This window comes from Hypanus sabinus, chromosome 17 (genome assembly GCF_030144855.1).
Source record: "Hypanus sabinus isolate sHypSab1 chromosome 17, sHypSab1.hap1, whole genome shotgun sequence".
In the NCBI taxonomy this organism is placed as follows: Eukaryota; Metazoa; Chordata; class Chondrichthyes; order Myliobatiformes; family Dasyatidae; genus Hypanus; species Hypanus sabinus.
Genome location: NC_082722.1, coordinates 52,212,570 through 52,284,658, shown reverse-complemented (window position 1 = coordinate 52,284,658; position 72,089 = coordinate 52,212,570). Strand labels below are relative to the sequence as shown.

At 41.8% G+C, this 72,089-nt stretch overlaps 1 protein-coding gene across 1 annotated transcript; it reads left to right on the top strand.

Annotated features, from left to right (window-relative positions):
* The first annotated feature begins 22,730 nt into the window (after positions 1 to 22,730).
* On the top strand, positions 22,731 to 54,147 carry LOC132406633 (B-cadherin-like). The gene is made up of 12 exons (XM_059992436.1): positions 22,731 to 22,854; positions 31,796 to 31,989; positions 36,058 to 36,216; positions 38,541 to 38,696; positions 41,964 to 42,108; positions 43,589 to 43,761; positions 44,647 to 44,775; positions 46,572 to 46,754; positions 48,709 to 48,953; positions 50,361 to 50,503; positions 52,848 to 53,072; positions 53,886 to 54,147. Exons 1-12 carry the CDS (start codon positions 22,731 to 22,733, stop codon positions 54,131 to 54,133), a joined length of 2,124 nt encoding a protein of 707 aa, XP_059848419.1. The 3' UTR covers positions 54,134 to 54,147.
* Positions 54,148 to 72,089: the final 17,942 nt, after the last annotated feature.

The window sequence follows — 72,089 nt, the reverse complement described above, 5'->3', positions numbered from 1 at the left end:
GAGGTGGGGGCGTGGCACTGTTGATCAGAGATAGTGTCCCGGCTGCAGGAAAGGTGGACGCCATGGAGGGATTGTCTACAGAGTCTCTGTGGATGGAGGTTAGGAACAGGAATGGGTCAATAAATTTACTGGGTGTTTTTTATAGGCCACCCAATAGTAACAGGGATATCAAGGAGCAGATAGAGAAACAGATCCTTGGAAGGTGTAATAATAACAGAGTTGTTGTGATGGGAGATTTTAATTTCCCAAATATCCCTAGAGCAAGAGATTTAGACGGGGTGGAGTTTGTTAGGTGTGTTCAGGAAGGTTTGTTGAAACAGTATGTACAAAGTGTAGATAAGCCTACAAGAGGAGAGGCTGTACTTGATTTGGTATTGGGAAATGAACCTGGTCAGGTGTCAGATCTCTCAGTGGGAGAGCATTTTAGAGATAGTGATCTTAATTCTATCTCCTTTACAATAGCATTGGAGAAAGATAGGAACAGACAAGTTAGAAAAGTGTTTAATTGGAGTAAGGGGAATTATGAGGCTATCAGACAGGAAATTGGAGGCTTAAATTAGAAACTATTGACTATGGATAAGGATCTTGGTGATTGTAGTGATGACTTGCAGCAGATTGAAAAACTTGAGCATGTAGATATTAAGAAAGAGGATGTGCTGGAGCTTTTGGAAAGCATCAAGTTGGAAAAGTTGCTGGGACTGGATGCAATGTAGCCCAGGCTACTGTGGGGGGTGAGGGAGGAGATTGCTGAGCCTCTGGCAATGATCTTTGCATCATTAATGGGGATGGGAGAGGTTCTGGAAGATTGGAGGGTTGCGGATGTTGTTCTTTTATTCAAGAAAGGGAGTAGAGATAGCCCAGGAAATTATAGACCAGTGAGTCTTACCTCAGTGGTTGGTAAGTTGATGGAGAAGATCTTGAGAGGCAGGATTTATGAACATTTGGAGAGGCATAATATGATTAGGAGTAGTCAACATGGCTTTGGCAAGGGCAGCTCATGCCTTACGAGCCTGATTGAATTTTTTGAACACATCATTGAAGGAAGAGCAGTAGATGTAGTGTATATGGATTTCAGCAAGGCATTTGATAAGGTACCCCATGCAAGGCTTATTGAGAAAGTAAGGAGACATGGGATCCAAGGGGACATTACTTTGTGGATCCAGAACTGGCTTGCCCACAGAAAGCAAAGAGTGGTTGTAGATGGGTCATATTCTACATGGAATTCAGTCACCAGCCGAGTGCCTCAGGGATCTATTCTGGGACACTTACTCTTCGTGATTTTTATAAATGACCTGGATGAGTAAGTGGAGGGATGGGTTAGTAAGTTTGCTGATGACACAAAGGTTGGAGGTGTTGTGGATAGTGTGGAGGTTTGTCAGAGTTTACAGCGGGACATTGATAGGATGCAAAACCGGGCTGAGAAGTGGCAGATGGAGTTCAACCCAGATAAGTGTGAAGTGGTTCATTTTGGTAGGTGAAATACAAACGTTTGTATGTTGGCAGAATATAGTATTAATGGTAAGACTCTTGGTATTGTGGAGGATCAGAGGGATCTTGAGGTCTGAGTCTATTGGACTGAAAGCAGCTGCGCAGGTTGACTCTGTGGTTAAGAAGGTGTATAGTGTACTGGCCTTCATCAAAGGTGGAATTGAATTTAGGAGCCGAGAGGTAATGTTGCAGTTATATAGGACCCTGGTCAGACCCCACTTGGTGTACTGTGCTCGGTTCTGGTCGCCTCACTACAGGAAGGATGTGGAAGCCATAGAAAGGGTGCAGTGGAGATTTACAAGGATGTTGCCTGGATTGGGGAGCATGCCTTATGAGAATAGATTAAGTGAACTCGGTCTTTTCTCCTTGGAGCAACGGAGGATGAGAGGTGACCTGATAGAGGAGTATAAGGTGATGAGAGGTATTGATCATGTGGATAGTCAGAGGCTTTTTCTCAGGGCTGAAATGGTTGCCACAAGAGGACGCAGGTTTAAGGTGCTGGGGAGTAGATAGAGAGGAGATGTCAGGGGTAAGGTTTTTACTCAGAGAGTGGTGAGTGCGTGGAATGGGCTGCCAGCAACGGAGGTGGAGGCAGATACGATAGAGTCATTTAAGAGGCTTTTAGATAGGTACATGGAGCTTACTAAAATAGAGGGTTATAGGTAAGCTTAGATATTTCTAAGATAGGGACATGTTCGGCACAACTTTGTGGGCCGAAGGGCCTGTATTGTGCTGTAGGCTTTCTATGTTTCTATTCCTTTCTATAGATGCTGCCCGACCTGCTGAGTTTCCCAGGCAGTTTGTATGCATTATTTGAAATCTCTGGCATCTGCAGAATCCCTTGTGTTCCTCGTCCCTTTTAGCTTGGTAGCTTGGCTACCGAATGGAAGTGCTGAATTTCCTCTATAACACACACCATTTCCCTTTATAAGAGGATTTGATCAGTGGCACTAATTTCTGAAAACCAAAAAGTTGATCTGAAACTTCTGCTGCCCCAGTTGAGACAGCCACCCAGATCAAGCAGAACCCTTACTGGTCTCTGAAATTCCCTGTACAGTTTCGAGGTCTCACCCAGAAGTGTCAGTCTACACTCAGTGACTCCTTTATTAATTATCTTCTGTACTGAATAAAGTGGCCACCGGGTGTAGATTTCCAGGTCAAGGCCCTGGAGCGACGTTTCAATCAATGAGGCAAGCAAATCATCACTGGGACAGGATCAGCCAAGGAGCTGGTATTTATACTTGTATTTTTTTTTAGCATTTCTTAAACCTCACAACGTGCTATGGAGATGTAGTGATCTACACTGTGTGTTTATTGTTAGAGGCATTGAGAAAAGGAGTGAAGATACCTTACTATAATTATGATGGGTCTTGGTGAGATCTCATCTGGAGGATTGTTATCTGTTTGATCTCCTTACCTGATACTTGCTATGGAGGGAGTGCAGTGGATGGTGGGTTTCCAGTATAAGGTGAGACTGAGTACCCTGGACATGTGAGTCCAGAAGAATGAGAGGCAATCTCATTGAAACTTACAGAGCCTGGCAGGTTGATTGCAGTGAGGATACTTCCCCTGGCTGATGAATCTCGAACCAGGATTCACAGAGTTACAATAAGAGTTGTACCATTAAGGACTGAAATGAGCAGAAATTTCTACACATAGGACAGTGAATCTTTGGAATTATCGAGCTGTGGAGGTACAGTCACTGAGTTAGTTCAAAACCGAGACGGATGGATTTGTGTACGTTGGAGTAAAGGAATATAGGACTGTTTCCAGAAGCTGACACGGAGGAAGGAGATCAGGAACAACCTTTGTGTGGAGAACATTGAAAAGATCCAAGTGCAGACAATGCTGTGTTTTTCTACTGTTTCCCACTGGACTCCTCTTTCCCTACTGACTTCGCCTGGAGTAATTGAGAGGATGGAAATTGTTAGCCTTGGCATACATGCTCTATTCGTAGAGCATGGGATAAAGAACAGTACAGCACAGGAACAGAATGTTCCACAATGTTATTGTGAACTAATTAAGCTAATGATGCTAATTAACTTAATTCTTTTTATTTGTTAAGATCCAGTGCAGAGCAGGCCCTGTGAGCCGCACCACCCAACAAATCCTGAATTAATCACAGGACAATTTACAATGACCAATTAACCAAACAACCAGTAGGCCTTTGGACTGTTGGAGGAAGTGGAAACACCCAGAGGAAACCTACGTCGTCACCAGGAGAACGTACAAACTCTTTACAGGCAACATCAGGAATTGGATGTACTGTAAAGCATTGCGCTAACCTCTACGCTACTGTGCAGCCCTTTTTGCCCAGACATGATCCATATCCTTCCATTCTATTGACATGCCCATCTAACAGCAGATTAAACCTCCATCATATCTGTCTCCATCACCATCCTGGCAGCACTTTCCCGGTACCCACCACACCGTGCAAAAAAAAAAACACTCCCTTCAACTCTTTTGGACTTTCACCCCTCACCCTAAATGCATACCCTTTACTATTAGGCATGAGAAAAAGACACAAGCTGTCGACTATATCTATGCCTCTCATAATTTTATGAAGCTATCGGAGCTCCCCTCAGCTAGCTCAGAGAAAACAACTCTGGTTTGACCAACTTTTCCTTTTAGTATCTGCTCTCTAATCCAGGAGTAAACTGCTGATTTAAATGTCTATTTGGGCTGCCGTGTTTTGACACGAATACCTTGGCAGAAATGTTCTTCTATTAGGTGTGATGTTAAACACCTAATGGGTATAAGCTGATACAACTCTCCAATATCAGCAAGGGCTGGTGGTTTATCTGATTCAGCTCTTTGCTTCTGCACATTGTTATCTTGACAAGGCAATAGGACGAACGTTCTTAATCTGAGGGTGAAGACGTGAGAGGGTTTAGGACCTGAGACTAAAATACTTGAAATTCTCAGAAGATTACTCACTAACAGTGAAAAAACAAACCACATTTATGTCGCAGACATTTGACCAACTCAACCTCATGGATGTGAAATGTTAGTTTCCCTTCTCTCTTTTGAGGTGTTGCACGAACTGTTGAGTATTTCTAGCATTTTCAGGTTTCAGTTTCATCTTTTAGCATCTCCGGCATTTTCCTCGATGTCCTCTCTCTAAGGTGGGGATTTATTAAATAACTGAAAGTAACAGTTCACCAATACACCTGATGGGCCAAAAGGCCTGTCAGCCATTGAAAAATAAAGATGTCAAGGTGAGCTGGTATTTACGTTCCTGTTCCAGTTTCGAGGGGTCAGATTTGTTTGCTGTTAAGATCTCAGGAAATCAAAAGTAAGTAGTTTTTCAAAATAATAGACATGCACTTGTACATTTAAGTGGTGACAACAGATGTTTAGTGTTTCACCACCAAGGGACTACTTATAAATTATAGATTGTTGTAATTTAAGAAAAGTAGAAATTAATGTGTGCACAGCAAGCTCCCACAAATAGCAGAGCGTGACAATGACTAGAGAATCAGCAGTGGAATATGGAAGTAGGATTGCAATGTTGAGAAATCTGCCATGGGATGGTTATAGAGCAGATGAAACATGATTCAATGTTAATTTTGAAGACAAGATCAAACATACTCAATTCTGTTTAAGGTGCACTGTGTACAAACTGTTGAAGTTGTGGCTCAAACAGCTTTAAGTGTCAATACTCTGAAACCCACTTCCCTGAGCAACAAGTTTCTGACCTGCAAAGTGTTTCTGAAACATGGTTTAAAGTGTTTATTACTTGAAGAAGCCTGGTTTGAATAAGTGCCCCTCACCTCCTCAACAGCACATCTGTGGCCTACAAATGCCAATAGAGAGAGAAAAACCAGGTGTGTATAGAATAAAAAGGTTTGGAAAAATATCAAGACAATTGTTTTGCGTTTCTTTTTACATGGGTTCTTAAGCCATGCTACAACCATTATAAGCAATCTTTTAGCTTTTTGAACTTGTCAGAATGTACCGTCAATTATATAGAATTCATCTAAAAAGATTGCACAACTGAAAACTGGCTCTTAAAGTTACATAGCTTTGCTCTCCGTGTAGACTCATTGCGACTCCTCATCGACACTACCGATGTGCTATTCGTCTTGAAGGCTTCATCTATTATAAATAAAGTCTTTGGAGCCCCTGCTGCAACCCAGCACTGGAGAAAAAAATAATTCCATAATTTAGTTAATCTTACACAGAGCTTCCAAAATAATTGTTATTGTTATCTGTTCCTGCAACTTTGAGTATTTTACTGCAGACAAGGATGTTCCTGTTCTGTGGTCAAACTGAGTAAGGACATCAATAAACGTGGATGAAATAACACAACTGAGTACATTGGTTTGAAGAATGATGGTTCCAATTTCTTTGAAATTGGGACTAAAATTTTATTTTACGTATGAACCAGTTTTGAACTCTGCATGTCTACCACTCAATTCAACCAATCCTTGATATTCACGCTTGGTTAAGCCTTCAAATTCATTATTGACCCGAAATACAAAAAAATTAAAGTATCTTTATTCCAATTTAACTTGTTGAGTTTACCAAGACGTGGTAACATAGAACAAAAGCTCATAAATATGAATCATAATGGCTAACCTCCCACTCCAGGTCTTTCCTGCTTCAGAAAGACTTGCATTTGTTGAGTGGATGACCCAAAGTGCTGAACTACTAATGAAATATTATCTCTGTTCCCAATGTGGTGTAAAAATATGCCAAAGAAAGTGTCTAAAATAATTTTCTATACTCTGGATAAGGAACTCGCTCAAGTCTCTTATCCCACTCTGTAACCTGACCTTAGTCTGCTCACTGTGGCTCAGAGAACAGGAGGCCTTGGAAGATGTTGGAAGGCATACACAATACATTTACAAGTAAATGTGTGGAACAAGTTTCTCCACAAGTTCCCTCAAGAGGTTCATAAGTTAAAGTTGCGGTGATAATTTTCATTCTTACTCTCATGACCTCTGAGTAAAGAAGTTTTCCCTCATATTCCCCTTAAACTTTTCACCTATCACCCTTAACCTATGACCTCTGGTTGTAGTCCCACCCAACTTCTGTGGAAAAAGCCTGCTTACATTTGCTCTATCTATATCCCTCATAATTTTGTATACCTTTATCCAATGTCCTCTCAATCTTCTACTTTCTAAAGAATACAGTCCTAACCTATTCAATCTTTCCTTATAACTCTGGTCCTCCAGATCCAACTGGCAACATTTTTGTAAATTTTCTCTGCACTCTTTCAACCTTCTTTACATCTTTCCAACAGGTAGGTGACCAAAACTACACACAATACTCCAAATTTTACCTCACTATCATCTTATACAATTTCAATATAACACCCCACTTCTGTACTCAATACATTGATTTATGAAGGCCATTTGCCAAAAGCTTTCTTTATGACCCTATCTACCTGTGACACCATGCTCAATGAATTATGTGCCTGTATTCCCAGATCCCTTTGTTCTACCACACTCTTCAGTGCTCTGCTGTTCACTGTGTAAGACCTACCTTGCTTGGTAAAGTGCAAGACCTTGTGCTTGTCTGTATTAAGTTCCATCTGCCATTTTTCAGCCCATTTTTCAATCTGATGCAGATCCCTCTGCAAGCCATGATAGCCTTCTTCACTGTCCACTATACCCCCAAACCTGATGTCATCCACAAATCTGCTGATGCAGTTCACCACATTAACATCCAGATCATTGATATAGATGACAAACAACAATGGACCCAGCACCGATCCCAGTAGCACTCCACTAGTCACAGGCCTCCAGTCAGAGAGGCAACTCTCTACTACCACTCTCTAGCTTCTACATCAAAGCCAATGTCTAATACAATTTACAACCTCATCCTGAATGCTGAGTGACTGAAGCTTCTTGATCAGCCTCTCACACAGGACTTTGTCAAATGTTTTACTAAGGTCCATGTAGACAACATCCACTGCCTTGCCCTCATCCACTTTCCTTGGAACTTCCTCAAAAAACTCTACAAGATTGATTAGACATGACCTAACACACACAAAGCTCTGATGACTATCCTTAATCAGTCCAGGTCTATCCAAAATACTTATAATTCCAGTCCCTTAGAATGCCTTCCAACAACTTGCCCACAACTGATTCAGACTCACCAGCCTATAATTTTCTGGTTTCTATTTTTTCAACAGCAGAACAACATTGGCTATCCTCCAATCCTCTGTTGCTATGAATGTTTTAAATACCTCTGCTAAGGCCCCAGAAATTTCTGCACTTGCTTCCCATGTGATCTGAGGGGACACCTTGTCAGATCCTGGGGATTTATCCACCCTGATTTACCACTGGGTAGCAAACACCACCTCCTCCATAATCTGTACAGGATCTATCAAGATGACGCCACTTTGCCTCACTTCTATAGTCTCTGTATATCTCCAGAGTAGAGATGCAAAGAATGCATTTAAGTTCTCCTCCGTCTGTTTTGGCTCCATGCATTTATAACTATTCTGGTCTTCCAGAGGACCAATTTTGTCCCTAGCAGTCCTTTTGCTCTTTGCATACCTGTAGAATCCCTTAGCATTCTCCTTCACCTTATCTGCTAGAGCAACTTGATGCCTTCTTTTAGACTTCCTGATTTTCTTCTTAAGTATCCTCTTGCAATTCTTGTACTTCATAAGTACCTCATTTGTTCCTACCTGCCTATACCTGCTATGCACCTCCTTTTCTCTCTTAATCAGGTCCTCAATATCTCTTGAAAACCAAGATACCTTACAATTTTTATCTTTATCTTTTATTCTGACAGGCACATACAAGCTTTGTACTCTCAGAATTTCATTTTTGAACGTCTCCCACTTTTGCCTGAAAACAGCCTGTCTCAATCCACTTATGCAAGATGATTTCTCCAATTTAGAATCTGAACCCATGGAGCAGACCTATCTCTTCACATATTTACTTTGAAACGAATGGCATTGTGGTTACTGTTCCCCTACAGAAACTTCTGTCACTTGCCCTGACTCATTCCCAAATAGCTGATCCAGTTTCACACACTCTCTCATTGGGACTTCTCTGTACCAATGAAGGAAACTTTCCTGAACACATTTACAGTATGGGATTCCCTTTCAACAGTGTGCTCCTGTTTCCTCCCTCATCCCAAGGAAGCATGGGTTGGGAGGTGAACTGATATGGTAAATGGCTCCTTGTGTATGGGGTAGAGTCTGGGGGGAGTTGAAAAGGAGAATAAAATGTGATGAGGGTAAATGGTACTTTCAGCATGGACTTCATGAGCCCAAGGGCTACTTCTGAGCTGTATGCCTCTAAGATCTGTCCCCATTGACACACAGAACATTCTTAAATGCCTGACCTGGGAAATGCAGAACAGCTATTTGAGGAAGGACATTCTTGCTATTGAGGGAGTGCAGCGTAGGTTCACAAGGTTAATTTCCGGAATGGCAGGACTGTCATATGCTGAATGACTGGAGTGACTGGGCTTGTATACACTGGAATTTAGAAGGATGAGAGGGGATCTGATTGAAACATGTAAGATTATTAAGGGATTGGACACGCTAGACGCAGGAAGCATGTTCCCACTGATGGGTGAGTCCAGAACCAGAGGCCATAGTTTAAGAATAAGGGGTAGGCCATTTAGAACAGAGATGCGGAAAAACTTTTTCACCCAGAGAGTGGTGGATATATGGAATGCTCTGCCCCAGAAGGCAGTGGAGGCCAAGTCTCTGGATGCTTTCAAGAGAGAGTTAGATAGAGCTCTTATAGATAGCGGGGTCAAGGGATATGGGGAGAGGGCAGGAACGGGGTACTGATTGTGTATGATCAGCCATGATCACAGTGAATGGCGGTGCTGGCTAGAAGGGCCAAATGGCCTACTCCTGCACCTACTGTCTATTGTTCAGCTAAGGAGTCACTGTGATGAGGATAATTCTCTAAAGAGGTAGAATTCCTTAGACTAGACAGGGGTACACAAACACTATTTCACGGCCTCCTCAGTTAATGTTTAGGGTCCAAGGTATAAAAACAATTGGGGATCCTTGCTCTAGATCATCAGGCATAGTGAGTCATTACATTTAAACAGGTAATCAATAGATCTATGAATACACTTATCAGTAAAATGGTGTTTGTGATGGATGAAGCATGATTTTGTCAACTGATCGAGCAGACTCAAAGGAGCTACTCATGTTCAATGGAGTCTTCTTCATTGCTCAGGAGAGTACTGAGGACTCTGCAAGTTCTTTATTAAACAAAAAGTCCTATAGCACATGACAGTGTTGAACAGAAAGACATCTTTATCTTGGGCAATGTTAGATGGCTGTGGTTTGTTTGATTGACCATAAATGTTTGTTTGCTACAATCAGACTGTAAACATGTGTCATAAATTGGCTTCCCTCCATGCTTCAGTGCCTCAAAACAGGACCAAATGGTAAAATACAATAAAAACACATAGATAAGAATCATAATGTCTAACCTCACCATTATTTAGTTCCCTCTCCAGGCCTTTCCTGCTAGGCTCTAAAGAGAGAGCAGTCGTTGAGTGGATGTCTCAAAGTGCTGAACTATTAATGAAATATTAATTCCTGTTACTAATGTGATGCAAAAATATGTCAAAGAAATTCCCCCAAATAATTTCCTAGAGGTCAGTAGATGGGTTTCAGTAAAGTCACAACGATGTAGGATTTTGTTTAGTTTATTCATTCCCATGAGTAACTTCCCTCATTGGCTGCCACTTGATTGCTAAATCAACTTGACAGTCTGGCTAAAAATATGTTTATAACAGGATCATGTTTGTATTTGAATTTCTTGCCCACTGAAGGAAATGTTCAGATAAAGAGACAAACATCACAAATGAACAAAATGAAGAAAAAAATGTTGATGTTAAAAATCTAAAAGGTAAACAAAAAATGCTGGAAATACGCGGCAGGTCTGTTCATAGTTGTTTGATGTTGATGAGTTTTTGTCAGAAGTGGGTAGAAGAGAAAAGAAGCTTGTTAAATCACAGGAATGGTGTGGGGGTAGGGGGAATATGTCTGACGAGATAAAAACCAGAGTAATCATGGTTTAATGTAAACGAGGTTACCTGGTCAATGAGTTAAGGAGAGAAAGGTGACGACCAGAAACGTCGCCTATTTTACTCTTTTCCATAGATGCTGCCTGGCCGACCGAGTTAGTCAGCATATTGTGTGCGCTGCTTTGGATTCCAAGCATCCACAGATTTTCTCGTGTCCTGGACAGAGAGAAACGCCTCCTAAAGTTGAAGAATTACCGAAGTTTATCAGAAGAGGAAGTCTGGGTTAAGCAGCAGCGGGGCGAGGAACAGAGCAGCGAAAGCGGAGAGAGACACGCAAATAAAACAGAGATCGGGCACAACACGGATCCGTGGACAATCTCTGGGCTCCGATGAGTAATTTCATCTTCTCCTGCCTGGGAATCTTCGCCTTCCTGCTGCAGGTGAGCCGCGGTCCCCGACACTGATCGTCTGCAACTCCTCCGAGATGCCGCGGCGAGCTCTTGCTTTTATCCGCTCGGATCGCCAGGTGTGGGTGGGTCACTCCTACCCCAACACCGGCTTCTGGTTTCCCGTCACCCACCTTTTCAATGCAATGTCAAACCGAGATTCTCGAGAGGGGGATTGATCCAGATGGATTAGACGGGCTTGGGGATAAACTGTACGCGGAAAGCCTCGCTTCTCGTGATCTAACATGGAACGACTCTGTCCGACAGGTTTGCGGTGGCGAAGGTTCACAACGATGCGAGGGGTTCGGTAAAGACTCCTACGTGTTCGAGGTGGCGTCTCTGGCGGTGGGTCAAGTACTTGGCAGAGGTGAGAACGAGGAAAGCACCCGGGTCTCTTCGGGGAATAACGCCGGGTGAGCGGGAAAGGCAGAGCGAGTTTTACGCAGGAAAGGGCTCAGACTGCAACTCGCAGGGACGGGAGATCTGGCGGGAAAGGATGTAAATTATCCGGGGAGTGATGCGAACTGCAAAAGAGGGGCTCTGATATCGGAGGGGTACAAAGACGTTGACTTCTCAATGTGCAAGGCACAGAGTTGCACAGAGAGAGTCTGGCGATCACCGTTCCTCTCTACGCTGCTCTGCAGATGCGCATTTCGTTCTCGGTTCCGTTCCACTGGAAATTCGGCATGTCTGCTAATTGTAACTGTGCACTTTATAGACAAATTCAAAACATCTGCTCCAGATTAGCGAAGAACTGTGAATAGTTTGGTGTCTTGTGTAACCCCCCGGTAAGCCCCAGGCTGGTTAAACTCGCTTCTGTCTCGGGGGAGCAGCCTTCTGCCCCGCCAGACTGGGTAATCAGCTTGTGTAGACGTTGTGTGATGTTCCCACCCAGCCCAATTACAGACAGTACACCATATGATTGCACTTTATAGATCTTACTGGAACTATGTACTTAATAGAGATACAATATAAAAGGAAAAGTAAAAGGCGCCAAATTTATCGAAGTCCACCCTCTTCGTGCGCAACCGTTGGAGCTCAGTTACCGAAGTCTTCTTGCCACCATTCCACCCCCTCCGACCTCCTTGACCCGCCGCCTGCGACCGACAACGGTGGTCGACCAGGCGCTCCACACGAATCTGTCCTCGTCTCTTCCCCTCGCCGAAACCCTGCCTGGGCTTGGGACCCCCGCTCGGGGTCCGTTCCGTCGCCCAGCTTACAACATCGCGCCGTCTCCTTCCCAAAGACCCACAAGAAGAATAACCTCTATCCCAATGGGTTAACAAACGAATACAATTCTCGTTATCAGTAATTGTAACCCAAACAAAAAGCACTCTCTCACAGTTAGCATAACAAAGAAGCATTTTTACTTTTAACAAAGAAGCCATTTTGATCAACACACGCAGGAACATAAAGAAAGAAGAAACCCCCTTTTCAGTCAGTTTTCTGTTTTGTTTCCAGAACAGGTTCAAGTATCCCGTTCTATATTACTTGATAGTAACCTTAAAGCGAATTTGTGTTTTGTGTACTAGAAGCAGGGGCGTATCTACGGAAAATAGCGCCTACGGCAAGCACTGAAATTGCGCCCCTGTCCGAACATCTGACACCCACCATTTAGATAACTTTACCATAATATCAGCTCAAAAATACAAGTCAAGCTCGTTAATCTTTTAATTAACAAATTGTGGCACTGCATGAAAATTATAACTGAACCTTCCTTGCTTTCACTGATACAAATTGGTCCCTGATGTGATCAAAGTCAGTTTTTTCAGTTTCTCTTTCTACGCTCAGCAGAGCAAGATCACAGAGTCTGCCTTGACCCATAGAGGCTCTCAAATACTAAAGTATTAGTTTTAACTTGCTGAATGATCTCTCACAGCTGGCGATGGAAACTGCATAGTTAGATTATCTGATTAGCAATGCGAAGATTGGGGAAGATGCACTCATCTCCATACCGAACAATAAATTCAAGAAGCTCTTCAGGTCTTGGTATTTTCACGTTGACCCGCCTTGATAGCAACATTCTGCAATCCAAAATTTCTTCATATAGCAGCTGTCCATCAACATCAGAGCTGTACAATTCGCCCATTCACACTTCTTCTTTAGGTTGTTACTGTCGGTGCCGTAACACAGTCCCTCAACATCAAGAAGGAGCCCAAACTCGGCATCAATGTCGTGCAAACGAGCAAACCTTTCGTCCATTGCTCTGTGAAGATGGTCAAGTGCTCCCTTCATGACTCTTTCCATTTCCTCCTTAGCTGTAAACCCAGTGTCTCTCGGGTTCTCATCAACCATTTGTTTCTTTCGTCTCTGACATCTTTCAACTTCAACATTCCATTCTTGACAGAGACCGACTCCTTCTTGAAGTCACTTACTGACCAACACTTCTCTTTCATCATAAAAATGATCTCGGAGGGCTTTCAAATCCAGGGCAGCATCATGGAAGTTCGTTCTAGGATCCTGCAGCCTCTTTTGAATACAGTCAATGCAAATGAGTACTTTGTTCCAAATCCTAGCAAAATCAGAAAATTGTAACTCAACATGCAGTTGTACAGCTGCCTTGCATCAATTCTTGTTTCACTAGTCTCGTTTTTATTGTCTATCATGTGCTGGAGAACTTGAAGTATCTCCTCAAGACACTCATTGAGGGGCTTCACTGCTTCTGTCCTTGCCCTCCACCTGGTTTCGGACTCTGACTTAACAACCACAAGCACGGCGTTTTTGAGTTTTTCCCAGCGCTGTGTTGAACGAGAGAAAAACACGGAGATAGTTTGGATGGTTCCAAAAAAACGTGGCCATCATTGTATCCTGTTTGGCTGCATGTACACCCACCAAGTTGAGTGAGTGATTGTCGTAATTCCCAAACACTGCCAGGTTGTTTTTCTCACTTATTCATTGATGAACACTACTCCTGTGTCCAGCCACCACAGCGGCGTTGTCATAGCACCGTGACCGACAATCTTGTAGCTCCATTTCGTCCTTCTCTAGCTGTTTCAAGATGTCTTCAACCAAGCTCTCAGTATCCTTCTGGCTTATCTGGGTAAAACCATGGAAGGACTCTCTAACACGGACTGTTTTCCTCTCAAAATCCATATACCTCACTACTTCTGACCTACTCATGAAGCAGGTCAGAAGTATGGACCTGATCACCCCCCCCCCCCCCCAACCCCGAATCCTCGGCTTTGCCTGTTGCTTGGCAGCCGGTGCCGGGGTCGAAGCGCTTGGCAGAGATGGTGCTCGGTGTCGGAGGGCTGGTCGGAGACTCGAGGTTTTCGGACGGACTCAGAATTGGCTGTCGGGTGCTTCCAGGGGCTGTATCGGCAAGGTTGTGGCGCTGGAGGATCATGGCAGGAAGAGTTTTTCTTCCTTCTACCATCTGCGTGAGATGATGGGCTGTCAGGACTTGAGACTTTTTACTGTGCTACGGTCCACTCTTTATCAGATTACTGTATTACTTTGCACTGTTGGAACTATGTTATAATTATGTGGCTTTTGTCAGTTTGTCTTTTATCAATTATGGTATTGTCTGCACTGTTGCAACTAAACGTTAACTATAACTATGTGGTTTTGTGTAGGTTTTTGGTTTGTTGGGTGGTAGTGCTGGTCTCTTGACTTGGTGTGTCTGGGGAGTCTTGTTTTGTCTGGTGGGATTGGTGCTCCTTTCCAGGAAATGTGCTAAGATGGTAGCACGATATTAATACGCAGCAGCCTCTCCGGACTCTGGATTGGGGATTACCAAACGTTATGTGGTTTTTCTTGTGTGGTCTCTTTTGTCATGTGCTTTTTTGTGATATCATTCCAGAGAACGTTGTCTCATTTTTTAACTGCATTGCATTTGTGGTTTCTAAATGACAATAAACTGAATCTGAATCTGAATCTGGAGTCGAGTCGAACATGAGACCACAGTACTTGGCTTTATAAATGCTTCTCAGTAAACTTTGGCGAACAGTGGATGCCATCATGTGGATGAATTCATTCTGGACTCCTGGTGAAAGCGAAGACATGGATCCAGGATAACTTTCCAAATGAGTGAGGTGTTCTTTAATGACAGGGTCAAAGATGGCCAGTAGTTTCAGTAAGCCAAGGAAATTTCCCACATTGGAGTCATTGTCTAGCTGAAGTGACTCCCTGTGTCCTCATAAAGCCAAGTTCTGAGTTGCAAGGAATTTTATGCAGTGAAGGATTCTTGTCAGGATATCACGGCACTTCTGCTTTTCCTTCTCAATCTGTGATTGAAATACTGCGTCAATAACTCCTCTGTTTCCAGCTAAATTTCTTTCCATTTCTTTCCACTGTGTGAAGCATTCCTGATGATTCTTGGCATTTTCATGAATACTAATCCTTTCAGGTGCTTTCCACTGGCTGAATCCACTTTCCTGCTCCAATGAGGATTGATGGACTGACCAGGAATAGAGAAGACAACAGATTCAAAATGCAGACTTTTAAGAAGGGTTATAGACCAGCCATGAGCGAGTCACTTTTTCACTGCAACCACTTCCCAATCTCCTCTTGAACCAAGTTTTGTTCATTGAGCGGTTATTTGTTGGTAGGAAAGGCCCCTCACTGTTCTGGAAATACTTTGAACCCAGTTTAATTATTTCTGTTCTCAACACGTCAGGCAGAATTGCTTTTCCAGTATCCTTGTCGAACCTCAGAAGTCCAATGTCATGCTGTTCAATCACTTCTGGTCTGACAGTTCGAGGCTCTTTGACACCATCCAGTTCACTAGGATCAGTGTCATCAGGTTCAATCTCGTCAGGTAAAATCTCGTCAATAAACTCAACATCACCACCACCACCATCATCTTCCCCTCATGTCCACGTTCTCTGTGGCAGCCTCACTCTTAATCTCGTCATACTCGGATTTGCCTGACTTGACTTCCTCCTCGGCTTGTGACGCATTTGTACTTGATCCACCTTCGGATTCAAACGAACTTGTAGCAGGTGCAGGCGACTCCATGGAATGTGTTGAACTACTTGTGCTGGGCTTTTCAAAGAAGGGCATGAAGAACTTGCTCGACTTCTTGGCTTCCTCCACCTCCAAATATCATCTCTTCCATCCTTCAGCTCCACTTTCCTTCTTCTTTGTGAAGAAACATTTCATGGTCTTCTTACACCATGCTCTGAAATAAGGCCATCCTAGTGCTTCTCACCCATGATAATCAAAGACAGATCATACATCTGAAGGAAATTCTTTTTTCATTACCCAGAACTTTAATAGAAACTTTAATAGAAACTGCTCAGTGGCAAGTGGCAACTCAACTTCAAGTGGCATCCAGGGCACCTGCCATACCTTAGAAACGCCACTGACTAGAAGTTTATAACCACAACTGGCAATGTTAGTTTATATTACGTATATTTTCAACAGCTTTTCGCGTGTTTGGTTTTGGATCAAATTTATACAAAATGGATGCCATTCCAATTTCAAAAGCAGACTCCACCCTCTTTGGGAGAAGTCTTTTGGCTGCACAATAATTGTTCCTTCATTTTTTTGGAAAATTATTTTATACTAAAAGTTTTCTGTTAAAATGCTTTACTTTCCTTGAGTTGGATTTGTGCCGTTTGAGCAGCCTTTGAGGAACTAATCTGATTGTCAAGTGTCTGAAACCTTCAGAGGAGATTGTATAGTTTGTATTGTTGGGATTGCCAGCAACTTTGTATTGGTTAAAATGCTGCCACATCTGGCACAAAACTCATGTAACGCAGCAACAGTTCAGTTTGTGCTTTCACTTTACGTAATTACAAATGCAAAGATTTTCCCTATAGCAGCAGTTCCCTCTGTAGCAGGGTGTCACTGAAGTTTACTGAGACTCCATGGATTTGTTTGAAAGACCCATTGTGCGTAGTCCTGAATGGTATTACAAAGGGATGAATGAAGTGTTATATTGTCAACGGTATTTTTCTTGTGAGCAATGAGGTTTAATTGCTGGAAAATTCAATAATATCCACAGACTATGACTGATTGCTTTCCTCCACCACCCCAGCTCCACCTCCACAACCTATTTGTGTCACGGTCCCGTGCATAGATTCCGTATTCCAGTTCACTGTCCAGTCCGTGGATTCTGCAGTCCGGTTGTTTCTGTTTTCCCTTGTTACATTGGTTGCCTTAATCGAGGCACCTGATTCTCATTTCAGGCTGGCAACATAAATAGCTCTGGGGTCCAGCTATTCCTTGGCTGGACCATCCTGTTAGAAACCCACACCAAGAAGCTTGTTATCAGAAGCATGTGACTTCAGCCAGTGTGGGAAATTTGGAGCATTATTGGAGCTACTGGGTATCGTGGACTCTAGGTTGCTTCTGTGCCTGTGGTTGGTTAGCAAATTCAGTCATTTTCATGTCTAGCTGAGTTACCGGCTGTCTGCTGCTGCTCTGAGTAAGGTGCGAATTCTGACGCTTTCATGGCCAGCTGAGAATTGCTGGCCGTTTGCAGTAGGAAGAGCCCCGGCTCTGCGTCCAAGGTTGAGTCCCGGCTCGGTGTGTGTGTCCGAGTTTCAAGTCAAGTTGAGTCAGAGTTCCAGGTCAAGAGCCAAGCCAAGACCCAGGTACTGAGTCCTTGCCGAGACCAGAGTTCATAGTCATGATCTGTGTTCGCAGTCAAGTCTAAGTCCCAAGTCCTAGCCCAGGTTGTATCCTACGTCTACATCCATGTTGTCATCTTGTCCTCACTCTTTGGCTTCCCTAGTATTCTTAATAAATATAGACAATAGACAATAGGTGCAGAAGTAGACCATTCGGCCCCTCGAGTCTGCACCGCCATTCTGAGATCATGGCTGATCATTCACTATCAATACCCAGTCCCTGCCTTGTCCCCATATCCCTTGATTCCCCTATCCATCAGATATCTATCCAGCTCCTTCTTGAAAGCATCCAGAGAATTGGCCTCCACCGTCTTCCGAGGCAGTGCATTCCACACCTCCACAACTCTCTGGGAGAAGAAGCTCTTCCTCAACTCTGTTTTAAATAACTGACCTCTTATTCTCAATCCATGCCCTCTGGTACTGGACTCTCCCAACATCTGGAACATATTTCCTGCCTCAATCCTATCAAATCCTTTAATTATCTTAAACGTTTCAATCAGATCCCCTCTCAATCTCCTCAATTCCAGCGTGTACAAGCCCAATATCTCCAATCTCTCTGCGTAAGATAGCCCTGCCATCCCAGGAATCAACCTAGTGAATCTACGCTGCACTTCCTCAATTGCCAGAATGTCCTTCCTTAAACCTGGAGACCAAAACTGTACACAATATTCCAGGTGTGGTCTCACCAGGGCCCTGTACAAATGCAAAAGAACATCCTTGCTCTTGTATTCAATTCCCCTTGTAACAAAGGCCAACATTCCATTTGCCCTCTTCACTGCCTGTTGCACTTGCTCATTCACCTTCATTGACTGGTGAACTAGGACTCCTAGGTCTCTTTGCATTTCTCCCTTACCTAACTCGACACCGTTCAGACAATACTCTGCCCTCTTGTTCCAGCTTCCAAAGTGGATAACTTCACATTTATTCACATTGAATGACATCTGCCAAGTATCTGCCCACTCACTCAGCCTATCCAAGTCTCCCTGTATTCTCCTAACGTCCTCTTCGCATGTCACACTGCCACCCAGTTTAGTATCGTCAGCAAACTTGCTGATATAGTTTTCAATGCCCTCATCTAAATCATTGACATAAATCGTAAAGAGCTGTGGTCCCAATACAGAGCCCTGTGGTACCCCACTAGTCACCTCCAGCCAGTCTGAGAAACACCCATTCACTGCTACCCTTTGCTTTCTATCTGCCAACCAGTTTTCTATCCATGTTGAAACCCTGCCCCCAATGCCATGAGCTCTGATTTTACTCACCAATCTCCTATGTGGCACCTTATCGAATGCCTTCTGAAAATCTAGGTAGACAACATCCACTGGCTTACCCTCATCTAACATCCTTGTTACACCCTCAAAAAACTCCAACAGATTAGTCAATTAGTCAATATTGTCCTGTTCATACTACAATGTCCGTGTCTTGCATTTGGGTCTGCTCCCAATGCCCCCCTTGTAACAATTTGTCTTTATATTCATACTTCCACTTTGAGTAGGATGTGTAAGAGTAACGTAAAAAGCAACAGGAAAAATCCTTGGATACTAACCTTGCAGAGACGGGCTGGATGGCCATGTCCTGTACTGTAACAATTGTTTGATTCTCAGAAGCGGACTGATTTTAATGGGGCAAGTGGTGATTCATTCATATGTTCACTTATTGAAATTCGGCATCGAATATTGAAACTTCTTAGCATCCTTGTTTCTTTTGTGAATATCGGTGGCTGCCTCGAGGAAAACTGTGTCGTTGTTATGACATCCTTATTTATTAATGAGGGCATCCATATGGTGTTCCGTACTCTTAAACCTTCCAGCAGTTCAGCCACAGTTACGTAATATAATCTACAACCATAGATATTTGGATTGGGGCTTGTTTTACTTTTTGTCTCTATTCTCAGCCCAATACATTTTGTAATTCTCTTGATTAAGAGAATAAAAGAGCCTTTCCCACCAATTATACAAATTGTGTTGAGTACTCATTTGCATCTATTTAAACAAAATCACAGTGCCTTTGAGTACTCAGTTTTTTGTAAAACCACACCTCACTTTGAAGACCTGAGAAAAGGACTTGCTTGAAGTAGAAACTGTAAAATACAAAAACATTAATTTAGCCTAAATGAAACCTTAAACACTTTTGGAGATTTAGGTGCAATGTTGACCGACTGAATTGTCACATTGTATGTGTAAATGCAGATGACTTGGAATAATGGCACATTTGGTTTTGATCAATATATGTTGCAATGATTAACATGGGGAAATATCGGGAGGTTGAAAGAACTAGAATATTTTTGTTTGAAGAATGAAGAAAAGCTTTAGAACGGTGAGCAAGGGACAGGTATGACTGGAAATTGACTCCAGGGTTGGTTTCAAGGGATAAAGAAATAAGGAACAGATTGGGAATTGTAAATAAAACACCACTGGCTTACATGGAACCACAGATGGGTTTTGTTCATAATTCGTTTCTTTATCATGTTTATACATATTGGCTGAACTCTCAATGAGCTAATTTGAGATATTAAATGAGAACCAAACTGCAAATGATGGAAATCTGAATTTAAAATAGAAAACACTGGAAATTCTCTGTAGCTCTGCAGAAAGGGAAGCAGTCAAAATTCCAGATTATTTTCCCTTCATCCAATGTAAGGTTTACAATTTAAAAGCATGAGAAAATCAGGCTTACAATTTAAAAGCATGAGAAAATCTGCAGATGCTTGAATTCTGGAGGAACTCAGCAGGCCAGGCAGCACCTAGGGAAAAGAGTAAACAGCTGATGTTTCAGGCCAGAGCAAGAAAGTGGGGGAGGGCAGGAAGTGATATAAAGTGGTAGGTGAAACTGGGAGAGAAGGTGGTGTGAAGTAAAGAGCTGGGAAAGAGATAAAGGGCTGGAGAAGGGGGAATCTAATAGGAGAGGACAGAAGACCATGGAAGAAAGGGAAGGGGGAGGAGCAGAGGGGCAAATGATGATCAGGTAAGGTGATAAGGTGAGAGGGGGAAATGGGAATGGTGAAGGAGTGGAGAAATTACCAGGAGCTCGAAATCAATGTTCATGCCATCAAATTGGAGGGTATCCAGACGTCGACAGTGCTTCTCCCTATAGACACTGCCTGGCCTGCTGTGTTCCACCAGCATTTTGTGTGTGTTGTTAGTTGGGAGGTCTCCCACCTGGGCCTGGGTCTGACTGTTGGGCAGCCCTCACCTCTGCCTCTATTGCCCAGATCACTGCAGCAACAATATACGAGTGAGGAAGAATGCGCTCTGGGTCGGCATTATCCTCAGATGAGGACATTCTTGCTGCTGGGACAATGAGTGAGGATGAAATTAAACCATGTGAAGAGAGCTCGGCGGTCTTGATGAGAGTTGAGTCTCCTTGCATCCTGAGAGGTTCTTGTGATCTGTCCAGATCAACGAAGGATGCTCTGCCCCTTCAGCCAGTGTTGCCATTCCTCCAGGGGCCTCCCTGACAGCCAGGAGTTCCCGGTTTCCAACATCACAGTTCCTCTTGGCCAGGGTCAAGCGACGGGAAAGAAAGGCACAAGGGTGCAGCCGGCTATCTGCAGATGAGCGCTGAGAGAGGACAGATCCAACGCCTACATCGAATGCATCCACCTCGACAATGAATGGCTGAGATGGATGTTGTAGCAGTGGGGCAGTGTGTAACGTCACTTTAGCTTGGAAAGATGCTTGGTCGGCACCGTCTGTCCAATGGAATGCTGCCGAGGTCTTCCTGGTGAGTGCACTTACGGGAGCCGTGATAGAGCCAGATCTCCGGATGAAGCGGCAGCAAAATTTCGCAAACCCCATTAAGCGCCGCACCTGTTTGACTCTAGATGGTTTGGGCCTCCCTAACTGCTTGAGCTTTACTAGGGTCCATCTGAACATTGGATGGGGCAAGTATATGGTCTTTATGAAACTCACATGTTTTGGGCTTGGTGTATAGGATATTCTCAAGGAGCTGTCTGAGATCTCCGGTCATGCTGGACATGTTTCTGATGAGAGCGGGAATAGATAAGGATGCCATCTAAATAAACGCATACTGGTTCAACATGTCCTTAAGCACATCAACCAATGCCAGGAATACAGCGGGGGTGTTGGCCAGACCAGAAGGCATCATCAGGTACTCATAGTGGCTACTAGAGGTGTGGAAAGCTGTCTTCCACTCTTCCCTTCTCTCATGCGAACTAGATTGTAAGCATTGCTCAGATCGATTTTGGAAAGCATGGTTGCTCCCTGGAGATGTTCAGCAGTGAAGAGGATGGCGGTTCTTCAGTGATATTGTTTAGGTGCCGATAATCGAACAGGGACTGATGTTGCCGTCTTCCTTGCTCACAAAGAGCCACCGTTTCAGGATGAGAGGGGATAAGGAGCCAGACCCAGGGATGATTAGTGCCAGGTAGGAGGTCTATAGGTTAGTGTGGGGATGGGGGTGGGGGTGGTGGTCTTCCTTTTGCTGAAGACCTCAGGAAGATGTGCATATTCAGTCAAATCCCAGACAGGCCGACATCCTTAGCTGATAGAGGAGGGGATTCATGGAATGGAGCTTGAGCTGGACCCACACAGGTAGACAGTATGCCGGTCCCTACTCAGACAAATCGATGACGGGATAACCAGGGGAGACCAAGTACCAGTAATAGTTCAGGTGAATCAACCAGATAAGTGTTGTTCACTATGGTTGCCTTCGAGCACCAGGTGGAAAGGTGGTTCTGGCTGGTAGGCCAGAGGTCGACCATCCAGCGCTTTGATGTTGATCTTTTCTCTTAATTCCTGAATCAGAACTCCCCACCTTTGAAATAGAGATTGCTCCATGAGATTTATGGCTGATAAACTCCTCAAGTTCATTAATCTGAGACCACTACAACAAGGACACTTCGAGCATTACACCATTAGGGGAAGCAGACTGAAAAGTGAACCGACCCGCCAGGACTCCTCTCTCTGCTGACGTGTATCCTCTTTTACTGGACACATTTGACATGCCGCCCAGAAATGTCCTGGATCGGCACAATGTTCTCCTGCGCCACTCTCGTTCCTCCTGAGACAGGTGCAAGAGCCCTACTTGGATAGGCTCCTCCATGGGATGGGTGCTGGGCAGTGAGGGAGGGAGTGGGAGAGGAAAGACGTTTCAAACATTATTTCCCTGCACCACTTAGTTACCTGGTCGCAGCTCGAATGTACAGACATGGGAGTCTGTGGAGGTCCAAAGGCAGGAGCGAGGGTATCAGTAGCAGAGATTGTCGGGGCAGCAGAGAAGGAGAACCTGCGAGATGCTGCTGAATTGCGCTGGCGAGAATGCTAGTGGCTGTCAGCTGGTGCTGGCTGTCTGCAATGAGTTCGTGCATGGCGGCCATGAGAGCGGAAATCGCAGCCGCCTGAGCCCGATTGTCTGCGGTGAGCTGTTGAACATTTGTGGCCAAGGATGATAGCTGTTCCTCCAGATGAGACTGGGTTTGTCAGCACAAGATTATCTGCCTCATTGCTTCTGTAACTTCACTCAGAACAGATTCAATTGCCGGTAGCTTGTCCCCTACCTGACCCATGAATCTCAGCACCAAGGGCAGCTACTTTCACTCTGCTGGGTCCATCTTTCTGTGTTCCAGATTTGCTGTCACTATGTTTGGATATAACCCAAGTGCCAGGAATGAGAGACACTGAAGCGGGTCAATAGTTCAGACTTTAATGCAAATAGAGTCAGATGGAATGGAAAACAATAAATGCTAGGCCAAACAGGCCCATTAGTTATTATTCTATGAAGCCACCAATACATCTGAAAGGAATAACTAAATATAAAACAAATACTGCTAGTTTTCAGAGTCAGTTGACTGGACAGTCTAATTTCTCAGGCAAAGCCAAAAGCAAGTAGGTTGCTGTGCTTTGCTCAAGTCTCAACAAGATCTACGATGAAAAAAATGGAGTTAAATGCCATCACAATGAAATAATAATTAGCTGATACGTGCATATTCATGAGCATAATTACAATATCAGCTGCACTGCTGAATCAGTTGTTGTGACATATTTATTTTAGAGCAATAATTTCCTTAGTACTACGTATGGACTGATAACTTGCTTATGCGCATTGATCTTCTTTCCCTCCCTCTCTTCATCACCCCTAAGTGAATACACCAGTTAAGGCCATTTCCCACATGCAGGCTTTTACTTAATTGATATGTAGTTGCACAAATACAACAAATTGGAGACGAGTACAAACGTCAGAGAATATTGTCAACTGCACCGACAGTTACGGGATGAGACAGCATGAGGAAAGAGTTAAAACAGTTTGGAGAAAGCAGACACAGATGCTGAAAAGCGACGTTTAAGTAACTGCATAGTAGACGCACAACTAGCAAAGGTAAAGTGAAAATAACATGGCAAGGACTTCAGTCGGGAATGTTGACAAATTTGATACAAGGAATGAAGGCTGATAGTCGAATCAAAAAGTTTGAACTGTATTGTAAGATGAACAACATGGATGAGGAACAGAAAGTATACACACTTGTTAGCTTAATGGATGCTAAAACATATAGGCCCTTACGCAACTTTGTAACTCCTGAAAAGCCAACAAGCACGATGTTTGACGCAATTGTTACAGTTTTACAAAATCATTTGAGCCCTAAACCACTGGTAATAGCTGAGTGATATAGATTTTACAAAAGGATCCATTCAAAGTATGAAAACATTTCTGAGTGCATTGCAGAACTGCACAAACTTTCCCAATACTGTGACTTTAGAGATGGACTTTCTGATGCATTGAAAGTCATGCATGTGGTATGCATAGTCAAAGCACTCGAGAGGCTACTGTCAGAAAGAGACTTAACCTTAGAACCAGCATTGACCATTGCAATATTGTTAGATACTGCAGCAAAGGATGTAGCAGAACTACAGAAAGGGAGTTTAGAATGTGAAATGCTCACAGTGTCTCTGAATGGTGCAAAAAGTCAAATGTTATTGATGTGGCAAATCCTCCTAGGATGAAAATAATGGTTCAAAGATCCAATTTAATGTCAGCGAAATGTATACAATATACATCCTGAAATGCTTTTACTTCACAAACATCCACAAAAACAGAGAAGTGCCTGAAAGAATAAACAAAAGTTAAAGGTGAGAACCCCAAAGTCCACCCCCAGCTCCCCCTATCTGTGTGTAAGTGGCAGCAAGCAACAATCCCCCTCCCCCCCAACCAGCAAAAAAAAGTACCTTTTCCATCTATTTCTACTTGAATGTGTCATAAGAATATAAGAAATAGAAACAGGAGTAGGCCATCTGCCTGTCGAGCCTGCTCCGCCATTCAATAAGATCATGGCTGACCTGGCCTCATCTCCTCATCACCTGCCAATAGCCCATAACCCTTACTTCCCCAGCATGCAAAACTGTATTCAACCTTGTCTTCAATATATTTACTGAGGTAGCCTTCACTACTTTGGGCAGAGAATTCCACAGATTCACCACCCTCTGGGAAAAGCAGTTCCTCCTAATCTTCATCCTAAATTTACTGCCCTGAACGGTCCCCTAGTTCTTGTCTCACCTACCATTGGAAACAACTTTCCTGCCTCTATCTTGCCTATCCCTTTCAAAATGTTATATGTTTCTATAAGATCTCCTCTCATTCTACTGAATTTTAACGAGTACGGTGCCAGGCAACTCAATCTTTCCTCATAGTCATAGCATGTGCTGAGCAATAGCAAAGACACAGACCAAAGTTACCTAAAGGCTTTGCATTTCATCTGACATTCGACAAACCACAGTTCTCTCTCCCTGGCAAAGGAAGAAGCAGGTGTCCCCCATTTTCACAGTGAATGGGAGACGAAACAACCCGTTGGTTTATAATGTTAAAAGTCTGTTTCATTGCCTTTTCTCAGCTCTATGGCTGAAGATCGCAAAGACCTCAGGTCTACAGGCCCACAGCAAAAGATTTTTTGGCCTCCCCGATGACACACGAGTCTCCTGCTCTGACACCAACCCTCGATCCGTCCGTCTCCAGAGCCCCACGATCTTAGGCTTCTGAAAATGATTGAGACTCTTAGGCCAAATTCTTGGCATGTCAAATAATGGCCAGTCGTGGAATCCTGAGAACGGGTCCCATTCCCGCAAAGTACTGAAGCCTACGTGTAATTCCAGGTCAGGGTCTTCAAAAGAACCCTAAAAGGGAAAAATAAAGACATTAAAGGTGGAAATAGAGCTGTTTCCAAAGATGCAAACAAAGAAGTCGCCGTTAGGTACCATTAACCCTCCAAAGCTCCGCCAAACCTATTGGTTCAAAGAAAACGTTTGCAGAGAATGTCAGACACAAGGTCACATAGAGTACACAAGGCAAACAAAAAGCACAACCAAAGGGACAAACGCACAGTGAAAAGTGTCAAACAGAAAACTAAGCAAGTGCATCAAGTGACTGAATGCAAAACAGAATCACAGTCTAACAAAGGTGAGCCATTATGCCTAGAACTGCATAACATAACTGAAGCAGGTCACAAAACCATATGGATCACAATAGATGAGTCTGATGTAAAACTGAAAATGGTGCTGGATACAGGGTCAACTTTCTCTATAATTTCAGCAGCTAACTACAACAGATTGTATTCAAAGCCATCATGAGAGAAGACTTGAGTGATGCTAAAGACCTATGTAGGTGAAAAAATGTCTCCCAAAGGCAAAGTGAATGTGATGTATGGCAGTCAGACACAGAAGTTAGAGTTTATCTGTTGAAAAGTGGAGGGCCAACACTTTTTGGACATGAATGGCTGAGATAAATCTCAGAAAATATCATTAATCATAGTATTAAATAATAAAGTGCTAAAAATAATGCCTTGTTGGGTCTCATTCGCTACCTCATAGAAACTGAAATACACATTACCGGCGTAGACTGTCCAAATAAAACACTCAGAGCAAAATTATAGTCTTCCCTTCACTCCTGATTTCCAACACTTAATCAAAAGCCCTTTGTTTCATTAACATATCATCTGCCTTTTCAATATCAAAAATGCTGCCATTACAATTTCTTTATTTCCATGTGCTTCCCTAATATCATCTTCCAAACATAAAATTGAATCCAAAGTCTTTCTATCCTTCTGAAATCTACTCTGATAATCACCTCACTTTCCAAAGTATAATTCAACTACTCTATTACCATACGTTTCATAAGTTTACACAAGTGAGACATTAGTGATATTGGTTTCCCAATTTTTAGAATAGGCAACACTACTGCCATTTTCTATGAGGAAGAAAGGCGGCCTAGCCTCCAAATATGAAATAAATTTTAATGTTTTAAACGTTTAACCATACGAGAACATGTAACATCCTTTCCTGGAGACATCTGACCTGAACTATTAATAGCCTTCTTAAATTCCTACAATAGAAACTCTACACCACTAATACAAGCATTGCTACAGCTGGCTTCCAACACATCAGGATATTCACTTAGAACCTTATCACTACATAATTTAAGCTCTTCACGTAAATTATCAGGATTATGAATTGCAGCAAATGACCAAGCCAGTAACTCAACCTTCTCTCTTGCAGTAACAATCATATTACCTTCTTTAATCAATACTGAAATGCTATTATCCCTACAAATCCCTCCTCTTCCATTTTCTTAATCATTCCTCAACATCTCCAAATTTTCTAAAAACCTTATTTTTCTCCCTAATTGCTTTTGCACGCTCCTCAGTCCACCATAGTACGACCTTTCTCCTATTAATGCCCTTTTTAATAAGAATCACTTCCAAGAAAATAATGAAAATGATGACAAATAAAATTGGTTTCCAACATGGAAAAATTGATTTGACAGGTGTTTGTTGTCAGCGTGGTGAGTGTGGTGTTCTTTCTGGATTTCCCCATAAACTGCCTGGTATTGATAGTGAAAGTTCAGTTTTCAATCTACAATTAATAATGGTAGGTTTTCCAACAACTTTGTTTTATTGGACGGTTCATGGAGATCAAATGATCATAGCAAGAGACAGAGCTGCAGCAATATATGATCAATCTCATCCTGGTGTTTCTGTTCAATTATTGTTGAGTCACCAAATGGAACTGAGATTCTACTTGTTCCTGGAGTTCAAGAACTTGCCTTTGAGGAGAAAGTGCATTGTGATATATTTGAGTATTGTTGAGTAAATAAAACACATTGGGGAATTTTGACATCAGTGTGTGAAATTATGAGCTTCATACTATTAGAGTTAGAATTATCACCCATTGATAGACCCCATCAGTGTATGTAGTGAACTCCCGAAGAATCCAGAGCCCACCCTGGGGAGAATTACAGTTTGTCTATCATTTTGCACTCCTGTCTTTAAGAGTCACCTCCTCAAAATGAATGAAGTAGGATTTCAAAAATCAGTGTTCACAAAGTTAGGAGTTATGGTCTTTCCATAGTTTCTTTGATTTACCTTAGTAATTATAAAATCCAACTTGCAGGTTCCAGGGTAATACTTTTATGTAAAGTATTGTTTTACCTTTTTAAAATCACTCACCATGATTTTCAATTTATTCATATACAATATTTGTATTGATGAAAATTTATTTTGGTTGGGATGAGTTGTTCTCTGATCTTGGCAATTTACTTGTAAACATGTTACCACCATACAAGGAGAAATCATCAATATGCTGTTCACTACATGTGGTAAACTATGTATACCTGTCTGGACACGCCCCTCTGCTGACTGCTCCTGTGGCTGCTCCCACAGACCCCTGTATAAAGGCGATTGGGGCACTTGCCCCCCCCCTCAGTCTTTGACATGTCGTGCTCCCTTTTCGCTGTTAATAAAAGTGATGCACCATCAATAACTCTAGGAGCCTAACAACACACACAAAATGCTGGTGGAACACAGCAGGCCAGGCAGCATCTATAAGGAGAAGCACTGTCGACGTTTCGGGCCGAGACCCTTCGTCCACCAGCATTTTGTGTGTGTTGTTTGAATTTCCAGCATCTGCAGACTTCCTCACGTATGCTCTAGGAGCCTATCGTTCACTTCCAGTCTCCTAGAGTTATTGATGGTGCATCACTACATATCTATAGAAGTTGGTCAAAGTTTCAGATGTCAAGGACATATGTGGAGAAAAGTGGTGGAAAGGGGCCAGTAACATCATGAAGGATCTCACCCACCCTGCTCGTGGACTGCTTGTCCCACTGCCACCTGGGAGGAGGCTACCTAGCATCTGTGCCAAGACTACCAGACACAAAAGCAATTACTTTCCCCAAGCAGTAAGGCTGATCATCACCTCCACCCACTAATTCCACCAGCATCTTGTGTACAGCCTACTGTGACGTTATGGATATACAATCAATCTATGTCTATAACTTATCTTGTGTATTAATATTTATTGAATATCTTGGTCATAACTTGCCCTGGTCTCATCACATCAACACTCTGGCCAAGGAAGCACACCTCCCTGAGCTAAGGAAATTTGGCATGACCCAGTTGACCCTCACCAGTAGAGATGTACCACAGGAAGATCCTATCAGGATGCTTCACAGGTTGGAATGACAACCACTCTGCCCAAGACCACAAGTCATTGCAGTTCTGGACACAGCTCAGCCCATCATGAAAACCAGCCTCCCCTTCATTGTCTCTGTCGATACTTCCCACTGCCTCAGGAGAGCAGCAGCGTAATCAAAGACCACTCCTACCCTTCTCATTCTCCCTTCTCCCTTCTTCCATTGGCTAGAAGATACAAAATCTTAAAGACTTGCCACCCCCCCTCAAAAACAGCTTTTATCTTGCTTTTAAAAGCCTTTTGATCTTGGTCTCACAATCCACCTCATTGTGGCCCTTCATGAACACATGATGCTGGAAATCCAAAGCAACACACAGAATACTGGAGTTGCCACCTTGCCTTTGTTCCCTTCTTGTCTGCCCAAACTGCACTTTCTTTGAAACTGTTGCGCTAAATTCTGCATCCTTCTGTGCTTTTCACTTTCAACTGCCTCGATGTACTTGTGTTCTGAAATTATCTGTAGTGATGGCATGCAAACAGCTTTTCACTACAATTCAGTGCCTGTGACAATAATAAAGGCACTACCAAGGACAAAGATTGATACTTTTTGGATATCAATGGGAATGAGGGTGATAGGAACAACCATTATCATACTGAATGGTGGAGCAGGCACAAGGAATTAAATAGCCTCATTTTGCTGTTACTCATCATATTATTAAAAGAGTGAGTTCCGAGGAAAATCCAATACCCAGTTGCACCATTTTGTTCACCATGCACTGTTCCATCATGATGCTAATATTAGCCTCTCCTTCCCTTCCTATCAGTTGCTGAGGAGAATGAATTCAGACCAGCAAAGGTGAAGGTTCACAGGGGTTGCCTGTGATTTGTGTCACTGGTCCCTGAAACTTGAGTTACAAATGTTTACTATCCCATGGTATTCTGCACTAATGCAGAGTTGCAGGCCGGGCCAGGCCCATCTTCTCCTGTATTGAGTACGTGCTCCCTTGTTGCAGCTGACTGCTTCCCACACCTCGGGCCTGCAGCCCAAGTATCTGCCAAGTGCTGCTCCTCCTGACTTGCACATACACTCCTATTATCTTGAAATATGTTGTACACTAGCCATATATCTTTGTATGATTTTCATCACAAAACATAAAAAGAACTAGTTTAAAAAGAATGGCATGTTTTCCATTACTGTGTATTCCCCATGTCCAGATTTCATCAGGACATTTGTCCTTGCTCATGTTTAGTAGTACGTTAACACTATATTTAATTTAACCAGTTGTGTGGGAGTCCATATGCTGTCCTGTACTGTTAGATTTCTAATCCAGCAAGCTGTCATTTCTATCACTTCTACGTAGAACATTAATTGTGTTGATAGCCTGATACTGTGGTGCCAGTATAACAAAGTCTCCCCCAATGTCCACAAGACCATAAGATATAGGAGCAGAAGTAGGCCATTCAGCCCATTGAGTCTGCTCCACCATTCAATCATGGGCTGATCAAATTCTTCCAGTCATCCCCACTCCCCTGCCTTCATCCCATACCCTTTGATGCCCTGGCTAATCAGAAACCCATCTATCTCTGCCTTAAATGCACCCAATGACTTGGCCTCCACAGCTGCTCATGTCAACAAATTCCACAGATTTACCACCCTCTGACTAAAGTAATTTCTCCACATCTCTGTTCTAAATGGACATCCTTCAATCCTGAAGTCATGCCCTCTTGTCCAAGACTACCCTACCGTGGGAAATAACTTTGCCATATCTAATCTGTTCAGGTCTATTAACATAGCCAGGCGGTGCTAGCTAGAAGGGCCAAATGGCCTACTCCTGCACCTATTGTCTATTGTCATTCGGAATGCTTCTATGAGATCCCCCTCATTCTCCTAAACTCCAGGGAATACAGCCCAAGAACTGCCAGACATTCCTCATACGTAACCATTTTATTCCTGGAATTATTCTTGTAAATCTTCTCTGAACCCTTTCCAACATCAGTATATCCAAAAAACAAAAAGAGTTGATTGTGGATTACAGGGAGAAGGGAGTCAAGTTTGGATCGATCATCATCAATGAGTCTGCAGCTGAGAGGGTGAGTAGTTTCAAGTTCCTCAGTATACACACTACTGATGATGTCACCTGAACTGTACATACTGGCTTTGTGGCCAAAAAATGCACAACAACATCTCTTGCACCTCGGGTGACTGAAGTTCAGTATGAGCCCTCAAATCCTCAAGACCTTCTATAGGGGCACCATTAAGAGCATCCTGACTGGCTGTATCACCGCCTGGTGAACTGCACCAACCTTGATTGCTGGGCGCAGCAGAGAGTGGTACAGACAGCCCAACACATCTGTGGATGTGAACTTTCCTTCATTGAGGATATTTTTAGCAGCAGGTGTGTAAAGAAGGCGTGGAAGATCATCAGGGAAACCAGTCACCCCAACCATAAATACTGTTTCAGCTGCTTCCATCTGGCAAATGGTACCGCAGCATTAAAACCAGGACCAACAGGCTACGGGACACCCTCTTTCTACAAGCCATATGACTTCTAAATTCACATGTCTGTACATTGCAATGGAGTCATAACGGAAAGATTTTTATTCCTTCACGTTATTGGATGGATATAAGAATTAAATAAATTCTAATTCTAAAATAATATTTCTGATGAAAATTGTGGGAGGGTTGATCTACACAGTGAAATATGGACTATCAGAAGGTAAATCCTTATCCCTTGTGACATGTGGTTAGGATGTGCAAAGTCCATTATAACCAAGCACAAAGTACACTGTTGTAATTCAACATCTGTAGTTTGTGTGAAGGTTTTTCTTCTATAAAACCATTCAATCAGGAATGGTGTTCAGATGATAATCTGCTTAAGTGTTATTTTCCTTTTTCTTTTTGTAGTTCACTTCAACTGCAGTGAACAGAATGGCCTGGAATTCCAAACAGATAATCCCTCTTTCGACGTGGAATCTGATGGAAGGGTTCTTATTAGTGACGTTCCACCAACAAACCAAACCAGCTTTACCATTGTTGCATTTAACAAGGCAGAAGACACATGGAAAACAGCCGTTACTGTCCTAATAAATGGTGTAAAGGTAATTTATCAGAGATTTTGGAGTGAATGGTTGAATAGTTATGACCAAAGTAAATGCTAAAGCATTGAAATGTTATGGAGCTTTTAAACAATTACTTTAATGAGTTTTGGTAAATTGATGAAATGATTGATGAATGAGAAAATTCCCACCTAAATGAATGTTGTCATGAAATGCAGCATTCATGGTTTTTAATGCAGAAACACTAATTCCAAAGTTCAAAGTAAAATTTATCTTCAGAGGACAGACACATCAGCACTGAGAACCCTGATATTCTTTTCCCTGTGGGCATACTCAGCAAATCTATAGAATTGTTACTGTGAACAGGATCAATAAAAGAGCAAGAGCATAAAAGACAACTGTGCAACTGCAAATATAAATAAATAGCAATAAATAATGAGAGCATGAAATAACAAGATAATGAGTCCTCAAATTGAGATGATTGGTTGTGGGAACATCTCACTAGATGAGTGTAGTTATCCCTTTTGTTCAAGAGTCTGATGGTTGAGGGGTAGTAACTGTTCTTGAACCTGGTGGTGTGAGTCCTGAGGCTCCTGTACCTTTTACCCAAATGGCAGCAGCAAGTAAAGAGCATAGCCTGGGTGCTGAGAATCTCTGATGATGGATGCTGCTTTTTTATGGCAATGTTTCATGTAGGTGTGCTCAATCGTTGGGAGGGCTGAATCCACAATCTTTTGTAGGATTTAATGTTCAAAGGCATTAGTGTTCCCATACCAGCCTGCTGTAGCCAGTCAATACACTTTCCATTATAGATCTATAGAAGCTTGTCAAGGTTTTTGATGACATGTTGAATCTCCGCATACTCCTGAGGAAGTAGAGGCACTATTGTGCTTTCTTTGTAATTTTATTTATATGATGGGTCCAGGACAGGTCTTCTGAGATAGTGGCACACTGGAGTTTAAAGCTACTGATCCTCTGCTTCTCTGATCTTCCAATGATGACTGGCTCATGGACCACTGGATTCCCTCTCCTGATGTCTACTATCAGTTCCTTGGTCTTGCTGACATTGAGAGGTTGTTGATATGACACCACTCAGCCAGATTTTCATTCTCCCTCCTCTATGCTGATTCATCACCATCTTTGCTATGTCATCAGCAAACTTGCACATGGTGTTGGAGTTGTACTGAGCCACACAGTCATAGGTGTAAAGCGAGCAGAGCAGGGTCTAAGCTCACATCCCTGTGTTGCACCGATGCTGATGGAGATTGTGGTGGAGATTTTTTTTACCAATCTGAACTGACTGGGGTTGGCAAGAGAGCAAATCCAGGATCGCACTGCAGATGGGGTTATTGAGGCCCAGTTAGAAACAGTTATTTCAAAGTTTAAGGTAAATTTATTATCAAGGTACAAAAAGGTCACCATATGAACCAAACCTGAGGTTCATCTCCTTGCAGGCAATCACAGTAAATAAAAGGGACACAATAGAGCAATTGAAAGACCACACCCAACAGAATGGACAATCACTAATGTGCAAAAAAAAACTGCCAATACAAAAAGACAGAGGGAAGTAAATAAATAGAGGTAGATAGATAAATAAGCAATGAATATTGAGAACATAAGATGATGAGACCTTGAAAGTGAGTCCACTACAGCGGGAACAGTTCATTGAGTGAAGTGAGTGAAGTTATCCCCTCTGGTTCAAAAGCCTGATGGTTGAGGGGTATTAACTGTTCCTGAACCTGGGGATTTGGGTCCTGAGGCTTCGGTACTTTCCCGATGGCGGGTGTGAGAAAGCATGACTTGGATGGTGGAGGATGACGATGGATGCTGCTTTCCTACGACAGCTCAATGGTGGGGAGGGCTTTATCTGTGATGGATGGGCCATACCCAATATTTTTGTAGGCATTTCTGTACGAGGGCATTGCTGCTTTTAGACCAGGCTGTGATGCAGCCAGTCATTATGCTCTCCACCACACATCTATAGAAGTTTGTCAAAGTTTTAGAGGACACGCCAAATCTTTGCAAACTTCTAAGAAAGTAAAGTGGCTGCTTACTTTCTTCATAATGGCACTTACTTGCTGGACCCAGGACAGATCCACTGAAATGACAATAATGAGGATTTGTAGCCACAGATTCCCTGATGAAGACTGGCTCATGGGACTCTGGTTTCCTGCTCCTGTAGTCAATAATTATCTCCGTGCTCTTGCTGATATTGAGAGAGAGGTTGTTGTTGTGGCACCATTCAGCCAGATTTTCAGTCTCTTTCCTATATACTAATTTGTCACCACCCTTGACCTGGGCTACGACAGTGGTGTCATTCGCAAATGTAAATATGGCATTGGAGCTGTGCTAAGCTTCACAGTCATAAGCATGCAGTGGGGTTGGGCAGGGGGTGTGGGGAATGTAAGCACACAGTCTTAAAGCGCTTGTGCTGAGTGAGATTGTGGAGGAGATGTTATGACCATAAGATATAGGAGCAGAAGTAGGCCATTCAGCCCATTGAGTCTGCGCCACCATTCAATCGTGAGCTGATCCAATTCTTCCAGCCATCCCCACTCCTCTGCCTTCTCCCCATACCCTTTGATGTCCTGGCTAATCAAGAACCTATCTATCTCTGTCTTAAACACACCCAATGACTTGGCCTCCACAGCCACTTATGGCAACAAATTTCACAGCTTTACCACCGTCTAACTAAAGTAATTTCTCCACATTTCAGTTCTAAATTGACGTCCTTTGATCCTGAAGTCATGCCCTCTTGTCCAAGTCTCCCCTACCATGGGAATTAACTTTGCCATATCTAATCTGTTCAGGCCTTTTAACATTCAGAATGTTTCTATGAGATCCCTCCTCATTCTCCTGAACTCCAGAAAATACAGCCCAAGAGCTGTCAGACGTTCATCATATGGTAACCCTTTCATTCTTGGAATCATTCTCATGGATCTTCTCTGAACCTTCTCTAATGTCAGTATATCCTTTCTAAAATAAGGAGCCCAAAACTGCACACAATACGCCAAGTGTGGCCTCACGAGTGCCTTACAGAGCCTCAACATCACATCCCTGCTCTTATATTCTATACCTCTAGAAATGAATACAAACATTGCATTTACCTTCTTCAATACTGACTCAACCTGGAGTTTAACCTTGAGAGTATCCTGCACAAAGACTCCCAAGTCCCTTTGCATCTCTGCATTTTGGAAATTCTTTCCCCATCTAAATAATAGTTTGCCCGTTTATTTCTTCCACCAAGGTGCATGACCATACACTTTCCAACATTGTATTTCATTTGCCACTTCTTTGCCCATTCCCCTAAACAATCTAAGTCTCTCTATTTCCTCAATACTACCTGCTCTTCCACCTACCTTTGTATCATTGGCAAATGTAGCCACAAATGTATTAATCCCATAATCCAAATCATCGACATATGGTAAAAAGCAGCGGTCCCAACACCAACCACTGTGGAACTCCACTGGTAATGGGTAGCCAGCTAGAATAGGGTCCCTTTATTTCCACTTTCTGCTTTCTGTCAGTCAGCCAGTGCTCCACCAATGCTAGTAACTTCCCTGTAGTTCCATGGGCTAAGCAGCTTCATGCGTGGCACCTTGTCAAAGGCCCTCTGAAAATCCAAGTACCCCACATCCACTGCAAATTTTCCTTTGTCTACCTTGCTTGTAATTTCCTCAAAGAATTGCAGTAGATTAGTCAGGCAGGATTTTCCTTTCAGGAAACAATGCTGGCTTTGGCCTGTCTTGTCATGTGCCTCAAGGTATTTCGTAATCTCATCCCTAACAGTCAATGCCAACAACTTCCCGACTACTGATGTTGTTGCCAATCCAAACTGACTGGGGTCTGCAAGTGAGGAAATGGAGGATCCAATTGCACAAGGAGGCATTGAGGCCTAGGAACTGAAGCTTATTGATGAGTTTTGAGGGGATGATAGTACTGAATGCCGAGCTGTAGCCAATGAAGAGCATCCTGATGTAGTATGCAGCTTTGCTGTGCAGATGTTCCGGGACTGAGTGAAGAGCCAATGAAATGGCATTTGCTGCTGACCTGTTAGAGTAGACAAATAGTAAACTAATTGTAAACTACCTTCTGTATTTTGAGTTACAGGTGCAAGGTTCTGCAGGGGACAAGTCAGATGTGCCAGTGTTCATGTTCCCTTCACGGTTTTCTCATTCTGCGTTGAGACGAAGGAAGCGAGATTGGGCGATTCCAGTTACCAAGCATCCAGAAAATCAGAGAGGACCTTTCCCAAAGGATCTTGTACAGGTTTGCCTTTATAGTTCAAATTGTAGTGGAATTCTGTTTCGGGATTGAATCAAACTGTTATCATTTTGATTCAGTTCAGGCTCCTGGTGACATTTGGAATAAGGATAAAGGAGTGTAAACGTCAGAAACAAGGAAGCAGCAAATGCAGTACTGGGAAATATCTTAGGCACTTGTATTTAGCAAGGGTGCTTAAGACTTTTGCATGGTATTGCAGTAATTTTATATATCACACTGTACTGCTGCAAAAAAAAACACTAATTTCATGACATACTGTATGAGTGCTGATAAACCTGAATCTGCTATGGGTCTATTGTGGTCTGAGAGTGGGAAGGGGGAGAGAAACAGGAATAATAGTTGGGAAAAGGGGAAAAGAGGGGAGGAAGTGGGAAGCAGCAGAGAGAATATTTGTAATGATCAACAAACCAATTGTTTGGAGTCAAACAACCTTGTCTGGTGTCTCAGTACTGGGTGTGCCTGGACCAGCGCCACCCCTCCCTCCACCCCGGCACTCCTTCTCTGCCACCTGTCCTACACCCCTGCCTCTGTGCTCCACCAACACCATTCCCAACAAAATTTGCTTCAGTCAGATTTACAAACTTGTTCTCTGCTCCATGTTGACAAATACAGCAAATCATTAAATATTTGCAATAAACAATCAAATAATCCTCAAGTTTAAGAATTTAAACTAATCAAACAGTAGGAAAGATTCTTCTTGTTCAGTATCCGCCAATGTTTTCAGCTGTTAGCCATAAATTCCAAACAAGAATTCTAACACGATGGCCTATAATTTGCGATGAGGAAAGTAACAAGGATTTTGGTGCTCACCGTTATCATTGGAGAAAACACAGCAACAGTTCGAGAAGTCTGATTCCACAAAGGCAGGCACACTTAGATGAGCACTGGTGCAGACATGGCACAGAATGGGCACAGGCAGAGATGGGTCTGTAATCACAGACAGTAGGTGTATATTTACCCCTTGATCATGACCCCACTAAGGAGTCAGAGAGAAAATTGTATTGTATTCAGAGAGAAAAGAGTATTTGCTATATTTGAATTTGAATTGTCAATGACACAGATTTCCTGGGTGGCTTGCAAATAATTGGAAAATATTCTAACTGTGTTAATCAAACAGTCCTGAAGAAGGATTTCAGTCCAAAACGTTAACTGTTTACTCTTTTCCATCGATCCTACCTGACCTGTGTTCCTCCAGCATTTTGTGTGTTGCTTTGGATTTCTTTGAAATCAGCATTTGCTGATTTTCTTGCGTTTTTGATACAAGTGTTTTTTTTAATATTTCTGTTGAAAAGCTTCAGGGAAGTATTGGCTAGAAGACTGAGGTGCAGATGATCATACTTCTGAAGTCACATTTCTTAGTTTTATGTAATCATACATTTTGCATTACTGAGTAACTCATTTCTTTCTTCTTAGAATAAAATTTGGGAGAAGTTAATTTCTCTACATCTTGCAAGTTCTGTCTTAGCGCATCTTGTATATTTATAGAATTAGCTGTTTTTTTGTAAATATTAAGAAATGCTGTCTGTAAGGTGTTTTAATTGACCAGGTTTCACTCTTGTTAACCCCACTTTACTGCTTCGTCTTTCTTTCTGTCTCTTCCACCTACCTTTTGAAACAACACTTGTGCAGAATGCATGTTGGCTTTGTAAATGAGTGATATAATATGTTTGAAATCCTGGTTCCAAAATGAGTTTGTTATTAGCCAGCTGGTGCTTGGGGGTGTCCAGCAATAAAGAACAGAAGTTATTCTCCTGGAGCTAAAATTAGCAGATGTTCTAATCTCTCCATTTAATCCTGCCCTCACATGCTGTCACAACTGTCAGCTTTACCCCTGCCCCCAAATCCTGAACTTTTTCTATTTCTTCTTCTCACCAGGAAACCCATCACCTCTTTGTTCTCCCCAGTTTGCATCCTCTCGACTTGGATCCCCTGATTTTCAGCCAGGGTTGTTGGAATATTTATGAGGAGATGATACTGTGCATACTTCCTTCACCTGACTCTCTCAACCTAATTCAGGCAATTTAGAAAAGACTGTGAATTAAATATGGGACTTTTGCTTCTTAGCCTTTACTGTGATGCCTCGAGGCAATTCACATTACATTAATTGGTCCTACCGAAAGGACAACTGTACTCTTTTCCATAGATGCTGCCTGGCCTGCTGAGTTCCTCCAGCATTTTATGTGTGTTGTTTGGATTTCTAACATCTGCAGATTTTCTCTTGTTTGTCGATACATTAGTGGGTATTTTATTCTGACTTGTCACAATGTGCTTGTGAACATTATGCTGACATTTCTTTTTCCTCTGAACAGATCAAGACCGATCGGCAAAGAGAAACGAAAGTATATTACTCTATAAAAGGCCCAGGAGCTGATCAGCCACCTATCGGTGTTTTTACTATAAACAAAAACGACGGTAAAATTGTTGTGCATAAACCTTTAGACAGAGAAGAAAGAGACAAATACAGGGTGAGTTTCATTAATTATAAAATTCCCACAGTGATTTATAGTAGAAAGTTAACTTTGTTCTCAATTATTTCTCTGGACAAGACAGATTCTTGGTTCACGCACTGTTAGTATAATATTACTCAAGGAACTGACCTTAGAATTTGAGGAACGACACTTGTTTGGACAGTCCACAGTATCAAATGATCATTGCTGTAATTTGTTATCACAACCTCCTTGCCCTTTCCCATGCTAATTCATCAGCTCTATCATTGCATATTGGATAATAATGTTACACCTACCCATTCACCTCCTCCCTCACCTCCGTTCAGGATCCCAAACAGTCCTTTCAGGTGATGGCACACATCACCTGTAAATCTGTTGGAGTCATCTATTGCATCTGGGGTTCCCAATGCGGTCTCCTGTACAATGGTGAGAACTGATATAAGTAGGGGTTCCACTTTGGAAAGCAACTTTGTTCGAAATGCTTTTACTCCTATCCTATTCCCGTTCTGATATTTCAGTCCATGGCCCCCTCTTCTACCACAATGAGGCAACTCTCAGGGTGGAGAGGCAACACCTCATATTCCATCTAGGTAGCCTCCAACCTGATGGCATGAACATCGATATCTCCTTCTGGTAATTTTTCTTTTGCCCTCTTCTTTTCCCACTCGGGCTTTTTACCTCTTCTCCTTACCTGCCTATCATCTCCTCCGATGGCTCTCCTTCCCTTTCTACCATGGTCCACTCCTCTCCTGTCAGATTCCTTCTCCAGCCCTGTACCTTTCCCACCCAGCTGGCTTCACCTACCCCCTTCTAGCTCACCCTCCTTCCCCTGGTAACTTCCCCCACACTATCCAGTCCTGAAGAAGGGTCTTGACTTGAAACATCGACTGTTAATTCAATTCTGTAGATGCTGCCTGACTGGCCAAGTTCCTCCAGAATTTTGTGTGTGTTGCATTGGGTAAAAATGGTAGCTTTAGTAACATGAATGCATTAATATATTTGCAAAACAACATACAATAATGTATAGTTCATATACCATTTTCTTTAACTCTCTGTTGTGTTGGAAATGAGAAAGGTTCTTTGGGTCTCAAGGCAAGAGCTCTGGACACACAGTTTTAATAATAAGGAGTTTATTTACAAGGGGAGAAAAAGCTTGGGAACAACACAAGCGGCTATAGTATTCAGACAAACACGCTTAGAATAGAGGAGTGTGGGAAAAGTCGGGCCTGCAGTACAATACACGGGAAAATGGTGTGGGGACGGAGTACAGGTACACATACAAGCAGGGGAAAAGTAACTACAATACTTGCCTCCCCCCCTTTGGCTATGGGCAAGCACGGCTCTTTTCTAAAGGGACAACAATAAACGCTCCCACAACCCTATAAAATGCACACCTTACCTGGAGTGAAGCAGTGTGGTCCCTCGAGGATGGTAAAGGAGAGTGAGCCAAGCACATGTAGCTCCCTTTATAGGTCAGGGGGCCAACGGCTTGGTGTTAGACAGGTTAATCCAGGGGTGTGCAAACTTTTTGACTTGAGGGCCACAAAGGGTTTTAAAATTTGACAGGGGGGCCGGACCAGGAGCAGATGGACGGAGTGTTTTGGTAATACACCTCTTAAGAGAAAATAAAATATCATGGGATATGTAGAAAACATGTGCTTTAATTTCAATTGAAAATGAACAAATGCATTACAACAAAATATCTGTCTTTGAAGTCCCATGGTATTTAGCTATTTATTGAAATGACTTTTAAAACACTGAAAATTAAATGAATAAAATACAGCTTTTTTAAATAGTAACAGTTATTATTTTAAAGCACTGAAGATTCTGTTATACTTCAAGATATTATCATCATCACTCTCCTCCTGACTGTCTTTATTTCAAAAACGGTAGGAGATGCAGGTCTACTTGTCTTGCTCCTTCTTATTCAATTGTCCCCTGTGCCAAAACTCAACAACAACCCGCACAATGACAGAACAGTGAGAGCGCGCCAGTATGCGGAGCTCTGTGCTCGCAAATCCCCGCAGGCTATCTCCCTTAGCCGGAACGCTGGCTAATTGTGAGCCGGTTTGGATGTGCCAGGAAATGGGTCACCACAAGGTCACAAAGTAAAGCGCAAATGTGGAGTAATACGCTGCACCTCAACAAAGGTCAATGTATATAGAGTGCGTCATCTATTGGGAAAACGCCAGAATTGCGGGGAAAAAACGTTAACAAGGTTTATTAATATAATTTCATCAAGTTCTGCGGGCCGGATTAAAAAGCTTAACGGGCCGCATATGGCCGGCGGGCCGTAGTTTGCCCATGCCTGGGTTAATCCAGTTAAGGTGGCCAATGGTTAAGTGTGCATTGATTAGTTGGGAGGGGCAGGTGGTGTGACCTCCGACCAGGAGAGGGCAGTGCTATCACGGGACAGGCACAGCTCTCTGGTTGCACTATCCTTTGTTTTTGAAATGTATAATTCATTAGAGTAGCACTGAATGATTACAAAAGTCTTTTGGGTTCAGTGGTTTCATGTTAAATCACTGGCCTGCATTTTATGGATGTAATAACTGCAGAAAAGCTCACAGTATTTGCAATTCAGTGGATACACAGTTTATCTCAAGTTGCTGTTGGTAATCAGTGAGATTCTCCACAACCAACTGTTGACAGATTTCTCCAGTAGAATCAAGGGAAAAACTGGAGATATATGTCCATTATACAATTTCATCAAAATTCTGTTGTTGAGTGAAAGACAAGTGAGTTTGAATTAGTTTACTAACCATTCCTGCATTTAGTAAACCCTGACTCCCAGTGATTCCCTCCACATAAATGTGTTTTTAAATCGGTTTTAAGACAGAAACATTTGTTCATGGTATATTTCTGTTTATATTTCAACTGAAACATATAATGATTACAGTTTTGCACCACTACAGATTAATTTGTGTTTTTCTTTCTGATTTTCTCACGGGGAGGACACTTTAATGATTGCTGGTTGTTGGAGAACTGATTTCCCGTAGTCACAATCAGAAAAGATCTAAATTCATGCTTCTGAATTAAGTATTTTTGTCATCATCTTTCACCGATCAGAGGGAAGTGCTACGCAATGCAAAATCCTGACCTATGTCTTTGTGATAGTAACTGACTTGTTAATAGTCAAGGTGAAATGGACATGGGTCTTTCAATCCACTTTGAACCAATTAACCAACACTGGGTTTCTGGTTCAATATTGAATGAATGTTTCTTATTGCGGCACTTTTGGAGCTATTGTGCCCTAAAAAAAATGTTCTTATCTCACTGAAATAGCTGACAGCTCATGCACTTGATGAAAATGGGGTTGAGGTTGAAGAAGCAGTGGAAGTTGTCATCGAAGTCATTGATATGAATGATAATAGGCCACAATTTATTGCTCCAACTTTCTATGGCAAGGTGGTAGAAGGAGCTAGACCAGGTAAGAGGAACATTTTGTTTGGTCTTATTTCTGAGTTGAGATTGAGCCAACAATTAAATGACAGTGAATCTTGACTTTTTTCCTCAATAGATTACTCCTAATCTTAATGTACGTTTGTTGATCCAGTGCGTCTGGATGGATCAAATGTTACAATTCTATTGCGCCTTGCTGCTAAAAAGTTTCACTTGTTTTCTCTGAATCTTTTGCATTTGTGTGTTTTCTGTTAGATCACTGAAGGGTCTTGTCTCACAAGAACCACCATTTCAATAGGCAGCCACATTGTTTAATTTTTGCAATGCTTTATTTGCACAAGCAGGCTTAAAATCTAATAAAAAGTCAAATACAAACACAGTGTTCTTTTAATCAAATGACAGCATTGTAGGTGGAGTCTGAAAGCTTGCTGTTGCTGTTGTTCAATAGCTGATTCGGTTTTCTCTCCCGATATGCCCGTACTGCTTCTGTTGCCTTGCACACATTAAATTTTCATTATAGTGATGTTATGTAATAATTTTCACTGTTACACACATATGTGTGATGAACAAGGGTATGACAAAGATTGCTTACCTTTTGCACATACAGTGAATTCAGAGTTGGAAACGATGGTGATTCCAAGCTGTCTCAGATTAAATCCCAAAGTACAAAAAGTCCAAAATCTGAAACTCTTCCAGCCCCAAGCATTTTGGATAAGGGGTGCTCAAAATGTGCTGGATATGAAATCAGCCACTTATGATCTCATGAGAGGGAATTGCTTCTGATGAGTGTGAATCTTTGCAAGTCTTTACTCCTGGGAGTTACTAAGTCGCACACATAGCTTGGGTAATTTTCTTTGGATAGCTGGAGTGAGGGTATTGGTGGGCGAGTGAATTGCTGATGATCAAATGACATTTTATGCTGGAGCAGACTCGAGGTCATGTGACCTCCTCGTGCAGTTTCTGAGGCTGCAGTGAGGTTTATGAAGTCCTGCTCTTTACTTTCTCCATCCAGTTCTATCTGAGTGTTTCATTCAGTGTTATATATTTATGCATTCAAAATACAAGCAATCTCTTTTAATAGAGTATTATTTCATGTAAAATGGCTAAAATTGCCTATTGTTTGTTCAATGGTAAAATGTGTTGTTAATGAGAGTGGGGAGGTTGATGTTGTGTATTTAATATTTGAGAAATCTTGTATCTATGATTAAGCATTCTTGTTCATTTAAATAATCATTATGTTAAATGTATAAGTACGTGAATTGCATACCATGTGATATGTGTGCACCTCACTAAAATAAACACTAAGTTAGACTTGTATTTCGATATTGATATTGAAACTGATATTGCAGTAGTGCTGATTTATGAGAAACAATGGCTTGGCTGCATCTCAGAAGATGCAAAGTTATATGATGAAATTGATCCAATTAAACCTATTACTTTCCATGGATTTGGGAGAAGAGAATGTTTATGAAGCTGTCGGTGTAATTTTAATGTACATTTGTCGATAGGTACGGCATTCATGAATGTGACAGCCACAGATGCAGATGAGGAAGATAATGCTAATTCTATAATCAAATACTCCATTGAGAGTCAAAATCCAGTCACTCCTGATTCACAGATGTTTACAATCAGTTCAACAAGTGGACTGATCAGTGTGCTGCGTCCAGGTCTGGACCGGGAGGTAAGTGGGCAGTCAGTGCACAAAGTTGAAAAGCTTGTTGCTAAAATGTTTATTCCTATTTGTAGCATCTTCTATGTTGCTTTCCCCTGCTTTAGTGATTAAGTAATTATTTTTTTATGTCATGTTAAATATCTTTTATAATGTAATTCCATTCCAATTGAAGCATGTTCGAGGGTGCCCATGATGGATATTCTGTGCTCACCTGCTTACAGTTCAATAAAGTAAATATTCTCGACATTTGCTCTATGCTTTGTTACTCACTAATTTGTAGGAGAAGCATTTTTGATGGAAAGAAAGAAAAATGGAAAACACACACAAATTGACAGAAACATTGTCAAATTGCAACTACAGATACTGGGAAAGATTGTACCATAAAATACATATTGAACATAAATAGTATGTCTGGTAGTACTGAAGTTATTTTAAAAAATGATTTATTCCATTGCAAAAAAAAATCTTATTTGAATTATACTCATCATTCCAAGAAAAATCCTGCTCAAATTTCTATACATGTTGTAGAAGACACAATCTCTTATCTGTTAGTGCCCTATGAGATGGCACTCATTGCCATTTTTACAAAAGGTACTTTATCTGTAGTTTGAAGTTGGCCAGTATTAGAGGGAAGTTGAGGAAAAAGTGTTGCACTTTAAGAAGTGGGAATCTGCAGTGGCTGGCCTGGATACACAGAGAAAGCGACAACTCTTATTACCCAAGATATTCAGAAACCTTTGATGATGGTCGTACAGACCATGGACTGAGAAATGAGAAGTGACTGTGATCTTTTCTGACCAGTATACATGAACGTGGTAGACAGAATGTGCTGTTTCTGACTGTGTGAAAACTACATGTCATACAAGTTCTTTTATTCTTTTAATCTTGTTTCAGACAGTGGATAAATACACGCTTATTGTTCGGGCAGCAGATATGGAAGGTGAAGGAATGTTGACCAGTGCCACAGTAATAATCACAGTCGTCGACGCAAATGATAATGCCCCACAATTTGAGACTCCATCGGTAAAGATTTCATTAAACATATTTAAACATTTCCTTCTGAATATAATAAACTGATCCTTAAATTTAAAATGCAATTATTTCTTTTAATTGTTTTGAAAAAGAATTTGAGGGACTGTGTAATCAAAAGTATACCATGCTCACTTTCATCTTCATCATGATGAAGAAGTTGTCTTTTGAATTTGTTGGGGAATAAAGAGCCTACATCTTGCATGCTTAAGAAAATCAGCAGTCCTAGGTCACCATTGCTTGGTCCCTGGTCAGCATTATTGATCTGTGATTCAGACAAAAGCTCCCACTGCCTCTATTTGATGAAAGGTCACTAAACAAAGTTTCAGAGGGCTTTGGCAACTATTCTGCAGTAATTTGTTAGTAGCTTCAGGAGGATAGATTTGTTTAGGATTCAGTAGCTGGAAGAAGGGAAAGAATTCAGTCACAGAAAAGTACAGCACGGAAACGGGCCTCCAGCCCATCTAGTCCATGCAAACCATTTAAAATGCCTCGTTCCATTGAGCTGCACTCAGACCATAGCCCTCCATATCCCTCTCATCCCATGTACCTACCCAGACTTCACTTAAACTTTGGAATCAAGCTCGTATTCACCACTTGCACTGGCAGCTCATTCCGCACTCTCACCACCCTCTGAGTGAAGAAGTTTCCCTTCATGTTCCTCTTAAATGTTTCACCTTTCACTCTTAAACCATGACCTCTCATTGTAGTCCCACCAACCTCAGTGGGGAACGCCTGCTTGCAGTTACCCTATCTATACCCCTCTTATTTTTGTATGCCTCTATGAAATCTCCTCTCAATCTGGTATGTTCTAGGGAATAAAATCCAAACCTATTCATATTTCCTGATACTTCAGGTTCTCCATCCCAGCAACATCCTTGTAAATTTTCTCTGTACTCTTCCAACTTTATTTACGCTTTTTCTGTATGTCAGTGACCAAAACTACACACAATACTCCAAATTAGTCCTCAGCAATATCTTATACAACTTCAACATAATACCCCTCCTCCTTTGCTCAATACTTTGATTTATGAATGCCAGCATGCCAAAAGCTTTTGTAATGAACCTATCCACATGAGACACCACTTCCAAAGCATTTCCCAGGTCCCTTTGTTCTACTGCACTCCTCTGTTCCTGACCGCTCACTGTGTTAGGCCTTACCCTGGTTGGTCCGACCTCACACTTGTCTACATTAAATACCACCTGCCACTCCTCAGCCGTTTTTCCAGCTGATCCAGATGCCACTGCAAACACTGATAGTCTTTCTCGCTGTCCACTGCAAAGCCAGTCTTGGTATCATTGCAAATTTGCCGATCCAATTTACCACATTATCATCCAGGTCATTGATATAGATGAACAAGAACAACCGATCCCTGCAGCACCCCAGTAGCCACAGGTCTCCGGTCAGGGGCAACCAACTACTACCACTCCCTGGCTTCTCCCACACAGCCAAAGTCTAATCCAAATTACTACCTCATCTTGAAAGCCAAGTGACTGAACCTTCCGGACTAACCTCCCATGCAGGACCTTGTCAAATGCCTTGCAGAAGTCCACGAAGACAACATTCACTGCCTTGGCTTCATCAACATTCCTGGTTACTTCCTTGAAAAACTCTGTAAAATTTGTTAGACATGCCCTACAATGCACAAAGTCATGTTGACTATCCCTGATCAGTTCCTGTCTATACAAATACTCATACTGCATCAACTCTAGTTGCATTTGAGCTTGGGTGTTGATCAGGAAAGTCTGCAACTCTGTAAAGGTAAATTACTATGCATTTCTAATTGCAGGTTACTGTCGAAGCTCCTGAAAATGAAGTGGATTATGATGTGTCGAGACACAGTGTAACTGATGCTGACCTGATTTACACACCGGCCTGGAAAGCGAATTTCAGTATAACCTTTGGAAATGAGAGAAAACAGTTTACAATTTTTACTGACCCACAGAATAATGGAGTCCTTAGAATTGTGAAGGTATGGCATCCACTAGTAGCTTTTTGTAGTCATTTTAATATTTACTAGTAAATGATTTGGGCTTTTTCCACAACTTTGGCATCTACATGATAATGGAACATTTTCTAGAGATGTGCTGTCCACAAGAGGCTAGATGTACTACTCAGTTGGTCCGCCCTCAGTAATGAGTAAAGGATGAATATTATCCAGTGTTGATAACTTGCCAAGAAGCTGCTTACTGAAGGTAAATGCACTTATCAGTAGATCACTTGACAGACAGACAAAGTGTGAATCACTACACATGAAATTTGATGGAGAATGGTATCAGAGAGTTGATAAGAATTGACGGGAAGCCTCTTCATTGGCACAAGTTGTACTTCATTCACATTGAGGAAGATGGTTATGGCTGATGGGTGAAATCCCACCTTCCATGCCCATTTACCACTCCTGGGGTGCTGCAGAAATTGCGTAGTACCCTGGGATCAGACATTATGAGCTGCAAATAAAAGCTTACATGGGAAGGATCATTTATGGTTCCCTGTCAAGGAATGTTCAGTTCTTTTTGTAGCATCTCAAGATAAAATGGATCAGTTTGAACTTGCATGCTGCAGGAATTGGATAATACTCGGACATGGACTGCAAATTTGGAAACTTTGCATACATGCAAAGCAGTGACTAAAAAGAAACTCTTAGCACCTCATGATATTTCTGCAGATTTGACAGCAAAGCTCCCAGGACCACCCTTATCAGAAACTTAAATGGACCAATCATGATTTGAGTTCAGGGTTGTATCATCTCATTTCCAGCTGAGAGTTTGATCCCCCACTTGCCTGCACGCATACAATTTAAACAACAGTCAAACACGATCTGATACAGAACGATTTCACTGGATTAGTGCCCTGCCTGCCACTCCAAACATGTACTTCCTCCACCACTAGCTGAGTTTTTTTCCTGCAAAATGCAGTGTTGTTACTCACGAAAGCATCTCTAAAATTACCTCCCAAACCCACAACTTCTACCACCAGGGAAGACAAGGACAACGAACACTTGAGAGCTCCTTCCACCTGCAGGTTCCCCTCCAAGTTACATGGATCCTGATTAGAAAAAGTGTATTAACATTCCTCCATTCCCACTGGATCTAAGAATCCTGAAACAACACTGAGAATATCTTCACTAGAAAGGCTGCAGGAGCTCACCAATGTTTTCCTCGGGCTTTCAGGGATGGCAATAAACATTGACTTTGTCAATGATACCCATATCCTTCAAATAAAGAAAAATCTGGAGAGATGTGTGAACGTGGTTCTCATTTCTCTGTTGGTCATGCAAACGTAGAGCAGCACAGAACAAGAACAGGCTCTTTGATCCACAACAGTTGTTACAAGGACCAGATATTTACTCTGAGAATTTGATTCCTCTCATGAGGCCAGATATCTATTAATGGGAGTGTACCTGGCTGTGTAGTGCACATGGATCAATATTGCATATCATTATGAAATGAAAAAAGATAGTTTGTAAGATAATGCACTCAAATGTAAGATAACTTGAAAACTCACAAGTTTGAATTTTTAACAAATGTTTAGCTTGCTTTTAGATATGCAATATGAAAGGAAAAGCCAAAGACATGGGATGCAAACAGAATCTATGTTTTCAGAGTTAAGACAAAACTAGCCATAGCTCAACAGACGGAAGAGTTGGTACTTCTTTGCACTTAACTGTGGAACACTGCTATAATTGAGGCTATGTTTGTCATTGTGAAGATACTGACTTGGATTTGATTGTGTGGTGAAATGGTTCATTTAGCGAAATAAAGGAACATCTTGCTAAGTTTTTCCCTTAAAAATAGGGAAACGCTGTCTTCTCTTTATTCAAAATAAACTACCAATGTGATACTACGTGTCATGTACACTCAGGTTAATACTTAGTGTTTTCATGAAGAAAATGCTTCATTGATATTATGTTGAACTTCTTACTGCAGCCTTTGGATTTTGAGAAGAACAAACAACATGTGGTGATAATTGAAGTAAAGAATGAGATACCATTTGTCGATACCATGCCACTGTCTTCAGCTACAGTAACCATCAACGTGCGTGATGTCAACGAAGCTCCAATATTTCATCCAGAAATCAAGAACGATAAGCAGCCTGAGAATCTACCAGTTGGGAGTACAGTAACTACATGTAAGGCAAATGACTCTGACTCTGCTCAGGAGCAAACTGTCAGGTATGAAATGGATTTGTGGGAACACTTTTAAGTTAGCAGTATGTTCCTCTCCTCAAGTGTACAGAGAAGATATTTTTGCCTACAAAGAAGAACTATAAATTGAGAACTGCAAGAGGCATATTTGGGAATAGTGAATGTGATTGGGAATGCTGGAGCCTTGAGTAGATCCTGGAAAAAAATTGGGAGCACCAAGTTTGGAGAAGGTGCCTCATGTGGAAGGGCTGTTTGGGAGGACGTGCAGGAAGAAGTGTTGTACCTCTTACAGCTGCAAAGGAAGGTACACGGAGAACAAAGATTTGGTGGGAAGGGAGGAGCAAACCAGGCAGTCACCAAGAGCGGCCTCTGCAGAAAGTGGAAGGAGGAGAGTAGAAGATGTGGTTGGATTGCAATCTCATTGGAGCTCTCAGAAATGGCGAATGACTTGGTTGTTATTGAGGCTACTGAGGTGCAATGTGAGGACCAGGGAAATGAACTCCCCCTTGCCCTCCTGGATGGTGAGATCAAGTGAGAAGGGTAGGAAAGGATTGCATGGGAGGGCTCCATCAGCAGGGAGAAGCAATGATTCCTGAAGGAGGAGGAAGAAAGGGGAAATCTTTCTGTTTCACTTTTTTCTTGGTCAGTTGTGATCCTTCTCCTTTACCAAATGCAAACTTTAAGCTATTGCTTTTGACTTATTTGCAACGCGTTCCATTGTCTCTTCTCTTTATAAGGAAGCTGATATTGATAGTATTTATTAAGCTGTAAATATATTTATCGTTCACTCTCTTCCCCTGTACTTCTTAGCTTGAAGATGACCTGTTTCATTATCTCCTGCTGCCATAATTTTTCTTTTTTAATCATTTCTATATCACACAGCTCCTTTCCTTGTATGACTTGCTCTCACTAATGACATCATTTATTCATGCCTTCAACATATTTATGTGCTGGACAAAAGGCTTTGATCTCATTTGCTATTATCTCTTTTTCCTTCTTAAAAATAATAGTTTGCATAGCTGTACAGCCACACCAACTAATTGTGGTTGTGACAGTGTTTCTGTCCATTCATCATCTGCCAAATAATGAGTAGCAATGAGACATTAGAACAGTTTATATTACCCATTGTAGCAATTCGTTTGAACATAAAACTAGTGCGTTAAAGGACGACTAGATCACCAAAATGTTTGGTCTATGTAAAATGCTTTAAAATTAGCTGATGTCTCTGCTTTACTTCCTGAAAGAACTCCATGCAACAATTTCATTGGGTAAGGAGCTTAATAAAGTTACTAACCCAGTGATGGAACATTTGATAATCCATCAAGGCAGCACTTAGAGATACATTATATTTTAAATGGAAACTAGTTTTGTTCATTTTCTTTGATTTTGGAATTTGTGGCTAATAATATATTTGTGTTGCTTCATGTATTCTAGCTACCGGATGGGAAGTGACCCAGCACACTGGTTTGAAATTGAGCCGGAGACTGGCATCGTTAAACTCATCAACCCTATGGATAGAGAGTCAGAATTTGTTAAAGACAGCATTTATACTGCAATGGTCCTTGCTTCTGATAATGGTGAGACTCTATAGGTCTACAAGACACGTGCGGTAATATTTTGGCCTTCTTCATCAGTGATATATGTTTCAAAATTATTTAGTCCAGTGGTAACAGGAAAAGGTACAGTAGCGTAGTGGTTAGCAGAAATCTTTACAGTACCAGCAAGCAGGGTTCAATTCCCACTGCTGTCTGTAGGTTTGTACGTTCTCCCCGTGACTGTGTTTCCTCCAGATGCTCCAGGTAGTAGGTTAATTGGTCATTGTAACTTGTCTCATGATTAGGCTATGGTTAAATTGGGGGATGGCTGGGCAGCTTAAAGGTCCTGGAGGGCCTATTGTGCACTCGATCTCAATAGATAGATAAATGTGATTAATTTTGGTGAATTTGTCTCTTAATATGAAAGTGGGAATACATTTTGATAGGTTTTATCAGAACCCACTGGATGTGGCCCTTCAAGCATAATCTTCAAATCCCCTTTGTGTATCTCAAATGTTCCTTCAGTGCCAATACACGTTAGCAATGGGACAAATCTAAGAAAACACCTTCAGATTAGACATTTTATTAAAACTTTCATTGTTAAAAGTGTCTTGTGGTGGGGAAGGCGATGTAATTTTGTACCAGTATTTCCTATTTCCTTGTTTACAGTGCTGAAGGAGGCTATTCAGCCCCTCGGTCCATGCCAGCTCACTGAGGGGCAATCTTAACAGTTCTATTCCCTTTTCCAATATCCCTATAACCCTACCATTGACTCTCTCAGAAGCCCATCAACTTCCCTCTGGTATGACTTCAGCCAGCTACATTAAGGGGTAATTCACAGTGCTGACTTACTATATCTGGAGTAGCAATCAGAAGCTCACATGGTCAAAGAGAGGACAAATACACTCCACATTGATGGTACCTGAGGGCAGAATTGAACATGGAACCTGTTATAAATTGGTGTAACATGGGTGGGACTTGGGCATCAGATCCACCTTCTAATGGGTAGGGATGTAGTGAGCCTCCTTTGAGTGCTACGCTTGTCCACCCCAAGTCCACTAGTGAAGACAGATGTTCAAGAAAACCTGGTGCATGTTGTTTTAAAATGTATTGGTGAGTTGAGTTGTAAATGATAAAAAGTAACTAAAACCAATTTCAAAATGAGTTGCAATAGGATTGGTTCTGCATTGTTGTAAATAGTTTGTGTTTCCTTTAATCCATGATGTAGTTCATCCGTATCATTTAAATTAGTCAGCTGAACCAATCAGAAAAGCACCTTTGTGCTTCAGAAAAATTGTTTATCTCTGACAGTTGTGTACTTGTACCCAACATTTACAATCCAGGTTAACTGATTTGGTTGGTAACCGGGTGGAATCTGTTATTACCATGATATCACCAGTACTAAAATAGAGAGGACCTTACCGGTCCACATCAGAGTGTTCCTTGTCTGTATTGGGCACCATAGAACATATGGCAAATGGTATATTGGACAAGTTTAAGTTTGTTAATTCCATGGTGATAATTGTATTTTTCAATGAAAAGGTTTTCAACTTGGAAAGGAGCAATCTTATAAATGTGGAAATAAATTCAGTGGCCATCTGACTGTACCTCCTTTGCTTAATAAAGTGGCCACTGTGTTTATGTCCATGATCTTCTGCTTCTGTAGCCCATCCACCTAAATTTTCAACGTGTTGTGCATTTAGTGATGTTCTTCTGCGCACCACTATTGTAACGCATGGTTATTTGAATTACTGTCAGCTGGACCCAGTCTGGTCATTCTCCCCTGACCCCCCTTTTGACCACTAGTGCCACTCACTGGATCACCCCATTCTAGAGACTGTTGTACATGAAGACATCAGTAGTTTCTGGGATGATCCAAACATCCTGTCTGGCACGAATAATCATTCCAGAGCAAAGTCATTTAGATCACATTTCTTCCTCATTTGGAAATTTAATTTGAACAATAACTGAACCTCCTGACCATGTCTGCATGCTTTTATGCATTGGCTTGCTGCCACGTGATTGGCTGATTAGATAAATGCATCAATTAAAGGTGTGCAGCTGTACCTAATAAAGTGGCCACTGTGTGTACGTCAAATTTAATAGATAAAACTGGAATGTTTTCGTTATGAGACGGTGTCAAAGGAATAGAGATTTAAAATCAATGAAAGTTTAAGATTGAAGAAAACCTGCTTTATAATTGGAATGAATATGCCTTGAAAGAAGTGTTAAGACGATAGGACTCTAATGTAACTCTGGATGAATGGATTAAAATGGTCATTGTGAACTTTTTTCCAAGTGTTCATATAAAAAAAGCCATTCATTTATGTACTGTTCCTCCCTAAGTTTTGCTGTTGGATTCAGAGTTTCATTCTTGCGTCTGCAGGGAGTCCACCTGCCACTGGTACTGGGACCATTCTTCTGCAGCTTGAAGATATCAATGATAATCCGCCCATTGCTACTTCACTTTTGAAACGTGTGTGCAATGAAGATCCTGTCCCTGTGAATGTGACCATTGTAGACAAAGACATCCCACCCAACACTTCTCCTTTTGTGGTTACACTGGTTCATGGAGCTGAAAGAAACTGGAAAATTGAATCAACAGAGAATCGTAAGCTGATTACATTGAAAACAGATTTACGAGCCATAACTATATGGTTTTTTTGTTAACTTTTTTCTTCTACCTCCATTCTTCCCTGGTAAATATTTATCTCTCCCTAAAATTTGATGCCTTCTTCCTGGACATAGCACACTGGAAGTAGTCAGCCGTGAGAATCGTAAATGAATATTCCTTTACTCTCACTTTGTCCTCATACCACTTTCCCTTGATGCACTTACATTCTGCCATTGCTTGTCATCCCAACATGCCTCCAATGTCGTTGCAAGGTGTTAGTCAAAGGGATTCAAGGAAACCAACATCAAGGCAAGAAATTTGGAGAAGAGATGGTCTCGTGTAACAGATAGACCTATAGATCAGCAACATGAACAGATGGTCATGGTGTTTGGGGTTGGGGAGGAAGACATGGTGATGGTGGAAGTGAAGATTTGAAATCCTGTGGAGCCAGATTCCTAGAGAATGTGTTTCTGTTGCTGTAACCTCCTCCCCCCCCCACCCCCACTGTCAAGTGCAATATGAAGTTCTTTAATAGCATGGGTAAAATGGGCTGCAGCTGGTGTGTCAGTGCTGATGGGACTATGATCTGTATGCCCAGCGTATACTGGGTGCAGAATGGCAAATGGTATTGGATTAAGGAAATTGGACTAAGAAGGTGAAGATTGCAGTGAGGCTAATAATCTCGGCTGATGAGAACTAACACAAGGGGTGATTGTCCTGCTGTCTGCAAACTGATGCCCAAACATGTTTCAAGTTAAGCAATACTTTCCTGTGTAGAACTTACAAAACAACGTGTTTTCTTTTATTTAGCTCACGTGAAGCTGTTGAAGCTGAGGAATAAAATTGAACCTAATACGTATGAGGTCCCTCTCAGAATAACAGATAGTGGGACACCACAACTCAGTCAGGTTACAGGATTGCAAGTGGAAGTGTGCGACTGTGATAATGGTGCTTGTAGCCAGAGGATTGCTGGTGCCGCCTTTGGCTTCCCTGGCATTTTGGCTATTCTGGGTGCTATCTTGGCTTTGCTGAGTGAGTATCATTTGCTTACAATTTAAAACAATCAATCTTAATCCCCTTTAGTTTTGCTGAAAATTAGGATGTAGGTTAAGTTTAAAGTGTATTCCTACTATTCAATTCTCACAAAATATAACAATTTCTCTCTCAAGAACATTGGAGACTGAATATAGATCAAATGCAAGTACATTGCTATATGGAACTGCCAATTGATTTGGGAATGAAATTGGATGGCAAGTTATGTGCCCGGTGTTTGTTCTGGCTTTTGCTAAGAATTATTACAATTAGTCTTCACTTTTTATGTGTTTGTTTTATTTTCCCCGTGTGTTTATATAATTAAGGCCATTTTCAAAAGATATTATTGATTACACTTAAATCACATATTTAAAACGACTTGCTGTGTTTTTGTAGAAAGCAATCTCATTTCTTCTGGTTCTTTTGTCAATTACATAATATTGTCCAGTTTCCCTTTGTTTACTTAATCAACACCTTCATGATTTTGAATTCTAATTAATAATCTCCTTCGAAGGAAAGCAATCCAGGATTGCACACGAGTTTTATTCCATTCATACCTCTCTTGTGATCAGCATGAGTTGTTTAAAATTTCCATGACATTTATTTGGTGATAAATGCACTCTCTACAATAGTAAGCTTCTCGGTTCATCTGCAGGTATTCTTTTTAAGAACTCCATTCCTTCCTGGCCATTTTGCTATGAAACTCATATCCATAAAAGTTGTATTTCTAATTATAAATTTTGATCAAGGAGTTTAATTTCATAACATCTAGCATCTTTTTAAAAAATAATCTGTATCAGGTTTAATAGCACCAGTATATTTTCTGAAATTCATTAACTTAGTGGCATTAGTGCAATGTAATACATGATAAATTTAGAAAAAAAAGAATTTCAGTAAATATCTGTGTATTAAATAGTTAAATTACAAACACAGATACAAATAATAAAAGTAGTGAGGTCGTGTTCATGGGTTCAATGTCCGTTCAGAAATCAGATGGCAGAGGGGAAGAAGCTGTACCTAAGTCACTGAGTGTGTGCCTTCAGGCTTCTGTACCTTAATTTTGATGGTGAAAAGGAGAAGCGGGTATGCCTTGGGTGATGGGGTTCCTTAATGATGGACACTGCCTTTCTGAGGCACTGCTCCTTGAAGATGTCTTGGATACAACAGAGGCTAGTACCCAAGACAGAGCTGACTAATTTTACACCTTTTTGTTGCTTCTTTTGATCCCCTGTAGTAGCCCCCCCCCCCCATATTCGACAGTGATGCAGCCTGTCAGAATGCTTTTCACGGTATTTTCATGAAATTTTCAAGATTCTCCCTCTCCCTCTCCGCCCCCCCCCCCCCCCCCCCACAATCTGCAGTCGACAGTTAACAAATTTATAGATGAACTCTGCCTAGCTACACGTAATTGTATTTTCTTCCACTTTTAGTGTCCCTGGTTTTCATAAGAAAGAGGCGAAATGCCAAAAAAGAAGCTAATATTGCCCGAAGAGGACATTCGGGACAAAGTTTACCAGAATGATGAAGAGGGTGGTGGTGAAGAAGACCAGGTCAGTGCTGGTGGCACAGCTTAAATCTTGATTTTTTTTTCAGGATCAGTTAACTAGGATCCACAAGAAGTTTCTTGATGGGATCCTATTTTGTGGAATCTGTAATTTACACAGGAAAGCGTGCTGAGCATGAGTTCTAAAGTGGTGTTTGAGCCTACTGCCATTATGCCAGTTAGAGCCAGACCTCTGTCTGCCATTACCAGCTTGACCAGTCCTCCAAGAAGTGTTAAGCATGAGCTCTGCTATGGGCAGTTACTAAATGCCTTATTATGATGTGGCTCCTGTACTCGTAGCACTACAACGTCAGCCACTCTCTGCATTCCCAGATGAGATTGGCAACTTTATTGAGGAGGTAGGATATTGACCATTACCAACATAGCCACAGTCTTGGGAAATATTTGGCACAAAAGTCTGGAATTAGCGAATTTGTAGTTTGGTTTTGTATTATTGATATATCCCAATATATATTCAGGAAAATGAAAAATTATTGAAATTTTTATAGGGTCTTAGAACACTACCACAGAAACATGCCCTTTGGCCCATCTAGTAGGTGCTAAACTATTATTCTACCAGTTATCTTCTGACCTGCACCCAGACCATAGTCCTTTCTCTTCAATACCATTCTCTTCAATATACCTGTTTTAATTTCCCTTAGATGTTAAAATCAAGCCCACATCCACCACTTCCACTACCTTCTCATTCCACACTCACTTAGTGAAGAAGCTTCTCTGTGGTGCCCCCTTAAACACTTCAACTTTCACCCTTTACCCATGACCTCTAGCTAAAGTTCACCGACCTCATAGCCAACTTGCATTTACCCTGTTATACCCCTCACAATTTTGTATACCTCCATCAAATCTCCACTCATTCTCCAGTGCCCGAGGGAGTAAAGCTTTGACTTACTCAACTTTTCCCTATAAATCAGGTCCTCAAGTCCAGGTAACATCTTTGTAAGTTTTCTCTGAACTTTTTCAAATTATTGATATCTTTCCCCTAGGTAGATGACCAGAACTACAGGAAAGATATCAATAAGGTTGAGAGCGTACAGATTCCATAATACACCAATTAGGCTCACCAACGATTTATACAACTTCAATATATCATCCCAGCTACTACACTGAAGGATAATGTGCACAAAGCTATTTACGACCCTATCTACATGTGACACCACTTTCAAGGAATTACAGATCTTTACTCTTCTATCCTGCACTCCGCAGATCCCTAGCGTTCACTGTGTATGTCCTACCCTGGTTTGTCCTCCCAAAATGCAACATCTCACTGGTTTGCATTGAATTCCATCTACTATTATTCCAGTTGGTCCAGATCCCACCTCAAACTTTGATGGACTTCTTCACTGTCCACTATGCCCTCAATCATTGTGTCACCAGAAAATACGCTGATCCAGTTTGCCATATTATTATTCGGATTACTGGCAAACAATAACGTTCCAGCACTGACCCCTGCGGCACTACACTAGTGCAGAGAGGCATAGCACAGGGCAGAACCATTCTCTGATCCTCCCACGTAGCCAGTGTCTAATCGAATTTACTATCTCATCCTGGATGCTAAATAAATGAACCTTCTTGACAAACCTCCCGTGGAGACCTTATCAGAACCCTTGCTGAAGTCCATGTAGTCAACATCACTGTCTTTCCTTCTTCAATTTTCCTAGTAACTTCCTCAAAACTATTTAAGATTGGTCAGACAACACCTGCCATGACTGTCCCTAATCTGTCTTTCTAAATCCGATCCCTTAGAGTACCTTCCAATAAGTTGCCCACTCGCTAGGTGGATAGATTATTGGAAGGTATTTTAAGCAGCCAGATCTGTAAGTCAGTAGTTTTCCAGTTTATTTGTACAGCCTTGCTTAAACAATGGAACAACATTAGCTGAGAAAATCTGCAGATGCTGAAATGCAAGTAACACACACAAGTAGAGGCACTGATTGTGTGCATAGTCAGAGGCTTTTTCCCAGGGCGGAAATGGCTAGCACGAGAGGGCACAGTTTAAAGATGCTTGGAAGTAGGTACAGAGGAGAAGTCAAGGGCAAGTTTTTTTACGCAGAGAGTGGTGAGTGCGTGGAATGGGCTGCTAGGGGCAGTGGTGGAGGTGGAAACAATAGGGTCTTTTAAGAGACTCCTGGATGGCTACTTGGAGCTTGGAAAAATAGAGGGCTATGGGTAAAGCCTAGGTAGCTCTAAGGTAAGGACATGTTCCGCACAGCTTTGTGGGCCGAAGGGCCTGTATTGTGCTGTAGGTTTTCTATGTTTCTAAAATGCTGGTGGACTCTGACTTCTCATTGTTTTTTCCGCTGCTTGAAATGTCAACTGGTTACTCTTTTCCATAGGTGCTGCCTGGTCTGCTGAGTCCCTCCAGCATCAGAGATCCTCACCACCCAGGCCGTGCTCTTTTCTCGCTGCTGCCATCAGGTAGAAGATACAGGAGCCTCAGGACTCACACCACCAATTTCAATAACAGTTCCTACCCCTCAAACATCAGGCTCTTGAACAAAAGGGTCCTGAACTCCATTCATTCTATTTCTGGTGTTCCCTCAACTGATGATCTCACTTTAAGGACACTTTATCTTGTTATTTCATGCTTTTTATTAATATTTGCATTTGCAGTTTGTTGTTAATTGATCCTGTTTCCTGTTACTGTTCTATAGATTTCCTGAGTGTGCTTACAGGAAAAGAATCTCAGGGTTATATGTGCTGCAATGTCTGTACTCTGATAATAAATTTTGCTTTGAACTTTAATCTTCATATGCATTGTTTGAACAACATTAGCTAATTAGTTGGTATCTGAATGCATTAATTAAGGAAATTCTCGTGAACAGATTTGATAAACTCTACCCCATTCAGCCTTTTTATAGCAGAGGAATCCCAGACAATTTGTGGAAAATTAAGATCACCTACTACCACGAACTTGTATTTCTTGCAACTCTCTACAAATTTGCCTCTCTAGCTCCGGCTGACTGTTGGATGGTCAGTAATATAATCCCATTAATCTGATCATCCTTTTGTTGTCCCTCAGTTCCACTCGGGTATCCTGAGTAGATGAGTTCTCCAGTCTGTTCTATCTCAGTACTGCCACAACATTTTCCCCGGCAAGTAATGCCATCTCTCCTGCTCTATCACGTCTAAAACAACAGAACCCCAGAACACTGAACCGGCAGTCCTGCCCCTCCTACAACCAAGACTCACTTATAGCTGCAATGTCATTATTCCACATGTTGATCCATGCTCTAAGCTCATCCATCTTTCTGACTAAACCTACATAGAAATAGACACAACTCTGAACATTATTCCCACCATACCCAACTATTTTGATCCTCGTCTTTGTATGCAGGCTTAACATCTTTTCCCACAACCACTCCACTCTGTCCTGGTGCTCTGGGTCCCAACTCCCTGGAACTCTAATTGAATTAAATTAATTAGCAGCCAACATCTTAATACAGAATAACTGGCAGCCCTGCTACTGGCGCTGTTGCTGTCATGATCAGCATCACAAGTTACCAGAGTTTTGCTTATTTTCCCTTAGTCTTATCACCAGAGAACCTGAAGACTGCTGACAATGATCCCACTGCTCCCCCCTATGACTCCCTCTTGGTGTTTGATTATGAAGGTAGTGGCTCAGAGGCAGAATCTTTAAGTTCAGTGAATTCATCCAACAACTCTGATGCAGACCAGGATTACAACTATTTGAACAAATGTGACCCACGCTTCCAGAAACTTGCTGAATTGTACAGTGACGGTGAGGATTGAGGAGTTGAAAATAAACAGATTTCAGAGAGTTGTGTTTTAACCATTTAATGATTGACAATGAGAGTGACAAACGGAGTGTGTGCCAGTATTCGGTGACAAGTTGAATTGAAATTACATTCCAGTTGATCCAGCATTTGAACTTGAAGTTACTAAATTGTTAGGATGAAAAACAAGATTTTCCTGAGTTAATTGCAATAAATCATTGCTCAGAGCTTTATTTTAATTTAATTTTAATTTTAATTTATCCATGACTTACCTTTTCAATTTTCCCAAAGTTTAATTGAACCAATTTTTTTTTCAGTTTTATGTTTTTTATATTGCAATATTCTACTGCTCAAATAACCTTTGCCTGTAGCCCTGTTGTAATGTTGGGAATGTTAGTGAAGTTGAAGTGTAGTATGCAGTGTTTTATAAGATAGTATTGCTTTTGAGTGTTTGACAATTCCATATGCAGAGTCTTTAACATTATGCTTTTAAAGGCATTAAAGTGATCAAAATTCTCTCAGCTACTAGACAAAAACTGCTTTACATTGACAATGTATGAATTCTCAGGAAATATTTATTTGGGAGTTTTTAAGGAAAATCCAAATGAAAATAAAAAGGATTATCTCCCTGTTTATGTACTATTGACTGAGTAACTAAAATACTTGTTAATTTTGCTATTTCCTTGAAACATAACAGGATCCTTGTATCATATGACATTAACTGTTGTATAATTTTATATTGATTGGAATTATTACAGTGGATGTGGTTTGTTTGCAGCTGTTCTGAATTTCTCACTGAAAATGACTTTGTCATGGAACCTAATGTGGGGATTTCTAAATACACTTATATCTTTGTTCCACTGTACACAATGGTGGAGGTAAAAAAAAGTCAGTAGAATTGGATAACAGTCCGTTGGACAAAGTTCTCTAGAACTAGAAATTAATTACTGCTCTTGTCAATCACAATACATTGTCTTTCACGACCCTTCTCATTCCATCCCACACTTCGCAAAATGCCATGAATTCACACCTGAATTGTTCAATACATGCAAAGAATTGGTAAGGAAAATAAATAGACTTGCATCATAACAGCAATACAAACATTTGACACTTTCTGTGCTCCTTTCATTTCTCCATTTTTCTTCCACTCACGTGTCTGGGTAATCTGAATTTGGGCTCATGTACCTGTAGTTGTCACTGCGTGTGAAATGTGCTGTCTGGTTGACAACATTCATGAAAGAGCTTAATATCATAGTTTAGCACTGTCTTAAGTTACAAAAGGCATTTCCCTGCTGCAACATTTTATAATTGCTAACTTGCCTTTAGTTGAACATAAATATCTGATTTCATTTGAACTGCAGAGATTTAGATAATATGGAACGGAACATTTCCTGGTGATAGGGTTGAGTCAGTAATGTTTCTATGTTTCCATTTTAAGAAATTTGACAACCAAAGCAGTAGTCTATTTTTGTGCATTTAAAATTGCTTGTAAATGTATTCTATTTTTATTTGCTTCATTTTAGACCATTGAAATTTAATTGAGCTTTCACTGTTCAAATGTATGTTCTCTAATAAATGTTTTTAGCAATACCATTTGCCTCTGATCCTGTGCATTTGAGTCTGATTGTGGTTTTTAATAATATGCTTTTAAAACTGTTTTTATATAAGATATGAAGAAAATGAACTGCCTTTTGAATATCTTCCTCATCTTAGTTTTTGTGGATATTTTCCTCTTCTGTGTTTATGTCAGCATCAATCTGACCTGACCAAGGTCATTGTGAGAAGCAGTGGAAGAATTTGTAGAAGCTCTGGCAAATATTTACATTGTCCTTTGCTGCAGGTGAGAACCAAGTGTTAATGAGGGCTGTAAGGAATGATTAAGGATGGTCAACATGGCTTAGTGAGCAGGAAAATAACGTCTCACAGAATGGGTATTCTTCTCATGATTGCAGGTTAATGGACATTATCTATATGGATTTCAGGAATGCCTTTGCTAGGGTGGGACTTTAGTTTCTTTATTCCCTCACACAGATCTAATGGAGATCTGGGCATCTACAGCGTTTCTATCAGCAGTAGTTGTGGAAAAGAAAATGACATCAAGGCAGTTATTTCCTAACAAAGACTAATACAGCAAGAATTTGTTCAATTGCAACCATGAATTGTTCTCTAAGTAAATTTATCCAAATATCACCAACACTGAGTATGGCAAACTTTAAAACATATCTCCATAAAATCCATATCTAGAACAGATATTATTTAGTGATCACAATGTTCAAGAAATAGAACTATCTATGGTTCCGGTTTAGTACACTAACCAACCAATATTATTTAAGCAAGACTGGAAAGAGATATTCACCTTGGAATTGCTCCCTTCACGTTGAAGAGACAGGTGAAGGAAAAGTTTGATAAATTAGAAGAGTAGCTTTCTAGGAAAGACTTCAGAGTGAATGGACAACAATTTTGTGTAAAGCAGATAAGGCAGTACAGTTACGTGACGATTGCAAGGTGTTACTGAACAAAACAGTTAACAATGGATTGCTCCTTGTCTACTTCACAAGTTTCCTGCCAGCACATGGGGACAAACAAATACATACAAAAAAGTTTTTACAAAATGATATTAGAATGATTTAAAAAGCACTCCTGATTTGCAGTGTGGTTTCCGCCTATCCAGATGTAGACATTTATACAGCACAGCTATTATAGGAAAAAAAATGTAAACAAAGGCAACCCCTGTCCTTGGCTTCATAGAATTATCAACGACATTTGATACAGTAGACCGCCGAGCTCCCTGGCGTATACTGTACTATAAAGACAGGGCTGCCCTGACAAGTACTTACGAATACTGAAGCTACTGCATGACGGTATGTCAGCCACAATACTCAGTGACAGCAGCACTGAATCAGAACCCTTCACTGTACAGACAGGAGTCAAACAGGCTGTATCGTTGCACCCTCCCTTTTCACTATCTTTATTGCCAAGGCCTGCCATAAGGAATCCCAATCATGTATAGAATGGACATCAGGATTTTCATTATCAATGGGTTAAAGGCCAAGACCAAGTTCAGCACTACCACTATCACCAAGCTTCAATAAGTGAAGGATTACACCATTGCAGGACACACTGAAGGATCTCCAATGTATCCTGAAAGCCTTTGCCAAAGTATATATGACCCTGGATCTTGTCTGGAATATAAAAAAGACAAAGGTCCAATATCAGCCACCATCCAACCAGCCATTTATCCAACTCTCCATAAAAGTTGACCATATCACCCTTGCACATGCAGGTCACTTTCCTTGCCTTGGCAGCATTCTCTCGTCAAAAGCAGATATTCACTTAGAGATCACTGCAGGAGTAGCACTATTGGAGATGCTGCAAATTTAAGGAAAAGAGTCTTTGAGGACCGTGATCTACTGTTCCAAACAAAAATGGTCTAAGGAGCAGTTGTCTTTCCTACGTGACTGTGTGGAGCTGAATCATGGACTACCTACAGTAGGTACCTGGATGCCCTGGAACAATCCCACCAAGGATCCTTGTGACGGATGTTCGGGATCAGCTGGAAGGACAGACGCAGTAACACCAGCTCACTGGAGGAGGCCGACATGAACAGCATCTCCACCACGATAAAGCAACACCAACTCCCATGGATAGCTCATGCCATCCGGATGTCTAACTCACATTTCCTCAAACAGATCCTTTACTCCCTGCTGTCGTGAGCCCCTGGTGGGCAAAGGAATATAACATCAAAATCAGCCTGAAGAAATTCAATATTAAATCTTAAAAATTGGGAAGACTCTGCACTCTACAGATACATCGGGAGGAAATCTGTTCAAGAGGGAGCTGGGCTACATTAGAACAACCTCCACAGTGAGAAGAGGGATTGAAAATCCGAATGACCCAACCTCTAACCAGAGCCACCATTTACTCATGTCCGCACTGTCCCAGAAGGTGTGGATCCCAGATCAGCGTCTACAGCCGCTTGAGGACCCACCAGTAGACAACCCCTCAGGAGAACATCAAACTCCACTCAAGTGATCACACAACAACAACTCTAACTCCATCTACAAATTTGCAAATTAAACCATAGAAATGGGCTGCATCTCAAATAACAAATTGTCAGAGTGCAGAAAAGAGATAGAATGTTTAATGACATTGTATTATGACAACCTTTATCAGAATGACAGCAAAACAAGAGCTGGCCATTGACCTCATGAAAGGGGCTGTACACATCCTCCTCTCTACATCAACAGTGTTGTGGTTCGGGGCTTCAAGTTCCTATTAGGTGCGAATATGATCAATCGCCTGTCCTGGTCCAGTGATATTGATGTCACGGTCAAGAAAGCTCACTAATGCCTCTACTTCCTCATGAGGCTGAAGAAGTTCAGCATGTCCCCATTGACTCTTACAATGCATCATGGAAAGCGTTCTGCCTGGATGCATAATGGCTTGGTATGACAACTGCTCTGCACGTGTCTGCAAGAAACTGCAGAGAGTTTGGACACAGCTCAGCACAGCACAGGAACCAGCCTCCCCTCTATGGAGTCTGTTGACACTTTTTATTGCCTCAGTAAAGCAGTCAGCATACTCGAAAATCTCACCCACCCCAGACATTTTCCCTTCTCCCTCCTCTCATCAGGTTGGAGGCTACCCTGTTGGAATAGACGGTGTTGCTCCTCCAGCTTGAGTGTGGATTCATCGCAGCAGCAGAGGAGGTCATGGAGGTAGCGTCCAACCTGATGAACATCGATTTCTCGAACTTCCCATAATTACACCCCCCTCAACCATCCCTCATTCCAGTTTGTCTCTCTCATCTTGTCTCCTTGCATGCCCATCACCTCCCTCTGGTGCTCCTCCTCCTTCCCTTTCTACCATGGCCTCTGTCCTCTCCTACCAAATTACCCCTTCTCCTTCCAAATTACCCCTTCCCTTTATCTCTTTCACCAGTCTAATTCCCAGCATTTTATTTCACCCCTCCCCCCACTCCCATTACCTGGTACTTCTTCCTCTCCTCTCCCCACCTTCTTACTCTGATTTCTCATCTTTCTTTCCAGTCCTGGCCCGAAACATTGACTGTTCACTCTTTTCCACAGATGCTGCCTGGCCTGCTGAGTTCCTCCAGCATTTTGTTTGTGTTGCCTCTTAGCAACCCTGTCTATCTGTGCTGCTACTTTCAGAGATGTATCTACAAGTACCCCGAGCTCTCTGTCCAGGGTCGTACTATTTAACATTTCCCAGCTACATTGATGAATTTAAAGCAGATTTCAAGGTCAGTGGACTAGAACTCTGTGTGTTAGTCCAGTAACTAAACCACTCTACTACTGTGCCCTTAAGTCAAAGCACTGAGAGAGGGAGAAAAGTAGCAACATTAGAGATAGCACAGACAAAATTAAACAGTACAGCAATACAGCAGTGCCTCTGTTTATTGGGATTATAGGACAAAATGGTGGCTCAAACATTGCATAAGGCAGCGTTGTACAATTGAGCGCAGCATGTGGACAGAACAGGAATATTTATTGCTACAAAAAATTTGTTAGAAGAATCTTATTCAAAATCCCATAATACAGAGCACTGTTCTGGCATGCAATGAAGTTACTCTTTTGACAGCAATTAGATCTGAGATCTACCACGAGTATTAAGCCAGTCGTGCCCACAGAAAGCCAAAGTTGTTTTCTTCACAAAGTGGTATTGAAAAAATAGTTCAACACACAACCATTTGAAGTTGCAGAAAGTTTCAAGCATGACACAACAGATCAGGGTGCAGAAAAAAATATCAGCAGGTATACACTGGCACCACAGAATTTATCAAGGCCTTGTTACTTCAATGAATTCTCAAACCATGCACTGAGAGAGCAAAACACACCAGAAACACATATTGCTCTATCATGGGTAGACACACCTACAGAAGGAAACTCAACAATCTGTCCGGGACCCAGGAGGCACTCCACTGAGTTGAAACACACATTCTTCAGAATAAAATGTCACAAGAAGCCAAATACACAAATGCAATGCGAGAAAGCCAGTGATGAACCCAGAAATGGTAATTGTATCACCTATGTGAAATACTTTCTTAATGAGGGAAGTTATTGTGCAGTATCTAAATATGTGAATGAATCTTGAGTGTATGTGAAGGAATTGTACATTTTAAAAAATAAACTGGGTAGTTACTTGTTCTACTAATAGAATTAGTACCTATTCGGAACTTCCGAGTGTCTCTTAGAGTTTAGTGTGCATTTAATTCTGTACAGGCCATATCCAGATGAAGGAATTTGGGGAGATTGGGATCTGAGCATTTGCAACATTGTCAATTCCATCTTTTAAAATCAGTGAATGGGAAAGATCTGATCCTGGCGATATTCTGCCAAATTTTCCTTCATACCCATAATTTTGCTGATGTTAATTGTAATGACTTCCTGTTCATGATTCAAGATGTTTCCTTAAGATGCCCAGCACATCATCCTGTTCCTCCACTTAAACTGGCACACGGGATAATAATTCAACATGTACACTGTCTCCTTTTCCTCATGAGCAATATCTGATCATTTGCAGATGTCAGCTTTCAAGGATCTGATAATGCTCCTATTTCCTTTCATATAAATATAAAACTTTTCTGTTTTGATTTTGGTACCCTTTCTAGTTTTCTCACGCATTCTGTTTCTGTGGCTGTTACTTTATAATGCCATGTTAAAAAAAAAACTTTGCGTCTCTTCTATTTGTGAGGCTGTGGGAGAGCTTGTAACTTCCCTTTAGTTTTCCATTTTTGATTTGTATTCTCTTTAGCTCTTTAGATTTGTTTGTGATATTTAGAACTTGATATTATTATTAGATAAAATGAACACAGCTTGAACTTGATCATTATTTCATTAATTATCCACTGCATTTTGTTGGACATAATTATCCTCAAGGATAATTGTTCATCCAACATAGGAAAGTTCCAATTCCTTATTAAAGCAACTGTGGCTTTGAAAATGCTCATCTAAACCTTACCATTTGTGAACTTCTGCTGCCCTAGCTCTGCAACAATGCGCCCTCGTTTTACTTCTGAATTAAACATGGAACAGAGAAACACACACAAAAAGGTGGAGGAACTCAACAGGCCGGGCAGCATCAATGGGAATAAATAAACAGTCGGTGTTTCAAGCTGAGACCCTTCTTCCGGACTGGATAGGAAGGGGAGAGACACCAGGATAAAAAGATGGTGGGGGGGGGGAATGAGCTAGCTGGAAGGTGATGGGTGAAACCAGGTGGGTGGGAAGGGAAAGGGCTGGAGAGGAAGGTATCCGATAGGAGAGGAGAGTGGACCATAAGAGAAACTGGAGGAGGGGACCCGGGGGAAATGACAGGCCGGTGAGAAGAGGTAAAAAGCCAGAGTAGGGGATGGAGGAAGAGGGATTTTTTTTAAAAATCAGAAGGAGAAATTGATATTGATGTCAACAGGTTGGAGGCTACCCCAAATGGAATATTCCGGTGTTTCTGCTCCATCCTGAGGGTGATTGCATCTTGGCACAAGAGGAGGCCATGGATTGACGTACCGGAACGGGAATGGGAATCAGAATTAAAATGTTTGGTCACCAGAAAGTTCCACTTTTGGTGGGTGGAGGGGAGGTCCCCCAACTTGCAACGGGTCTCACCCATGTAGCAGAGGCTGTATCGGGTGCACTGGACACAACAGGCGACCCCAGCAGATTCACTGGTGAAGTGTTGCCTCACCTGGAAGGACTGTTTAGGGGCCTGAATGGAGGTGAGGGTGGAGGTGAATGGGCAAGTGTTGCACTTGGGCCATTTGCAGGGGTAAATGCTGGGAGGGAGATTAATGGGGAGGGATGAATGGACAAGGAAATCATGGACAGAGTGATCACTGTGGAAAGGGGGGAATGTAGAGATATATTTGGTGTTGTAGGATCCCTTTGGGGATGGCAGAAGTTGTGGAGGATGATGTGTTGGATGCAGAGACTGGTGGGGTGGTAGTTAAGGACAAGGAACTCTATCGCTGTTAAGGCGGCAGGAAAATAGGATGACCATGGATGTCTGGGAAATGGAGAAGATGCGGATGAGCATCAATGGCAGAGGGAGGGAAACCGCATTCTTTGAAGAAGGACATCTTTAATGTCCTGGAATGGAAAGCCATGAGCTGGGAATAGATGCAGTAGAGGGGAAGGGGCTGAGAAAAGGGAATAGCATTTTTACGGGAGATGGTGGGGAGAGGGAGAGTCAAGGTAACCATCGGAATCAGTAGGTTTATAAAAGATGTGTTTTAACAGTTTGTTTCCAGAGGTGGAGAAAGGGAAGGGAGTTGCCAGAGATGGATCAAGTGAATTTAACGACAGGGCAGAAGTTAGAGGCAAACTTGATGAAATTGACAAGCTCAGCATGGGTGCATGAAGCAGCACCAATGCAGTTGTTAATATAGCGGATGAAGAATTGGGGCGTATTACTGGGGAAAGCTTCAAACATGCACTGTTTTACATTGCCAACAAAGAGATCCGCATTACGGCCCAAGCGGGTGCCCATGGCTACCCCGAAGGAAAAATTGTTGAGGGTGAGGACTAGTTTTGCCAGACGGAGGAGGGTGGTGCTGGAGGGAAATTGGTTGGTTTCTCTGTCAAGAAAGTAGCAGAGAGTTTTGAGGCCTTCGTGATGAAAACGACATTAAAATGCAGAACCTGCTGCAGAAGAAACACTCCTGCCATCAAGTGGTGCTGTCTAAACCTGACGACCAAGCAGCCAAGGCGGAAAGCAGAGCTGCATGCAGCAGCCTCCAATCCAAGCGGAGACCGACGCAAAACAAACGCAGCACTATGCAGACAGCGGCAACACTCAGCCTTCTACGAATCGCTGCGCGTAGTCTATGGTCCAACTCATCAGATTCAAGCTCCTCTATGCTCATCGAATGGCTCCACCCTGCTGACAGACACCGAAGCCATCATGAGGCGAACATCTAAACACAACGAGAGCCTTTTTGGAGATAATTGTCAAGTACAAGAAGCATCCTTTGAAATGATCCCCAGCATGAGGTCAGGCCTAAGCTTCATGGCCTACCAACTCTGGACGAGGTCAAAGCTGCATTTTCCAAGCGGAAATGCCTTAAAGCCCAAGGCATTGTTGTGATCCCAGCAGAAGTGTACAAAATGGTTGGAGACATTCTCCTAACTGAACTCATAGCTCTGCTCACACTCTGCTGGGAGAAAGGTTCAGTCCCAAATGACTGATGCAATGCTGTAATTGTCTCCCTGTACAAGAACAAAGGGGAGAAATTGGATTGTTAAACTACAGAGGCATTAACCTGCTGTCCACCACCGGGCAGATCCTCTTGGACAGAATCATCTCTATCATTGCTGAAGGCAACCTCACAGAGAGTCTGTGCGGATTCAGAGTGAACAGGGACACATCCGACATGATCGTCGTCATGCACCAGATACAGGAGAGGTGTCGTGAACAGAACATGGAACTGTAACCGCTGTTCACTGACCTCTGACAGCCCTCCACACTATCCACAACACCCCCAACATTTGTGTCATCATCAAATTTACTAACCCATCCCTCCGTTTTTCCATCCAGGTAAACATAAAAATCACAAGGAGTAGGGGTCCCAGAACAGATCCCTGAGGCACACCACTGGTCACTGGCCTCAGTACAGAAAATGACCCGTCTACAATCACTCTTTGTCTTCTGTGGACAAGCCAGTTCTGGATCCACAAAGCAATGTCCCCTTGGATCCCATGCCTCCTTACTTTCTCAATAAGCCTTGCATGGGGTACTTTATGAAATGCCTTGCTAAAATCCATATACACTATATCTGCAGCTCTACCTTCATTAATGTGCTTAGTCACACACTCAAAAAATTCCATCAGGCTCTAAAGGCACGATCTGTCTTTGACAAAGCCATGCTGATTATTCCTAATCATATTATGCCTCTCCAAATGTTCATAAATCCTGCCTCTCGGGATATTCTCCATCAACTTACCAACCACTGAGGTAAGAACCACTGGCCTATAATTTCCTGGGCTATCCTTACTCCCTTTCTTGAATAAGGGAACAACATCCGCAACCCTCCAATCCTCCGGAACCTCTCCCATCCTCATTGATGATGCAAAGATCACTGCCCGAGGCTCAGCAATCTCCTCCCTTGCCTCCCACAGTAGCCTGGGGTACATCCCGTCCAGTCCTGGTGACTTATCCAACTTGATGCTTTCCAAAAGGTCCAGCACATCCTCTTCCTTAATATCTACATGCTCAAGCTTTTCAGTCCACTGCAAGTCATCCATACAATCGCCAAGATCCTTTTCCCTAGTGAACACTGAAGCAAAGTATTTATTAAGCACCTCTGTCATCTCCTCCAGTTCCATACATACTTTTCCATTGTCACACTTGATCAGTCCTAATCTCTCACGTCTTATCCTCTTGCTCTTCACATATTTGTAGAATGCCTTGAGGTTTTCCTTAATCCTGTCTGCCAATACCTTGTCATGGACCCTTCTGGCTCTCCTAATTTCATTCTTAAACTCTTTCCTGCTAGTCTTATAATCTTCTAGATCTCTAACGTTACCTAGTTTTTTTTTAATTTTCATAAATTCTTCTTTTCTTCTTGACTAGATTTACAACAGCCTTTGGACACCACAGATCTTGTACCCTACCATCCTTTCTATGTCTCATTGGAATGTTCCTACTCAGAACCCCCACGCAAATATTCCCTGAACATTTGCCGCATTTCTTAGGATATGGCCTATTTTATCATATTCCTCTAAGTACCCCAAAACCATATCCTTAACAATCAATTCCAACATCTTCCCAACCACTGAAGTCAGACTAATTGCCCCATAATTTACTATCTTCTGCCACTCTCCCCCTTGAAGAGTCGAGTGACATTTGCAATCTTCCAGAACCATTCCAGAACCTAGTGACTCTTGAAAGATCATTGCTAATGCCTCCACAATCTCTTCATCCATCTCCTTCAGAACCCTGGGGTGTACACCATCTGGTCCAGGTGACTTCTCCAGTTATCTTTAGACCTTTCAGTTTCCCAAGAACCTTCTCCCTGGTAATGGTAACTTCACACTCTTCATGACCACTGACATCTGGAATTTCCACCAAACTGCTAGTGTCCTCCACAGTGAAGAATTATGCAAAATACTTATTCAGTTCATCCGCCATTCATGTTTGGGCCATGGATTTCACACCGTAACTGGAAATTCAGTCAGAATAGTCACCAGAAAGAGTAGTGAGTGGCAGAGGAATTACCAGGGTTATGAAAAGAGTAGATCAATAAATTTGATAACCATCACCTGAACTGTCCCTGAATTGACCTAATCTTGAACACCAATCTATCTCTCTTCAGAGTCTCCTCTTCCTGGGGGTGCTGATTCAGAATGAAATACAAATTTCTGAATACAAATTGGTTTTCCTTGTTTCAGTGCCTTGATTATGTATCAGCTGCTTTTTAACCACATAAATCCAATTTTCAAATACCGAGCACTCATTTTCCTAGAGAGGTCAAATTCCCTCTTTGAGGGCTCTGAAATGAGCATGTTTTTGACAGCCTAACATTATCCCACTGTGTTATGATGCCTGATCATGTGAGTGTACCTTGTGATGTTTCAATATAAGTACCATCTATTAGAATCCATTTAAATAAGTCACATTATGAGAATTAACCTTCTGTAATAAAGACAATATTAATTATTTCCCGGATTTTTGGTCACTATCCAATGAAAAATAAGTATCGTTCCAGGAGTAATTCTGATAAACAGATTTATCTTTGAAATACTAGTTATTCTGTTTAAGATTCTGTAGCATTTCTGTTCATTAGTTCATTTCTACTGATGGTCTGATTGTGTTGATGGCCAGCTGGTAGTTTGAAGTTGATCAATATTTAGCTATGCTCTGGCGCTTTACACAACAGATTTGCTAAAAGCAGCATTAGTACTGAGATGGGTGGCCTGCCTGTTTGATTTTTGAATATTACAAAACATCACAAAACTACATATCCTGCATCTTTTTCTCTAATTTTCACTGTATTGTCATGGGCACCATAATAAAAGATTTATGAGATATTAGCATATTTGAATGCCATAACTCACCTTTCGATAATTGGAACAGGGGTTTCCCAGAAACATATCAATGTTGCCTGATGATTGTCCTGAAAGGAAAAAGATTGATATTCTCTAATGTCATTGACTTTGGGAATAATTTTATTGAAGTTGTCCTGTATCGGGGGTACAATGATTTGTAAAGTAACTCAATAATGTGTTCTAAATGCACATAATTATTTGGGAATTGGAACATAGATTTTACACGAGGGAACAAAAGTGAGAGCTATCTTCATGGGGTGAGCTTCGCAGAACCCACAGATGGGGTGGGCAATCCCTGGGAACTGGGAAGCTGAAGAATCACTGTAAGGGAGATGTATGGGAGAAACCAGAATTGCACAAGCACAGGCACATCTCCAAAAATCGTGAGATTAGGGAAAAATACATTAAAAACGTTCTGTGGATAAGGATGAATCATGCAATAAAACAGGAAATGTGAAAATCCCGACTGGACAAGGCTCAGTTAAAAGCTGCTTCTGATAATCTGATACACACCGATATGAGAAGGGCTTTGCTCCTTACAGGCAATTGCTGAGGTTTTTGACGCTTCATATCATGGAGTTATAGGAGTTCATATTTAATCCTAGTTTGCCACAACATTGTG

Coding starts and splice junctions, on each gene's coding strand:
- LOC132406633 (XM_059992436.1), top strand. CDS start 22,731: ATGCTGCTGAATTGCGCTGGCGAGAATGCTAGTGGCTGTCAGCTGGTG. Junction 22,855..31,795: donor CCTGAGCCCGATTGTCTGCG/GTGAGCTGTTGA, acceptor TTCTTTTTGTAG/TTCACTTCAACTGCAGTGAA. Junction 53,073..53,885: donor AATTGAATCAACAGAGAATC/GTAAGCTGATTA, acceptor TCTTTTATTTAG/CTCACGTGAAGCTGTTGAAG.